General features: G+C 36.7%; 1 long non-coding RNA gene across 1 annotated transcript; it reads right to left on the reverse strand.

The window, feature by feature from the left end:
* Nucleotides 1–22,719: 22,719 nt before the first annotated feature.
* On the reverse strand, nt 22,720–48,161 carry LOC141514422 (uncharacterized). Its single transcript, XR_012476029.1, has 4 exons — nt 48,060–48,161; nt 40,857–41,003; nt 38,231–38,347; nt 22,720–26,509 (listed from the first exon to the last, which is right to left on the reverse strand). It is a non-coding gene; the product is annotated as an uncharacterized LOC141514422 (long non-coding RNA).
* Between the last annotated feature and the right edge of the window lie 23,928 nt (nt 48,162–72,089).

Consider the following 72,089-nt stretch of genomic DNA (forward strand, 5'->3'; position numbering starts at 1 on the left):
AAGATTCGGTTGGAGCTAACTACTACTGTGTGTGTGAAGTACTGAGCCAAGGGCATGGGATATAAGTAAAATAATGGGGATAGACCCTATTTTCTGATAGCTCACAATCGAATTGAAGGTCAGGCTAAGGAATCTGAAAATAATCCTCTTAGGCCAGGTTAGGAAACTTTTTTTCCTATCAATTCATCAACTTAAAATTTAGCCTACAATATTTGGTTAAACATTTAATTCAACCCCCCAAAGCTCCTAGATTTATTGAATTTTGAGTCATGACTACAGTTTTCTTGGCAGTGCCAGACCAAATGATTTACCAGGTGTTATATCCCTGCCTTTGCTGTAGGCAAAGTTTTTGTCTGACAAATCTGGTCAGACTCATCTAAGAGGTAGATTAGTTATGTGAAACTGCTCACAGGGCTCCGTGGGTAGTGGTGTGGTAAAGTAGTAGGGACATTGACTGAGAAGTTAGAGGGCCTGGGTTCAAATCTATGTTGGTGCTTATGACTAATGAGACTTTGAGTCACTTAAATTTTTCCTCAGTTTCTCTGTAAAATAAGGAGAATGGACTAAATGGCATCTGAAGACCCTGCCAGTTCTAGAACTGTGATTTTAAATCTTGAAGACTGTATTGGTAGCCCTTCCCCAAGAAGCTGTTTGAGGCTGTTAAATTCCATCTGCTAGAATTTCACTTAGCTAATTAGACAGTCAACACTTATTTCTTAAGTTCTTAATCTTTTTTTTTTTTTAGAATTTTATTTAAGGGGCAATGGAGTTAAGTGACTTGCCCAAGGTCACACAGGCATCTGAGACTGGATTTGAACTCAGGTCCTCCTGAGTCTAGGACTGGTGCTCTATCCATTGCACCACCTAGCTGCCCCAAGTTCTTAATCTCACATTTTAATGGGAGAGAGAGAATATGAAAAAATGAATATATTTGAATATATTGTTGTTTATCTTTCATTTCAAAGAAGACCAGTGACAAGTTGTATCTTGACTTTCGTGGGAAATGAATTGAAGTGAGGCATAGTTGCACAGAAAAAAGCTTATTTAACCCAGTCATTGAATTCAACAAGCATTTATTAAATGTCTAAAACATAACAAGTTCCTGACACTAGTATATTAACTTCAGGGTAGGATAGCTAAATGGTGCAGTGAATAGAGCACTGGCTTTGGTGTCAGAAGGATAGGAGTTTGAATCCAACCTCAGACATTTGCCACTTACTAGCAGTGTGACCTTGGGCAAGTCACTTAACCCTCATTGTCTTGCATCCAGGGCCATCTCCAGTCATCCTGATTCACTGGGCCCAGGTGATTCTGGAGGAGAAATTGAGGTTGGTGACTTAGCACAGCACCCCCTCACTCAAATCCAATTCATGCGCTTGTCATGACATCACCACCCTGACATCATTTAGGCTAACTGCCTCTGGTGGTAGATGAGGACAGACTTTCAGTTCTTTCATCGTGAAACCAGTGCTCCATTTCTTTACTCTGTAAAGTTTAATCCCTCTAGAATGTCATCTGTTGACTATGCTTATGGCAACCCCTGGGAAGTTGAACTGATTTACTTATTTCTAGCACCTATTCTTTTGAGAAAAAGGGTATTTTTCTGTTGCCAAATGTGACCATTTAGAGTTGATCTTGGACTGAGTTAAAGTGGTGTGCCTTCTCTGTCAGGTACAGTATTGATTAGGAATGAATGAAATTGGGAAAATAAAACAAGAGACTAATTGGGGGAAGGTGAATTTTCTCAAAGAAGACTTTAATCATAAGAATCCTAGGTCCTGCCAGTAAGTAATTATCGTTCTACAAAATAAAGATCCGTTTGAGGGCAAAATTTGTGGATTTTTAGATAGCTTCAATATGTTTCGGACCTTTTGTGAGTTCAGTCATAAAGTCAGGGAGCACATGCAATGTGTCTTCTTGAAAAACTAGAAAACATCAATAAAGGCAAAAAGTAAAGATGATAAATACATAGAAGAAAGGGATCTCCCCTTTCCCAAATGAAAGACCTGACATTTGTCCTATCTTAAAGGCTCAGCATGCATTTGGCCTTGATATGATAAACTTCTACTCAAAACCCTTCCTCATGTTTGGTTTCCTCTTTCATTGACTTTCTTGGTCCATGGACATTATCAGACAGAGAGAAGGGAGTCAAGATTGAGTGCTTTCTACTCTCTCCTCAATCATTGGACTGCCCTTTCCAGAGGCAGCTCAGGAACATGTCCAGAAAACATACCCATATCCAAATTCTGCAAGATTCCTAGGGACTCAAGAGTTTGCTCATTAATAAAATAGAAACACTCCATATGCTAATAATGGTCATTGTTTAACACTTCATCTTTCTTGATATATGATATATTTGTGTTTATTTGTACTATTTTTTAATACATCCACAATCATTGCCCCGTGACACTTTTTGAATGGTTTATTATTTAACTCGTTTTGTGTTTATATATGTATATATATATGTATGTATGTATATATATATGTATATATATATATATGTATATATATATATATATATATATATAATTCCTGTTTTCCAACTAAATCATGAATTTGTAAATAACAAACACAAAGTCTTACTCCCTCTGTATTCTCCAGAGTACCTAGCACAGGACTGGGTATACTGTAGGTGTTTAGTAATGGAGGTATGGAACTAGAAGAACACAGTTGAGGTCATATCAGGAATAAGCTGAATTAGCTCTACTGAGCCTAGGTTGGGGAATAGGAAATATAAAAGCTAGGTTTCAATTTTGTTCAGCATTGGTTTACGATTGTTAAATTGGTTCACCTTTAATGAGATTTGTACTCCAGTATATTGGAGAGTATTGGAATAAATGATCAAATAAAGTCTAGGTTACTATTTTCAGTCACTTGCCTATAGTGGTCTGGGTTTTCTTTTTGTTTTTCTCAGAGCCGTCTCTATAGGGAAAGAATATATGTGTGAGAGCCTATACATACATACATATATATATATATATATATATATATATATATATATATACATATATATATATGTATATACATATATTTCTATGTCTAACATTTGCAGACTTGGAAACAAATATGTTTTCTTAGGCTCTATAACATAATAAAAATCCTATTAATCTATATAGGCAAGGAATGAGGTGGGGTGGGAGGGGCAATGTGAGATTGTAGAAAGATACTGGACCTAAAGATCGATGGAAATGACAAAACATGGATTCTCTGGTCCAGAGATTTTCGACTGTCTTTAAACAAATCCCTTTAATCTCTGTTCTCAATTGCCTCCTCTGTAATTGAAGGTATTAGCCTGGATGGTTTTTAGGGTCCTTTTCCAGTTCTCATCATATATTGGCATCCATACAAGTACTAATTATGATCTATCTGGACACACTTTATTTAACTGACCAGTACCATAGATGTGAGTGAGTTAGGGTACTCTCATACCATGGTGATGAAGAGTATCAGTCAGGGAAAGTTCTATCAATAAATGATGGGAGACTTAGGGGAGAGGGGGGAGAGAAACAAGGCAAGTGAGATAAGCTATTGAAAGGATAGATTCAAATTCAAGATAGCACCGAAATGGTGGGCTGGTTGATTATTCATGATCTTAGCTTACATAGGTAGTTGCATCCCCAGGCTAAAAAGCTGCTACTTAATCTATCATTCTCTGACTGCACATCTCATTTCTCTCTGTTTGCTCTTGGTGGAGGGGGCCAAACCTGGGGTTTCTTTTGCAGGTGCTCTCCTTTTTAAGTCTGAAGCCCTGGGGAGGGCTGACCTTTAATGCCACAGTGCAAACAGTGAATGGGATTCCGGGCTCCCATACAGAAAACTGTTTCAAAGTATCGCTAGTGTAGTGCTGTTACAAATGTGGATTAAAATGAATTTTCTACCACTCAAATGTTCAGTAATTCCCCGTTCTTAACTAAAAATACTTTTTCACCTATTCCTTCATCTGGTTTCAAGACTTTTTACACTTTGGCTCCACTTTTCCCTACCATCTTGGACTCTGCCCTAGAGATAAACTAGACTAGTATTTGTTCCCAAAACAGCCTAGATTCTTCTGCCTCTGAAACTTTTCTTATTTTACTACCAATGATCAGATTACCTTCCCCCTTCCATGTCCCCCTCCTCTCCCACCTGTTGAAATCCTACACATCCTTAGTCCAGCTCAAATGGTTTATCTTTCATTAGAATTTTACTGATTCCTCCTCTCACCACTGGTTAAAAATTATCTTTGACTCTAATAAATTATCTTAGCACCTTCAATAAAGGGACATTTAATGACTTGCTATATGCTAGACATTTATTATAATTGATGAAGATACAAAGACAAGGTAAAAACAGGTCCAGTCATACAAAATAGATACAAGATAACTTTGGAAAAGAAGGCATGAGAAGCATCACCCTCATTTGCCAGTTTATGCCTAAGGCAGAGAGAGAGAGAGAGAGAGAGAGAGAGAGAGAGAGAGAGAGACAGAGAGACAGAGAGACAGAGAGAGACAGAGCCAGAGATAGTGTCAGAAACAGGACACAGAGAAAGAGGGACTGAGTGACAGAGAGAGAAACTGAGACTGAAACAGAAAAGAGACAAAGGGACAGAGGCAAAAGAGAGAGTGAGAGAAACAAAGAGAGACAGAGACAAGGGACAAAGAAATAGAGACAGGCAGAGAGTGAGACAGAGGAGGTAAAGTGGAGAGAATAGAAGTTGAAAGAGAGAAAGGAGGAAAAGGGAACAAGAGAGGAAGGGATGAGAAGAGGAAGGAGTAAGGGGAAAAAGAGAGGGAGAAGCATTTCTGTAAAACTCATCATGTCTACCAACTAACAACATCAAAGCCTTTACTTCCCACTGACAGTATATCTGGTCTTATTATAATAATTCCTGACATATACTCCAAATCACCATCACCACTGAACCCTTTCTACAAAGCTAAGTGGCTCAGTGGATAACTACTAGCCTGGATTCAGGAAGACCTGAATCCATATTCAGTCTCAGACATATTCTGGTCATGTAACCCAGAGTAAATCTCTTTAAATTTGTGTTTGCCCAAGTTTTCCAAATTGTAAACTGAGGGCAATAGCAGTAGTTCCCTTAAAGGGCTATTGTTAAGATTAAATGCCATATGTATAAAAGCACTTAGTGTCTGGCATATAAATCTTCTCTTTCTTTACCCTTTCTTGAAAGAAGGAAAAACAGTTAAATAAAACCTAATGAGACAGACTCTATCTGACAACCATCTCTATATTACTTTTTACCATGACTCTACTTTTCTGTGCCCCCCCCATCCCCTCTGTTGAATTAAAATATGATTGTTTCCCTGTCTCCCACTATCAACTGTGGTCTTTCTCAGCTGATACACAAAGAGTCAGGTGTGCCTGCCCCAATTTCATAAATTATCAGTTTACTCTCCACTGTACTTTTTAGGTTGTTCCTCTACCACCATCTCTCAGTAACCTCTCAATCTATAAAAATTCTGGTAGCTGTTTGTCTTCAGACCTCCAGGACACTGGAGACGTTCTTTCCTCAGAGTTCAGTGCCTGGATAACAGTCTTTTTCTCTTCACCAACTGTTACATTCATAGTAAGGAACCTCCAAATACATATTGTTACTCCTTCAAATATCCTAATTTCCTATAAGTTACATCTCTATTCTGCCTGAACTACCGAACAGCAATAGTCATATTCTTGATCTTGTTTTTATCTGAAAATGGTCTACCTTCACATTTATGAAATCTGATATTCTTTCATCTAAATTCTGCCTCACCCTCTTTTTACAACCCCAAGCATGATTTTCATTTTAATTATGATATCTAATCCTTGAACTCTTAGTTTTTTCAAATGTACTGACTCTATTCTCTTCCCTTCCTCATTTTGAGCTCTTGGTGAACAAGTTCAATTCTATATTGTTCTCTTCTCTTGAATTTCTTGCCCCCTTATCTATTGAAATTCTTGCCCTGTCAAACCTCAGCAATGGATTACTCCCACAACTTGATGTCTCCACTGTTACTCATGGTCTGCTAAGTGAGTCTGTAGAAAAATCATGAAATCAGTATTCATATACTATTATTTCAATTGATCTCTCATTGCAGCAAATATTTACAACTCATTTTAAGCCCTCTATAATTGACACTACCCCATTCACAATAGCAGTTTTTCAAACTTTTTCTTTCTTTTTTGACTCTTGGAGATATTTTTTATTTCAGCAGCATTTTTTATTTCTTACAGTTGAATCTTTTCAAGGTTTTGTTTATGCTTTTATAGAATGATCCACAGATATTTTGCAATTTTTGCAATTTATAAAATAAATATTTTGTTTTCCAATTATATACAATAGCAGTCTACCTATCATTTTGTAATGTTTTGAATTTTACATTTACCCCACCCTCCCTTCCCTCCCCCCTCCTCCCACTGAAGGCAATCTGATAATCTTTACATTGTTTCCATGCTATAGATTGATAAAAATTGAATGTATTGAGAGAAAAATCATATTCTTGAAGGAAAATAAATATTAGAGATGGTAAAATTATATAGTACATAAGACAACTTTTTTAAAAAAATGAAGGTAATAATCTTTGATCTTTGTTTAAACTCCACAATTCTTTTTTTTGGATTCAGATGGTATTCTCCATCACAGATACCCTAAAATTGTCCCAGATTATTGCACTGATGAAATGACTAAGTCCATTAAGGTTGATTATCACTACCATATTGCTGTTAGGGTGCACAATGTTCTTCTGGTTCTGCTCATCTAGCTCAGCATCAGTACATGCAAGTCTTTCCAGGCTTCTCTGAAATTCCATCCCTCCTGGTTTCTAATAGAATAATAGCATCCCATAAAGCACATATACCACAATTTGTTCAGGGATTCCCCAATTGATGGACATTCACTTGATTTCCAATTTTTTGCCACCACAAACAGAAGTGCTATGAATATTTATGTACAAGTGATATTTTTATGCTTTTTCATGATCTCTTCACAGTATAGACCCAGTTGAGGTTCTGAGGGATCAAAGGGGATGCAGATTTTTAGTGCCCTTTGGGCGTAAATCCAAATTACTCTCCAGAAATGTTGGATCAGTTCACAGCTCAACCAACAATGGTATTAGTGTCCCAGATTTCCCACATCCCTTCCAACATTGATCATTGACTTTTCTGGTCATATTGGCCAATCTAAGAGGTATCAGGTGATATCTCAGAGATACTTTCATTTGCATTTCTCTAATCAGTAATGATTTAGAGCAATTTTTCATATGATTATGGATAGCTTTGATTTCCACATCTGTAAATTGTTTTTGCATAACCTTTGACCATTTGTCAATTGGGGAATGGCTTGTTTTTTTTTCTAAATTTGACTCAGTTCTCTCTATATAGTTTATAAATGAGTCCTTTGTCAGAAATATTAGTTGTAGTTTTTTCCCCAATTTACTACACTTCTTTTGATCTTGGTTAAAGTGGTTTTGTTTGTGCTAAAACTTTTTAATTTCATATAATTAAAATTATCTAGTTTGTTTTTAATGATGGTGTCTATTTCTTCCTTGGTCACAAACTGCTTCTCTTTCCATAGATCTGACATTTAAACTATTCCTTGATCTCCTAGTTTGCTTATAATATAGTCTTTTTTGTCTAAATTCTGTACCCATTTTGATCTTATCTTGGTGTGAGATGTTGGTCTAATTGAAGTTTTTGCCATACTAACTTCTAATTTAAACAACAGGTTGGTTTTTTGTTTGTTTGTTTTTTTTTTTTTATCAAAAAGAGAGTTGTTATCCCAGAAGCTGGACTCTTTGAGTTTATCAAACAGCAGATTACAATAATCCTTTCTTGCTGTCTCTATTGCACTGAGTCTATTCCACTGATCCACTACTCTATTTCTTAGCCAGTACCAGACAGTTTTGATGATTGAAACTCTATTTGTTAGCCAGTACCAGACAGTTTTGATGACTGAAACTTTATAATATAATTTTAGATCTGGTAAGGCTAAGACACCTTCTTTTGCACTTTTTTTTGTTTTTGTTTTTTTGCAAGGCAATGGGGTTAAGTGATTTGCCCAAGGTCATACAGTTAGGTAGTTATTAAGTGTCTGAGATCATATTTGAACTCAGGTACTCCTGACTCCAGGACTGGCACCACAGCTGCCTTGTGCACTTTTGTCCATTTAATCCCAGGATATTCTTGACTTTTTGTTTCTCCATATGAATTTATTTACAATGTTTTCTAGCTCATTTAAGTAATTTTTGGGAAGTTTATTAGTAAGGCACTAAATAAGTAGTTTAATTTAGGTAGAATCGACATTTTTATTATATCAGTTCAGCCTATCCATGAGCACCTGGTATTTGCCAAGTTATTTAAATCTGATTTTATTTGTATGAAAAGTGTTTTATAGTTGCTTTCATAGAGTTTCTGAGTCTTCCATGGTAGATAGACTGCCAAGTATTTTATATTGTCTAAAGTTATTTTGAATAGGATTTCTCTTTCTAGCTCTTGCTGCTGTATCTTGCTAAAAATATATAGAAATTCTCAGGAATTATGTGGGTCTATTTTATATCCTGCCACTTTTCTAGTTGCTTATTGTTTCTAGTTTTTTAGATGATCTTTTTAGGATTCTCTAGGGATACATCATGTCATCTGTAAAAAGTGAGAGTTTTGTTTCTTCCTTCCTAATTCTAATTCATTCAATTTCTTTTTCTTCTCTTATTGCTGAAGCTAACATTTCTAATACATTATTGAATAGTAGTGGTGATAACAGGCATCCTTTGATTTTGTAGCTTATCCCCATTGCATAAAATGCTTGTTGATGGTTTCAGATAGATACTGCTTATCATTCTAAAGAACAATCCATTTATTCCAATGCTCTCTGGTGTCTTTAGTAGGAATGGGTGCTGTATTTTGTTAAAGGCTTTTTCAGCATCTATTGATATAATCATATGATTTCTGTGAGGTTTGTTATTTTGATATAGTCAATTATACTAACAATTTTCCTAATATTGAACAAACCCTGCTGGGTCATAGTGTATTATCTTAGTGATAACTTGGTGTAATCACTTTGCTAAGATTTTATTTTAGATTTTTGCATCCATATTTATTAGGGAAATTGGTCTATAGATTTTTTTTCTGTTTTGATTCTTCCTGGTTTAGCTATCAACACCATATAGGTGTCATAGAAGGAGTTAGGTAGTTGCCATCTTCACTTATTTTCCCAAAGAGTTTATACAGAATTGGAAGCAATTGTTCCTTAAATGTTTTATAGAATTCATTTGTGAATCCATTTGGCCCTGGAGATTTTTTCTTAAGGAGTTCAATGATGGCTTGTTTAATTTTGAGATAGGGTTATTAAGGTATTTAATTTCCTCTGCATTTAACATGGGCAACTTATATTTTTATAAATATTCATCCATTTCACTTAGATTATCAAATTTATTACTCTGATTTATTCCTCATTGTTGGTGAGTTCACCTTTTTCATTTATGATACTAGCAATTTGGTTTCTTTCTTTAATCAAATTAATTAAAGGTTTATCAATTTTATTGATTTTTTCATAAAACCAACTCGGTTTTATTTATTGGTTCAATAGTTTTCTTGCTTTTGATTTTATTAATTTCAACTTTAATTTTCACAATTTCTAATTTGGTATTGAATTAGGGATTTATAATTTGTTCTTTAACTTTTTTAGTGGCATATTCAGTTCATTGATCACTTCTTTCTATATTTTATTCTTGTAAGCATTTATAGATATAACGTATCCCCTAATAACTGCTTTGGTTGTATCCCCTAAGTTTTGGTATATTGTCTCATTTTGTCATTATCTAGGATGAAATCATTAATTCTTTCTACAATTTTTTGTTTGATCCACTCATTCTTTTTTATATTTTTTGGTTTATTCATTTTATATTATTATAATAATTTTGTTATAAGAGTAAACATACCCCCCCCTAGAAGATGAGAACCCTCAAGAATAGTGGGAGAGAGAAAAAGAAATGTACTGTGGAGTAAGTTGCCTTCTTTATCATAAGTCCACCAGAGAAGTTGCTACAATATTTTACCAATAGTTGTTATTAATAGCTGTATTTCCCTCCACTCTATTCCTCCCCACTCTCATTTGTTCTATTCTCTCTCTCTCCTTTTCATCCTATCCCTGTCTAAAACTCTCCCTATCTTCTCTCTCTTTTATCACCTATCCTCCCCTTCCCTCTCCCCATTCCCCCTTATCCCATCCCTTTCTTCTCATTTTTCTCTAGGGTAAGATAGATTTCTATACACTATTAAGTATGTATGGTATTTCCTCTCTGAGCCATTTCTGATGAGAATGAAGGCTCACTCATTCCCCTTGCCTTTCCCCATTCCACTCCATTGAAAAAGATTTTTCTTGACTCTTATGTGAAATATCTTAGCCCCTTCTTCCTTTTCTTTCTCTTCCTCCTGATACTTCCCTTTATCACCCATTGATTCCATCTTTTTACTATATTGTACCATTATATTCTGCTCCTTCCTGTGCCCTGTCTATGTATACTCCTTCTAACAACTCTTATAAATGAGAAAGTTCATATGAGTTATCAATATCTTCTTCCCATGCAGGAATACAAACAGTTCAATATCATTAAGTTCCTCATGGTTAGGGAACCATGTCCCCCCCCCCCCCCCCCCGCCCCCGCCATGATTCACCAGAGTCCTGTACTTGAAGAACAAACTTTCCATTCAGCTCTAGTTGTTTCAAGAGAAAAGTTTGAAAGTCCCCTGTTTCATTGAAAGTCCATCTTTTCCACTGAAAGAGGATGTTCAGTTTTGCTGGGTAGTTAATTCTCAGTTGTGGACCAAGATATTTTGCCTTCCAGAATATCATATTCCATTCCCTATGAGCCCTTAATGTAGATGCTGTTAGACCACATTTACTTATTCCATAAAAAATCAAACTGGGAGGGGAAGAACCTCAGTGCTTCTCAATGATTAAGGAAGGTAAGAAAGGAATGAAGAAAAGATTAACCTCTTTTGCATAGTCAAAAAAATCAATCTGGGAGGAAAAGATTCTCAGGTTCAAAACAGAGACAACTACTATTTCTGTTCATGCTGAGTTCATCAGGGTCCATACAATGACCAAGTGGGTATTGGTCTTCTGGTCAATCAATGAGAACCAGAGTGATCTGAGGGTCTGTAAATCCCAATACATCTTAGCAGCATTGGAGTCCCAGGTGAGAGTTGGATGAAAGGTGAATAAAAATGGTGGATGAGCAGCTGTGAAAAATTCATCCTCCATAGCACATTTACTGCTACTTTACTATTTATAAAGCATTAAAAGCACATTTACCAAACATTTACTATTTATAAAACACCAAAACAGTGTTTAGCACATAGTAGGCTTTGAATAAATTCTTTTATCTTCCATTTTGCCTAACTCCCTACTCTCATAGTCCTGATATTGGTTCTTTTCATCTTTTCTTATCTTTACCACTTTGACAGAGAAGAGATGAAGTTTACATTGTTTCAATTTGCATTTCTATTATATTAGTGCTTTTGAACAGTGATTATTTTTTGTTTGTTTTTTTCATATGGTTACTGTTGATAATTTACAAGTCTTTTCACACAGTCACTTCTAATCCTTGGTCTTAAAGTAAATACCATACAGGAATCTTGAATCTTGACAATTCACAATTGAACTAGTTCAAGGTTTTAGTTTATATCTGAGCAGGAGGTTAATGTAGAAGAAATAGGAAATGTAGATGCATAAAACTGTGTGCCATTCTGTACTGTTTTTTTCTCAAAAATACATAGAGACTGATGGAGAGCAGTTTAAACTTTTGATTTCTTAAGCTGTGGCCAGTACTTATTTTCATTTTCATTCTAATTCAATGTGTTGGAGACTAGAGTATATAGGATCTACTGCTAAGCATTGTACATTTTACTATATGCCTGTGAGAGTGGTGGCATCAGGATATCAGAATTGAAATTGGGGCAGGACAAGTGGAACTATGCCCCAGAGATAACAAATTTGAACACATATACTACTTCAGTCTAGATGTCACTAAAATATCTAAATCTTTGTTCTATTCTACCTAATTTATCTTAATCAATTTTTGTGAAATTTTCACATTATAAATTTCTAAGTTTTTTTAAAATTTAAGTCAATGGGGTTAAGTGACTTGCCTAAGGTCATACAACTAGCTAATAATTAAGTGTTGGATTTGAAGTCAGGTCCTCTTGATTCCAGGGCTGGTGCTCTATCCACCATGTCACCTAACTGCCCCCTCTAAGTTGTTTTGAATGAGCATTCCATGTTTCTAGGGGGAAAAGGAATAAAGAAAGGAGAAAAAAAGGAAGATAGGAAGGAAAAAAAGGAAAGAAAATGCTAGTTATAACTTTGTAAATTATCCCTATATTTTATTTCCTAAAGATTTCCTCCTCTCCACTCCTAAACCTAATGCCATCTTTTCATTTCCCAATGGAAAGAAATATGACCCTTTTAGGCATGTCATGCAGAGAGGGGAGGATTTTATCCCAACTCAAAACTATAGCAATCTAAGGCAGTAATTTCTTTTACTTGAACTGCTAAGTTTGCATAGAAAAAAAAATGAAACATCATCCCACAAATGGGGAGAAAAAAATGTAGAAGAGAATAAATGCAGACTATAACAAAAATATCAAACAGCAATATTTGAATATTAGTGTTCTGTTTTCAAAGTGTTTTCTATACATTACATCAACCTCATAATAACTCAATGAAGTAGATAGCATAATTATTATTATCCTCATTTATGGTTTAGGAAACTTGGGTAACAAATAATAAACATTATCAGTTTATTTTGATTTGGTTCTAGTCCCTGTGCTTCTTCAATTAATGATGGGGATATAAAAATAAATTATCTATCCACACATGTAAGTGTGTATTATTAATACACATATGTGTGTATTATCAGGAATTGTTTGGAAATTGACACAGGATACAACAGACTATATTGTATATTGCATCAACATGTATTGTATATACATTCTATACTTGTATAAATGTATATAAAGTATATATATAATATTTAGGCATATACATATAGAATATGTTATATATACAGAAATAGTACACATATGTATGTGTTTATATTCTGGTTTCAAGGAGTTTACATTGTAAGACAATCTCATATTGGCCTATAAATTCATATTTTTAGATGGCCTCCTAAGGCTCTCCTCTTTTTTATTACTTTAATATTTCAAAATATCTATGATTTTTATTATGTGTATTCCTTTCATATTCAAAAATTTCATGAATTGCTCTGGCCAAAATTTTTATCACTTAAGGGTCACTTTTATGGTAACTTGTCTCTTTGATCCTTGGAAGATGGACATGATCCTTCACCAAGCCTATATTAAAAGGCATAAGCTTATTCTCAATTAGAACAGCATTTGAGAACCCTGCATCCTTTCAATCCAGAATGAGGCAGCAAGGAAACCTATAGTTGAGGTTTGGAAGGTAGGCTCTCCCTACCTATAGAGAAGTGAAGGACCAGTATGAGAAGCAAAGTGAAAGGAATATACTAAAAGTCAGATTAACCACCAAAGTAGCTCTTCCACTAAGCCAAAGAGACTGTCAATACTTCAGAGAGCTAGAAGGTTGAAAAAGAAGTCCACATGTCATGTTTTCTTGGAAATCTTCAATTCAACACAGGCCATTGGTTGGAAACATTTGGAGACAAATGGAAAACATTTGGATCATGAATATGGTTGAAAAGAAATGAAGTCAAATCAGGAATTGTAACTAAGAATTCCTCATTTGACTTCATTTCTTTCCTTGGGTATGAATGAAAGAACTTTGCTTGTTTGTCTCCCAGAAGAGACTGATCAGCTCTGAAATCTTAAGGTCTAGACTTCAATGCTGAGGAGATGTTGCATCCAGAGACAAATTCGATGGGCAAGGAAATGTGCAATGTGAGTGATTCTTCAGCAGGCTGCTCTAATAGAACTGAGGGTTATTAATAGGTGTGATGACCTTTGTTGAGTACCACAAATGGTATTATCAAACACAGCTTAGAAACTGCCACAGTAAACAATTTCCATTAATGGGCATGCACATGTATAAGGTTCATATAAAACTAAGTTGCATGTTATGTTTTCCTGTTTCATTTCTATATCTTTCTGTCTCTCTGTCTCCATTCCTCTCTGACCCTGTCTTTATCTCTCTCTGTCTCTTAAAACATTGTTGTTGATACTGTATACAATGTTCTCTTGGTTCTGCTCATTTTGCTCTTCATTATATGATACCTGATATATCAGTATCTGATATCAGTTTCACAGAATGTAAAACTTGGAAGGAATTTTCAGTGAATATTTAGATTTGTTTTCCCTAACAACCTCTTAGTTAAGTGACTTGAAACACTCACTGTGAACAAGTTCCTCCTGGGCACCCTCCATTTCTAAAAGTCTATGACTATATGATGGAAAATCACCAGCTAGGAGAACAATTCTTAGAGCCTCTCAGAATCAGAGCTAGAGCTTGGGTCTGCCAGCCTCTTCAGTCTCACTTGTTCTACTTATGTGTATCTCACACACAGTTGTTCCACTTTAAGCAAAGAAAAAAAAGGGTGGGGGGAGGCATGGTCAATACATAAAATTATGCCAGCAAAAAAGAGACAGAAAGCTAAATAAGTATATTCCCCTAAAATTATTTGCTCCCTCTATTCCTGCTCTGACTCTGCTCTTGCCTTTTTTTCCCCTTAATATTATCCTTTGGAACCATTGAAATCTCTCTTGCTTCTCCCTAGTTATAATACCTACTTGATCCTTTCCTACCACCGCAGCTTTCAAATCTGGTATTTCTACTTTCTGATAAAAGATAAATTTCAAATCTGGCTAAATACTCTCCCTTGTACTACCTTCACATGGCCTTGCTTGTACTTTTGTCCAAGAGAAAACTCTGAATTTTCAGTCAGAAGACCTGAGTTCAAATTTCAATTATTCTACAACCTTCCTAAGCTTCAGTTTTCTCCAGTATTGGACTAGATGACCTCACAAGTAACTTCCAGTTTTAAACATGTGATCCTTTGACTAGAGATCTGCCTTTCTCTGATCCAGTTTCAACTGCCTCATTTTCAGAGCAAAAAACCAAGTCTCCATGAGCAGGTAGTTTAATTTGGCCCTGCTTCACTTAAGCCATTAACCTGCAGTAACGATCCAGGGGGGTCCAAGTTATAACAAGGATATTAAAATTACGAGTAAGATTCACCACTGACTTCATGGCCTCTAATGGTGTGGTTCCCTCCACTAACAGATGGGAAGAAAGGCTGAGCCTGGGCAAAGAAAGCGTCTGGATATTCTGCCACCCCAGAGACCGCTGTCCCAGCCGAAAACAGGCAAACGCTCTGATAAAAAACCCTGGCAAAATGAAACATTAAAACACCCCATAAAACCTAAGTGCTTCATCACCATCACTAATGAAAATATATGATTGCCTAATAAAATACTCTACACAGGCACGGGAAGCAGGTGGAGGGGCCTCACTTTATGAACACCTGTTAGGTGGCACGCATTGGTTACAGCATTCTTTCCTGAAAGATAGTCTCAAAGCACCAGTCAGAGGACTGGGTCACAGAGACGGGGGCAGGGTAGGGACCCGTGTGTGTGTGTGGGGGGGGGGGGTTAGATACAGGGCAATCAAACTCCAGATCTCAGTGAGTTTAGGAGAGGAGGGGCATCCAGGAGGGCATGGGTGATGCCCAGAAGCCAAGCAGACAGATTCATCTGCAAGCCTTCACCTCCTGCCATGTTCCAGCAATAAAGACAAGGGCAGGAGCTGCCGAGAAAGACTGGGTGATAAAACTGCCGCTGCTACCTCCACTGCCTCTGCAGTCTGACTCTATCGTGCTGGCTCTCCTGGGATCTGGGACGCCTGGCTGGGTTAGAAAACCTAGGAACAAAAACCTTAGAAATTTCATGGCACTTCAGGAAGGGAGACAGGTTTCTTATTGGGCATAAAAGAAATAATTGAATTTGCCTCCCTCCTCCCCCTACATTTCCTTTTATTTGATTTTCATTCACTGTTAACAAAGGAGTAAATCCACAATGTGAACACTTTTAATGAAGGAAGTGGATTTAGCCTTGTGATGAAAGTTGGACATGTTCTATTGTTCACTCACAATATCGCCTTTCACTCTGACCTTATTGCCTTGTTATTACTCTAGTCCCTTCCTTCCCTCCCTCTTTCTCCTTTCTTTCCTTCCCTCACTCCCTCCCTCCTTCCTTCCTTCCTTCCTTCCTTCCTTCCTTCCTTCCTTCCTTCCTTCCTTCCTTCTTTCCTTCCTCCTTTTCCATTCATTTGATAGACAAGCAGTCAAGACCCCAAAAAGACAAGTGACTTCTTCTGATAAAACTGTATCTGCCACATGTAGTGATTTGTGATGGGCAACAGAGATACAGAACCATGCTAGTAGTCAGCTTCAAACTAACACAGGATTCAAATCTAGAGCCTCTCTGACTTCAAATCTATTGTTTCTCCTCTTATACCAAGTGAAATGACTCATTCATGGTGATAGTCATCACATTAGCAAGTTTCATATGTGATCAGTGCTCATTGCACTGAGTAAGCATGTTGGAATGATGACATGACTTGTATATTATGTTTATTATAGTGAGGGGGGTTGTTGGGCAAAGATAACCTTACTTCCTTTGCCAGAACCCTTTCATGGCTTGATCTGATCATAGGAAAGAGGACTTCTGGTGAACTCTGGATCCTGTAGGAGTCTTTATAGATGTGGTTTCCCTCCCAAATCACTGTGGCACCACATTGCTCCAGCAACATCAGGCATAACACCAGTATGATGGTTTTTTCTGTGACACCTTTGTGATATCACAGTATAACTAACCTGTTTCTTGATGATCTAATCATCAATCAAGTGTTTGAATTGTTCCCCTCAGCTCTACAACTATACTCCCCTTATAACTTAAAAGACTTTGGTTTTTCAGAAGCTGCCTGATGAGTCATGGGAATAATTCACATCACTATTCAGCATCATTTATGGTCAGAATTATGAAGGCATCTGCTTGACTTCAAAACTCCAGCTTTCATTTTTGATTAATGAAAACATTCTTGGCAAATGCTTTTGCTCTGGTCCATCTTGCTTTGTCTCTTTGATCCTTGGAAGATGGACATGATCCTTCACCAAGGCAATATTAAAAGGTATAGCTTATTATCAATTGGCATAGCATTTGAGAACCCTGCATCCTTTCAGTCCAGAATGAGGCAGCAAGGAAACCTATAGCTGAGGTTGGGAAGGTAGGCTCTACCTACCTATAGATAAGTGAAGGAACAGTATGAGAAGCAAAGTGAAAGGAATATACTAAAAGTCTGATTAACCACTAAAGTAGCCCCTGCACTAAGCCAAAGAAACTGTCAATACTGCAGAGAGCTGGAAGGGTGGCAGAGAAGTCCACAGTCCAAAAATTTCACCACTAATGGGACAATATGAATTCCTGTAGTCATTCTCTTAATCATAGTCCCAGTTCTAAAACCCCCAAAATAGATTCTATTCACCAGAGATACAAAGCAAGGGTTAGTGTCACCCAAGTGCATAAAACTGAGCTTGTTCCAATCCTCATATGGGAATCTACTTTTATTCTTTTCTCTGTCAGATAGAAATAAAAACAAACACCTAACCATTTGTATATTCATACTCTGATGAGGAAGGAATGTATGTATAATTTTACACATTGGCATATATTTGGACATATATATATATATATATATATATGCACACATATATTTTATAGTTATATGCACTGTACAAGCATATATATAACATTAATATATTTAATTTTTATTATATGTGTATATGTATTATATCTATCTATCTATCTATCTATCTATCTATCTATCTATCTATCTATCTATCTATCTTTTCCTCCCTCATGATACCATTTTATTCTTTGCTATAAGGAATTCCAACATACCTGGAGAGTAGGGAGATTCACAAATATAGCTGATTGCAAGTTTAGTATAATTTTATGGGATGCTAATTTTTTGTGACATATGCTTCAGGAACCATTTCCCTAAAGAACATTGGGTAGGATCTTCCTTACTGATCCCTGATCCCTGATAAGTTCCTGCCTAGAACCATCATTTTGAGTCATTCATGATTATGCCTCAATTCCACTCCTCTTTCTCTCTCTGGACTTTTCTATCTTCCCTTCTTTTTAGTTCCATTCTATGAGTTGTATTCTCCTTTGAGAATGTAATCCCTTTAAGGATAGGGAACAAATTTTTTGCTTGAATTTGAATACCCAGTGCTTATCACAGTGTTTGGAACATTCATTCTCTCTCTCTCTCTCTCTCTCTCTCTCTCTCCATCTTTCTGACTGTCTATTATTAACAATTTATTCTTTGGAGTATTTTGGAAACTGGAGAGGATTCTAAGATTTTTAGCTCATTTTACACTTGAGAAAATTAAGAGCCATGACTATTATCTTGTCAAAGGTCAAATGATTTGACTAATGGAGGTAATCAGGTGGTATAGTGGATAGAGGATTCAGCTTAAGAGTCAGAAAAACCTGGTTTCCAATCCAGTCTCAGACACTTAACAACTATGTGATCTTACCTATATGTAATCCTAAGTCATTAACCACTGTCTGACTTAGTTTCCTCAATTATAAAAATGAGAATATTAAAAATACCTATTTCTCATGGTTCTTTTGATAATGAAATGAGATATTTGTATAGTTCTCAGCATAGTACCTGTACTTTGTACATAGTAGGTACACAATAAATGCTAATTTCCTTCTCTCTAATAAACTATACTAATCTATGGTAAATGTTAATGGTTCATTAACATGTTCATATATTTCTTCTACTAGGGATATTTGTATTTTAATTTGGGACTACTGGAGGAATGATACTTAAATTGAAATAATAGATCTCAGGTTTCAGCAGGCTTATCCAGGATACATTTGAGTCTTTCAGCAGGATGCCTCGGATAACATGCATAAAATCTACCAATTGACATTAAATAAAAATGTGTTGGAATAAGAGAATGAATTTGTATGTTCCCAGTTTGAAAAATAGGCCTCTTGGAAGTTATCTTCCCAAGTATGCCTTGGGCTGTCCTTCTTTGATCATTCTAGAAACACATTGAGGATTCCCCAATTGGAAATCCAAAATCCAATATAACTGACACACATATATCATTTTATATACATGCTCTTGTTTACCCTCACATCAACTCTGAAAGGGAGGCATCACAGGTATCGTTGTCCCTCATTTTACGAAAAAAAAAAGAATTATTGCTCTGAGAGATGAAAGGGATTTTCACTTCACTTTTACTAGGTCACATACCTAATAAATGTCAGAGGTAGGATTCAAATCTAAATATTTCTCAACTCCAATGCCAGACTGAATATCTGTAGGAAGAAATATATCATGGGACTATGACAACAGGAATATTTGGAGTGAGTAACAAAGGGAAAGGGCATGGTGTCAGTGTCATAGAGTCAAGAAACATGAAACCCAGTTAGGAGAAATGAGGCTGACAACTCTTTTCTGTTTGTGAAATGGACAGTGTCCAGAAGGTAAAAATCAATGGTTTTACTGAGCATATATTCAATAATAAAGTGCCTTCACCAAGAACTATGTTATGAGAAAAGAGACATTATAAGATAGATAATAGAATAAGGTATCCAACAGAGACCAGGAAATTCAAGATAGGAGGATGATGCCTAAGTGTATATGGGAGGAAGGGGAGAGTAACAATAATTCATTGGAGTTAACTGGACTTAATCCAGGGTCAAATTTTACCTCTTCATCTCAAGATATAGCAGTGACTCCCTCCCAGTAGAATTGGTAAATAGGCAAATTTTGCCTTAATAATGCTGTTCCACCTCCCCTCTACCCTTCCAGTCACCTCTCATTGTCAGGAAAAAGGTTTTAGGTTGATCCTTTTCAAAGATATTTGTATTATAATACAAGATTCTTGAAGACATTAAAATATGAATTCTGACTCCAAAGGAAATATGTGGGTTAAGAGGAGGAGCCATGAGATTGTCAGAAAATTGGGGAGAAAGGCATTGGAGTAGGACGAAAAGAAAAGAGATGGTCTAGGAATGATAGAATGTAAAATTCAAGAATACAATATTTGGTAGAAAGTATTGTTTAGCTAGGTGGAGAGCAGGAGGGAAGACATATGGAAATCCAGAATTGTCTGGCCTGGGGCAGAACTGAAATGATGGACTGCTGAACTCCTAGCTTTTAGAGATGTAATCAGTTATCACATAGTATAGAGACAAGAACACCAGGGTGAGAAATGTGAGATTATGAGTCAGATCCTCACCTGGAGCATTTTCTTTTCTTAAGAATTGAACAGAGGATTAGAAGTGATCAAAAGAACTGTGAGCCTTATGCAGGAGGTAGGATGGTAGAGTGAAAAGTGAACTGGAGTCAGCATATCTGGGCTCAGATCCCAGCTTTTCTATTTACTATCTGTGTCCTTGGGCAAATTACCTCAGCCTTCTAGGCCTCATTTACTGCATCTTCCCTGTTTCAATGTATGATACTGTGACGTATAAAACTGAGCATCCCCCTTCTCAATTCTATGACCATTAAATAACAAAATTTGTTTGTGAGTCATTTTTCAGTTACATCTGATTCTTCATGACCCGATTTGGGATTTTCTTGATAGAGATAATGGTGTGGTTTGCCATTTCCTTCTCTAATACATTTTATAGATAAGGAAACTGAGGCAAACAGGGTTAAGGATTAAACTCAGGATCATACAGCTAATAAGTGTCTGAGGCCAGATTATACCTCATCTAGATGAGTCTTCCTGTCTTCAGGTCCAGTACTCTATTCACTATACCACCTAGTTTCCCTAATAACAAAAATACCTTATATAGTGGTTTTTAAAGTTTTAAAAGCATTTCATATATATTATCTTATTTGAAATTCAGAATAATCAGAGGAGGTGTTATTATTACAAAAATTTTACAGTTGGGAAACTGAGGCACAGGGTGGGAAGACTTTAAGGAACTTGCCCAGGCTTACACTGCTAGTAAGGTAGAATTTGAAATCAGACCTTTCTGAATCCAAGTACCCAATGCTCTGTATGACAGATCAGAAGGAATCCTAGAGACTAATCCGAATATCTTATTTATCAAACAAGGTAACTGAGGTCCAAGGAAGGGAAGCAATTTGGACAGTTAGGGAGGGAGCCAGAACTAGAACCCAGATCTTCCAACTCCTAAGCCCATTGTTCTTAAAGTTACTCCTTTAATGACTCTCTTACCTCTTTCTAAGTCACCTTTCACTTCTCTGTAAAGAGATGAAAATTAAAGCACTTAAGATGTGGGAGCCCCTCTTTGAAGTCATTAATTATATACTCAGATGCTGCCCACCACTCCCCCCCTCCCCCCCCCCCCCCCCCCCCCCCCCCCGCCAACCCCACTCTGGTCATGGCCATTTCTATGGAACTTGTTCACTTTATTTTTCCAAGCTGGACTTTCTGTGGCTAAGTTGACAAAGAACTAAAAGAAAACGAGAATGATTTCAGAGATCATTCAATCTATCTTATTCTTATAGGGTGAGAAAATGAGGCCCAGAGAAATGAAGCATTATGCCCTAGTCATACAGTTAGTTGGAGTTGAAAATGTTATTCGAACCCTAAATTCCAGGGCCACATTCTTTCCACTCCATTGTGCTGCCTCCTGATGGTGAAAAACAGCTCACAGAGTCAAAATATTATGGACTTGTAAACTCACTGGGCAGGAGCTTTGCTTGTTTCTGTGCTGTGTATAGCATCACATGGCCTGTTTTGTGCTTAATAAATGTTTATTATTATTATTGTTAATAATAGCAACACTATAAAATCCCAGTACAATGGAAGCAGCTGTGCCGCAGGGTTTGTTCTCACACCTGCTTGAATGGCAATCCATTCTACAGCCATCCCCCAGGAACACTGAAATTTCTGAGCCTTGGAAAGAGCCTAGGTAAAATCTCTGGAAAGAAAAGTGTGGGGCCAATCATTCAGATAGTTAGGGAATGGTATAAGGGATATAGCCCAACTTTCTTCAAAGAAATTTTAAAATAGGGGATGAAATTATTTGGGCTCCTCAAAATTGTAGGGTTTTTTTCCCCCTCTGGAATCTGTGATTTGTTTTGGCTGGAGAGGTCTATAGTGCAACATATAATCATTCTTTCTTGAGTAGAAGAAGCAGACTCAAGTCCCAGGCAGCCTGCAAGGGGTCAGCTAGGTGCACCAAATAAAGGTTTCAGTCAGATGCCCCTTTCAGCAAAAACAAACTATATTTGGGCTATACCACTATATTTGGACTATATTTGCAATGAGAATTTTGGAAAACTGTAGCATTCTCTGCCCACTCTCACGTACAAATATGTATGCCCATACATACATATATACAGACAAATATCTGTCAAATTGCCCAAGTTATATATCCTCACTTTTGGGGTTGATTTCACAAAGCATCAGAGATTTTGTCATTTGCATTTGGTCCAGGAAAGGTAGAAAAAGTAGTTGTAAGATGAGTAAATTGATTTTTTTTAAAATTACCTCGAGAAGGCAGGAGCTATATATGATATTCCCCTATTACCCTACAGTGTGTGCATACATTAAAGAATGAATGAACAAATGAGTGAATGAAAAACAATTTCTACTAGATTATGGTCTATGTTTTAGGATTAAAAATCCCAACCTAAGACAGTGTGTGCCCTTGCGAAGCTTATATTATAAAAAGGGATGATTATATAGAGGACCAGGGAAGACCCAGATACTGTTTCCTGATTCCCTTTTCTTTCATTCCTTCCTTATGATCTAGGACCCTTAAAACCTATCCAAGTCAATGGGAAGCAGAAAGACATCACCATCAGTAGTGTAATCTTCTTTTTCCTCCTGGCCCCATTTTCCAAACTTGTCACCCAGAACCCATTTGGGCATCTTGAAGGCTTGTATGGTTTACTAGAGGTGAGAGAACAGCAATTCTATTCTATTATTTCCAATTAGATGGAATTACCATTTGTCTTGCTTCTAATACCTTCCAGTTCTTTGCCATTGTTATGCATTCCAATGACCTCTAGAATGTGCTCCCATTCCAGTGCCATAACATTATGACTTCTTGACTTTTCCATTCACATAGAAGGCAAACATTCTTTATGTGTTGTCTCTTCTAATTAGATTATGAACCCCTTGAAAAGAGAAACTCTTTTCCTTTTTCTGTTTGTATACCTATCTTTTAGTACAGTGTTAAGCCCATAATCAGCACAGAATATTTGTCTTTCTATTCACTCATTCATTTCTTCATTTGGGAAAGAGAGTCAGGTCTAGAGAATTACAGGAACGATGAGTTAATATATAGACACATTATTGGCATGTCCTTTCCAGAAGCAATGGTACCATTGGTTAGATTACTTTGCTCAAAGCAAAGATGGGTAGGGGATTGTCACCCATGTATTGGCAGATCCATGGTCTGGAATGAGTTAGATATAATGTTGTTCAGGTGTTTCAGTCATGTCAACCCTTTGTGACCTCATTTGGAATTTTTTTGGGAAAAATACAGGAGTGGATTGCCATTTCCTTCTTCAGCTCATTTTACTGATGAGGAATTGAGGCTAACAGGATTAAGTGACTTGCTCAGGGTCACATAACTAATAAGTATGAGGTTGAATTTGAACTCAGCAAAATGAGTCTTCCTGATTCCAGTCCTGGTACTCTTCTCTATACCAATACCACTTGGTCCTTCTGTGAAATGAGCTGGAGAAGTAAATGGCAAAACACTCTAGGATCTTTGTCAAGAAAACCCCAAATGGGGTCATAAAGAAGTGACTGAACCACAAGTATCTTTTTATAGCAATGGGATTGAGGTTTTATCTTTGCTCAGATCCTGGCTGGTGAAATAACTTTGGGCATGAGCAGAGAGGAACATATCTATGTATGCATACATGTGTATTATATATGAATGCACATTCCTATGTATACACATATGTAATCAAGACAGTGGGGAATGTATGGTTATTAATTTATATACACACACAAGCATATACACAAAATATGCATGTATACACTCTTTCTAGGGTAATATAAGCCTTAAATTGGGCATAAGCTGAGATCTAGAGTATTTTTTCTCCTTTTCTTAAAAAGAAAATTCTAGATATGGCTTGAGAGTAGGGGTAGGGAAAATATGCTTTTGACTGGCACAGAGGGAGATAAATCCAATAACCTATTTTGCCTTTTAGCTATGAAAAAGCTTGAATTAAAGTGATTGAACACCACACAGTAAATATAAATATAAAAGGTCTATGGAAATGTGAGAAAACCATCCCAGAGCCTCCATAAAAATGGGGCATTCAGAGGCAGATTGGTGTATGTTTTAAACAGGTCAGGCAGGTGACTTTAGAAGCAAAGGTGGTCTTTGGTCACTTCCTGTTCCTGTGACAACCCATAGCAACCTATTTGTTTTGACTGAATGGTTTAATGAAATGAAGTGGGGTTGGGGAGGAGGCAGTACAGTGATTCCTTCAGACTTATACTTGTGTGCATGAGTGTGTTCCATAATCCCAGAAGCTTTGTTCTTTGCTTCGACCAAGTTTATGTTTCACCTACAGCCTTCCTGACCTCTTTCTGGTTATAATCAACACCTACATCTCCATAGTGTAGACAGACTAACACAGATCAGATAGGTAATAGTCCATAAGGTTCAGAAATCACTAAACCTATCACTTAAAACCTTTTTCCTGCATCACTGGCTTCACTGATGCTAGTGCTTCTCTGTACCTATAAGATTTACTCACTCTTCTCTGTCTTAAGAGGCATCTTGATATTTTTGCAGTATAGTACAATGGAAAGAATCCTAACTCTAGAATTCCCAAAATGATCACTCATTTCATTTATGTCTGACTATAAATGAGCCCATTTGGTGTTTTTTTTTGGCAAAGATACTGGAATGATTTGTCATTTCTTCTCCAGTTCATTTGACAGATGAAAAAACGGAGGCAAACAGGGTTGAATGAGTTGTCCAGGGTTACACAGCCAGTAAGTGTGTGGTGTCTGTTTTAAACTTTAGGGAACCTACATTGCTAGTTATATGACTTTATCTAAGTCTCTTATTTTAAGATAGGAACAGGATCCCAAGCATGGGAACACATCCCAAATCCACTCACTGATCATTTTGGCTGAACTGGGCTGAGTCCTCACGTCATCATCCTAAGATGCAACTGTTGGAGAAAATGTCAAGCATCTCCACCAACTGCCAATAAAATACCACCTTTGTACCACCTCCAACCTAGATGAAGTTTGGAATTATATCACTCTTTATCCCTGTTTCTACAAGTTCCTTAAAAATAAGGACTCTTTTTTTCTTTCTTTGAACCCCCATTGCTTAGTACATAGTTGATGCTTAATAATTGCTTGTTGATTTGACTTTTTTTCTGTTCTGATCCACATTGAACACATTTTGTCTCCCAGTCACCATCTCCAAGTTGATTTATTTAAAATCATAGTACATGGGTCCAAGTGTTGCCTTTTAAGGGATGATAGGGAACAGGGGGAAAAATAAACACTTGGATGGCTTCTTCCATGTGTTACATACTGAGCTAAGCACCTTACAAATCTCATTTAGTCCTCAGAATAATCCTCAGAGGTAGACACTATTGTCCCCTTTTTATAATTGAGGAAATTGAGGAAAACAGGTTAAGAATCTGAAGCCAGATTTGTGATATTAGATAATATGATTAAGATCTGGAAAAGAATCTAAAGGCTCTCTAAACTAACCTACCTCATTTTACAAATGATGAAACTGAGGTCTAGAGAGGTTCAGGGATATAATCTTATAGATTTATGCTTAAGGTCACAAAGGTAATGATAGAAGAGGGGTAGGAAACCAGATTCCTTTAATTCCAATTACAGTACTTTTCATACAATTCAGTGTACCTTACTTTGAAAGTGTAAGCCTGAAGAAATAATTTACCCTGAGACTCAATAACCTCATCTCTAAAATGGAGATTTTGCACTCTCTGTCTCACAAGATTGTTGTGAGGAAAGGACATTGTGAATCTTAAGGTGCTATGTAGACATGAATGATTATTGTTAGCACATTATTATTAATAGCATTAATAACTCAAATTATTAATGATGTAATTAACCTCACCAGACTTTACATCCATTCATCACTAGAGTATTCAGTCTGTGCATGTTAATTCACACCTGCCAATATATTTCCCTGTGAAATTTCATTCATTACTCGTTTTCACATGTGTTCTATCTCCCTGGCTGAATTGCAACTGTAAGTTTCTTGAAGGGATGAGACATACTTTCTAATTCCCATCCCTTCACAGTACTATGGTAAGATATGTGATGCCCTATTCAGCAATTTTCAGTGGTTTGCCATATTCTACCAAATACAATCCAAATTCCTTACTCTGCATTTTGCAGGTCTTACCTTATTTGTCCTCGACCTTCCCCTCCTATTGTCTGCTGTTTCATTAATTGAAAATGCTTTGCAGCTTGTTCCTTAGTACTTTTGTTCCTGGAAGCTAGGTGACCCAATAAATGGAATGCAGGACCTGGAGACAAAAAGACTCAATTTTTTGAGTTAAAATCTAACATATGATTCTTACTGTGTCAACCTGGGCAAAAACTGAACTTCTATTTACCTCAATTTCCTATTCTGTAAAATGGGATAATCATAACATCTACCTCACAAGACTAGGTTATTGTGAGAATCATGAGAAAAGATTTGTAAAAGTGCTAAGTTAGTTCCTGGTACTTAGTAAAGGCTATATAACTAGGAGTAGCTGGCAAGGTGTTTGTAGCTGAATTTGAACTCAGGTCTTACTGACACCAGATCTAGTCCTCTAGCTAGCTAGCCTGTGGGAACATAATAAATGTTCATTAAATTTAATTAAATTACTCAAACAATTCCATTGAGTGATTAAATCATAAAGTGGTTCATAGGGAGGAGACTAAGGAGGAGATAGTGAAATTTTGTAAAAAGACAAACTCATGATATGGTATTTGGTGACTGAAACACTGCTGGAATTGATGTCAATGTTAAGGTTGACTAGGTGAAAGATACTTCTTTCTAAAATGTCTTAAAGTTTCATTCAGTAATTTAGAACATTCACATATTAACAAATTGACAGCAACCTGTTTTATGACCATGTTTAGAGCAAAGAAGACGGGGAAAAAAAAAAGAAAGAATAAGGTTGGTTTTTTTTGGACTCATTTTCTACATTGCTGCTAATTCCATTAATTATGTTGTGATGCAATTAGGCATTTCATTTCAAAGCTATTAAAGCTTAAATTATTTATTAATAATTGCAGATCATTACTTGACAGCATGTACTGTGCAGAAGAAGAGATGAATAATTGAATAGCTTTTGACACAGTTCTCTCCCCTTACCCTTGCCCTGCCCCCCATCAGATTTTGTCTCTTTCTGGAAGTATTTTTGCTGGTATGTGAACCTCTACCTATACAATCAGCTTACTCATATAGGGGTTTCATTCAATTTAATTTTAAAAAAGATGATTTTGAGCCTCTGTTATGTGAAAGGCCTCATGCTACAGACTGCAGGTGATACATAGGTGAACAAGATTCAGCCTTACCTCCCACAGAGTTTGCAAACAGGAACATAATAAATAAATGTTTTAAGTACAACACAAATTGGGAAAGATAACTACTGTCTAGACAAGGGTTTGGGGCTGGAGAACAAAATCATTGTGAATTTTTTTCCTGTTTTATAGTTTACTTTTTTCCACAGTTATAAAAACTATTTTAACATTCATTTTTAAAACTTTGAAATCTAAATTTTCTCCCTCCTTACTTCTCTCACTGAGAAAGCAATCAATTTGAAGAGGGATCCATGTGTAGTCATGTAAAATATTTCTGTAATAGTCATGTTGTGAAAGAAGACAGACAAAAATACAAGAAAAATAAAGTAAAAACTTCAATCTGTATTCTGACGCCATCCATTATTTCTCTGGAGTTGGATAGAATTTTTCATCTTGAGTCCTTCAGGGTACTCCTGGATCATTGTATTGCTGAAAATTGCTGACATTCACAGCTAATCATCTTAGAATATTGCTGTTACTTTGTACACAGCACATTTCATTTTGCATCAACTCATATAAGTTTTTCCAGGTTTTTCTGAGAATATCTTGCTCCCATAAGTAGAAAAAATAATTCATCAAATCCCATACCACAATTTGTTTAGTCATTTTCCAATTGATGGATATACCTTTGATTTATAATTTTTTGCTCCCAGAAAAGAGCTGCTATAAATATTTTTGTACATATTGGTCCTTTTTTTTTTATCATTTTAGGGACACAAACCTAGCAGTGTTATTGCTAGGGCAAAGAGTATTACACATAGTTTTATAGCCCTTTGAGCATAGTTTCAAAATTGTTGTATAGAATGGTTGAAGAAGCTCACAACTCCACCAACACTGCATTAATGTTTTATTTTTTCCATATCCTCTCCAAGGATTTGTCATTTTCCTTTTATGTCTCATTAACCAATTTAATAGAGACAGTACCTAAGAATTGTTTAAATTTGCAATTCCTCAATTAATAGTGAGTTAAAACATTTTTAAAAATATGACTATCAATAATTTTAATTACTTCATCTGAAATTTGTCCATATTTTTGGATCATTTATTGGGGAATGGCTCTTATTTTTTATAAATTTGACTCAGTTCTCAGTGTTTAAAAAATAAGATCTTATTCAGAGAAATTTCCTTTAAAGTTTTTCATATTTATTATTGCTAACTATATTTCTGTCTATCCTATTTCCCCTTCCCTGACTGTTCATTCTATTCTTTCTCTCTCCTTTCATGGGTTCCTCCTCAAGAGTGGTTTGCTTCTGACTACCTTTTCCTCAGTATGCCCTCCCTTCTATCAACTTCCCCTACTTCTCTTATCCCCTCTCCCTTCTACTTTCCTATTTGGTAAGATAGATTTCTATATCTATAATTTCTATATTTTGAGTATGTATGTTATTACCTCTTTGAACCAATTCCAATGAGAGTAAGGTTCACTCATTCTCCATTACTTCCTTCCTTTTCCTCTACAGTAAAAGCTTTATTTTTATGTGAGATAACTTACCCCATTCTATCTCTCCTTTTTCTTTTCTTTCAGTACATTCCTGTCTCAGGTCTTAATTTTATTTTTGTGTTATCTTTCATTTATATTCAACCCACACCTGCGCTCTCTATCTATATTACTTTTAACTGCCTTAATAATAATAATATTCTTTTGAGTTATCATCTTCCTATGTAGGAATATAAGCAGTTAAACCTTATTAAGTCTTTTTTTTGTTTATCTTTTTATGCTTTTCTTGAGTCTTGAAAGTAAATTTTGAAAGTCAGATTTTCTATTCAGCTCTGTTCTTTTCATCAAGAATACTTGGGGGATAGCTAGGTGATGCTGGGTATACCAGCCATGGAATCAGGAGGACCTGAGTTCAAATATGGCCTCAGACACAAGGTCACCTGTGTGACCTTGGGAAAGTCACTTAACCCCACTACCTTAAATAAAAAAATTAAATTAAAAGAAAAGAATGCTTAGAAGTTCTCTATTTCATTGAATGTTTATTTTCTCCCCTGAAGGATTACATTCAGTTTTGTTTGATAAATTATTCTTAGCTATAATCCTAGCTCCTTTGCTCTCCAGAATATCATATTCTAAGTCCTCTGATCTCTCTATGTAGAAGCTACTAAATCTTGTGTTATCCTGACTGTGACTCCACAATATTTTAATTGTTCCATTCCAGCTACTTACAATATTTTCCTCCTTAACCTGGAACTGGAATTTGGCTTCCTGGAAATTTTTATTTTGGATCTCTTTCAATCAATGATTGGTGGGTTCTTTCAGTTTTGATTTTATCTTCTGGTTCTAGAATATCAAGTAAGTTTTCCTTGATAGTTTCCCGAATGATGTCCAAGCTTTTTTTTATTTCATCGTGGCTTTCAGGTGATCCAGAATATTTTAAAATTATCTCTGTAGATCTATTTTCCAGGTCAGTTGTTTTTCAAGTGAGATATTTCACATTGTCTTCTATTTTTTCATTCATTTGGTTTTCTTTTATTGTTTCTTGATTTATCATTAAATCATTAGTTTCCATCTGCCCAATTATAATTTTTAAGGAATTATTTTCTTCAGTGAATTGTTATACCTCTTTTCCCCCATGTGGTCAATTCTACTTTTTAAGGAGTTTTTGTGCATCTTTTACCCTTTGGTCTAGTCTGTTTTTAAGGTGTTATTTTTTCTTCAGTTTTTTTTTGTATATCCTTTATCAGGCTATTGACATTGTTTTTGTAGTTAATTTCTTCCATTTTCATTTTTTCTTACCAATTTTTCTTCTATCTCTCTTACTTGATTTCAAAAATTAATGTTTAACTCACTCATGGCCTGAGACTACTTCATATTTTTCTGGAGGCTTTGATGTAGGGGCTTTCACTTTGTTATCTTCTGAGTTTGTGTTTTGATTGTCCTTGCCACCATGGTAACTTTCTATGATCAGATTTTTTTTTTCTATTGTTTGCTCATTTTCCTAATCTATTACTTGACTTTTAACTCTTTAATAAAGTAGGACTCTGCTTCCAGGGTAGAATGCACACTGTTCTAAACTTCAGGGGCTTCATGCATTGGTTTTCAGAGATACTTCAGGGACCTCTAAGTTTTCAGCTTTTGTAAGATGATATTATCCTAAGCAGAGTTGCTTACTACTCTCCTGACCTGTGTTCTGATCTGTGAGTGACCATAAGCATTCTTTTCTTTCCTGGAACTCTGAGGAGAGTTCCTGCTCCACTGTGATCAAAAGCTCTGTTGTACTAGTATTTTTCCTGGCCCTTTCCAAGTCCACTTAGGACTATGACCCAGATCTGAGTTTGACCAAAGCATAGAGTTCTGCCTCAGTGTTAGCCAAGAAAACCTTACAATCTCTTTCTGACCAGTTGTTTGACTCCCTCAGTGCATCTGTAGACTGAGAACCTGGGAAACAGCTGCTACCTTTGCTGATTCAAATCACCCCAAAGTAAAACCTAATTTGAACTGCTGTTCTCTCACCCTGGTGCAACAAACTATTTCTTTTTTTAAATTTTATTTAAGGCATTGGGGTTAAGTGACTTGCCCAAGATCATACAACTAGGCAATTTTTTTTTAAGTGTATGAGGCTGGATTTGGACCCAGGTCCTCCTGACTCCAAGGCCCAAGCTCTATTCACTGTGCCACCTAGCTGCCCCCAGAAAACCATTTCTGTTGAAATTGTCTTGAGCTGGAAAATTTCTGTGGGTTCTATCAACCTAGAATTTGTTTAGAAAAATTATCAAAAGGGATTTGCAGGGGATATGGGGAGAACTCAGTCCCTGTTTTTACTATGCCATCCTGGCTCCACTTCCTGGTACAGTTTTTAATCTTTGGATTTCTAAACTATGATAATTTTGGTTATAGAAACATACCAGCAGTAAGACAGAAACAAAATGGGGAATTTTTTTGGAGAAGCTGATAAGGACTTCAGATCTTCTAGCCTGAGGGCCAAGTGTAATTTCTCATCTACCTGTGCTAGTTTGTGTTTGTCACAGGAATGAAAATACAAATATTCTTGGTATAAATATGTAATATAGTTGTCATATGGTATGGTTCTCTGAGAGAGAGGGAAAGGGGGAACACTGGGGAAAACAACTGCAAAAAAGCAAAGCAAAGCAAAAAACATAATTTTTTAAAAAAACTCTTAATATTTTAAAAGTTAATGCAGATTTCCAGGTTGCCCAAACTGGTTGCCTTGCCATGGATTTGATCTCCTCATCATCAAGACCTTATTCAAATTGGAATGTCAAGACTCTTAGGGTCCTAGAGGGATGACCTTTATTAGCCAGTTGAAACTGTTCTCAACTTATTCAGAAATGACTCCATATTTAATCATCAAATCATTTATCAGTGAAGAATTGTCAGAAATTGTGAAACTTCCAAGTACTGGCAAGAAAATTCAGGAATTTCTTTAAGTTGAACAGACCTTGAAGATACAGCGTGGAGAAAAGTTTCCCTGTTTAAAGTTATGCTGTTATCTGGTAGTGAAAACCTGGCACCAGTGAAATATCCAAATCTTTACAATCCTCAAGGGCACCTAAATGTAAAGTCAACCATACCTTTGAAGTCAACTGAGGAATCATTAGAAAACATTGCAATTTCAGAGGTAGAGGAAGCAGTTTTCAGGCCTCCAATAATAAGACCATGTTTCAAGAAGATAAAGAAACATTGTAACAAGTCTTTGCTACAATTGAGGAAGATTTTGTCCAAGGGGCTTCATGATCAAAAAGTCCGGCAATTGAGACACAAACAAATGTGTTCTTGAAATGGCAGTGCAAAGAGGTCATGAAAATGCTTTGCAATAGGAAGTTACAAAAAAAAGTTAATGCATTTGTTTAGTGTGCTAGATATGAGATCAGGAAGTTCTGGCTTTGAAACTGGTTTTTGAAATTTATTAGCAATGAGACCATGACAAAGTTACATATCTTCTTTGAGCCTCAGTTTCTCTAGCTGTACAATGGGAACAAAATACACAACAATATTTCACAGGGTTGTTGTGAGTAAAAATGAGATAATTTATGAAAACATTCTTTAAATCTCAATGCCTATAAACATGTTAATTTTGTGCAATAATGACTAAAATTTTTTCTATTAGTTATTGATCCAAGTTATTAAAGATTAAAAATGAATAAGGACCTTGTGAAGATCCTATATGACTTTCACCTTCCCTCAGAGATAGATCATTGAGGGGGAACTCACCATATAGAGAGAAGCATGGATTCTCTTTAGTCCATAGCTCCTTCTGTACTCATTGACTTTTGGGAGAAGGCCTGCTGCCATCAGAGAAGCTGTCACTGAGCAGACAGATGGAAGAATGCTGCTTGGCAAATATATTGGCGGGGACCACTCCCTGCTCTCCAGGATGAGTGGGAGGGAGAGAACTAGTAAAGCAGGGGTTGTAAAGCACAGATTGCACCTGAGGCATAGATAATCAGGTGCCAGGGAGTTGAAGATGAGATGGGATGCAGATATGAGTGAAAATGGTAAAACAAGAAAGGTAATATTGGTGAGATGATTGGTGAAATATTTTCCATCTTTCCAGGAGTGCAGCCTTAGAGTTTTCTAACCCTGGAGCAGGGATTTGTTTCATGTTTGACAGGCAAATTCATTCCCTTCCTTTCACTCTAGTCTAAGTGTTTAATAAGTACTCAGGTAAATATTATAAAGATGTGGAGGAAAGAAATTATCTAGCCAATGAGCTCAAGGTAAATTTGAGGAAGGAGGGGTATAGATGGAAGAGATTGTTTTTATCCTTTCTCTGATGCCACTGAAAGTAGTCAGCTTTTGAAATATTTATTTCCTGTACTCCTTACATTCATTTATTTGCTCTTTAAACTGTTATTAAAGACACTAGATGGCCATCTACCATAATTCTCTTTTTTTCTATGAATGAATGATGAGATATTGAAAGAGAAGAAACCTCAACACAATGAGATTTTTGATTATTTTCCCCTATCATTCTCTAGGAGAAGGTTAAAGAGAATAAGTTAAAAATAAATTTACAAGCAATCTATTAAAGTCTATCAATAACTAAACTTGTATCTTTTTAAATGTTCTATAAGAAAAATAGAAGAGGTCCAAATACCCACTTTGTGTGCTTCTTTCCTTATGGAATTTTTGGTTCCACTTGTCATTGTTACTCTCTCAGGCAGGATAAGGAAGTGGAATGTTCATGTATTTACATTAATTATTTATGCATATGTATAAGTATACATATATTATCTATATGTATATACATTTATATTCATATGTATATTTTCATGCTTTGTTGTGGAAAGCAGACTGAATCCAGTGTAAAAGTAAGAAATATTCATTCCTGTGAGCTCTTTCATGTGAACCTCTGGATGCTCAGCACACATCTTTTACTTCGGGTTTCTTTGCACATGTAAAATATATTTTTCAATATTTTCATGGCTTTATGATATCTTAGAAGTGAGCATTGCCTTCAATGGTCCAGCACTCAGGCCATTTACTATTTTCCATTCTCTTTAAATTCTGTCTGTATCCTCCCATAGATCCCCTCCTCAAGCTGCACTAGCAGTCAAAAGATCTGATTCTAGATCTTGCAACATTATGTGACCATCAGTGGCTACTCAGTCTGTCTTCCTTTTTATCCCACATACTCTTGTTAGCTGATTGACCTACTTCATTTTCCTATCATATGTATCATGAATTTTAGAAAAATTCTTGAACACAAACTACAGAATTGAAAAAAGACATTAAAAACTTGGTTAATCTGTCCCATCTTTGGATAAGAATTCTCTCTATATCACAGAGAAAAATGGGTCATTCTGCCTTTGCTTATCTTGTGCTCCCAATAAATGAGGAGCTAGTGAATGTTCTCCAATATAACACATCATACCTTTGAAGCAGGGATTGTTAACAATCCTTTCCTTACATGATGACTAGATCTGTGTCTCTGTAACATCTCTGTGGGATCCCTAGTTTTGACTTTTAAATCCAACGAGAGCAAATCTGAGCCAGCTTCCATATGATAGGCATTTAAATACTTGAATTTAGTTATAATGTCCATCCAGGTCTTCTATTTTCTTGTCTGTTCATCCTATGTTGAATTTTATTCAGCACAAACTTGTGAACTTTCATCAACTTGATTACCCTTCTCTAGACACACTCTAGCTTTATCAGCATCCTTCCTAAAATGTGGTGCTTAAATACACACACACACACACACACACACACACACACACACACACACACACGTATAATTGCTATTTTACATACATGCCTTCTCAGTGAATGGGGAGGGGGTGAAAGTGAAGGAGAGAATTTGGAACTCATATTTTAAAAGAAAGGAACACTAAAATAAATAATTGCAATTAATTTTTCAATGCAGTTCTTTGAATTTATTGTAATCGTCCACATCCTGATGCTTACTACTTATATGTCCTAAGGTAAATCATTTAACTTTTCTGGGCTTCAATGTCCTCATTTGTAAAATGAAAGAATTGAACTAAATGGCCTCTGAAGTCCCTTCCAGCTCAGAATCTAAGATAGTCTATGTTCATGTCAGGGTAATATAGAACCAAGTCCATCCAATCTTGGAATTTAAAGCAAAGCAAGAGTCAAGTCCTCAAATATGTACAATGCAAAACATAATAGGATAAGTGCCTTATGAACAAGTCAAATGAACAGTTATGAGAGTTGGGGTGTGGGGGTAGGATAGTAATAATTCCTACCTAGGGAAATCATAAAGATATTGTTTTGGCTTTCTTTTGACTTTGTAAATTTGACAATTTACACTCACTCAGCATCTCTACATTGCCTTCTGGATCACCCCAAATTTTACTTCTCTGGAGATTGTGGTGTTATGTGATTTTCAATTTTATAGCATTTCCAAAAGACTATCAGTGCTCAAAAAATATCTCTCTATAAGAGAACTGAGATCACAGAGTCCTAAATACAATCTAATATACTCTTCTTTGGCTTCCGGGATTGTGCTCATTAACTATACCTTCTGTCCAAGGTATATAGATGTAGCCCATTTCAATGGGCAATCTATCCAATTTCAGATTAAAGTCTAGACAATAGGCATTCTTCTAATTGGGTTTTTTTTACCCTATATGGATGATTAGGTCAAGCCATTTTGAGCAGTAATGGATTTCATTAAAGATGGTCTAGTATTCTAAGGTCTGATGCCATCAGCCCAGAGTAATACAATATCATGTGTATCTAGATGACTTCATCATTTACAGAGATTTACAGAGATTCCTCTCCTATTATGGACTCTGGTGCTAGAAAATTTTTATGACATTGACAAATGGTCCTTCACAACCTGACTCTTCCCCCACCCTTCCTTTCCAGTCTTATTAAACCTTATTCTCCTCTACATACTCTGTGATCCACTGACAAAGGCCTTCTAGCTGTTCCTTGAATAAGACATGCCCCCTCCAAACTCCAAGTGATTTTAATCATCTATTCCTCGTGCTTGAAATGCTCTTCTTTCTATTTCCCCCTCTTGGTCTCCCTAGCTTCCTTCAAGACTCAATTAAATCTAATATTCTACAAGAAACTTTGCTTGATTTCTCTTAATGTTAGTGCCTTCCCTGTATTGAATATTTCCAATTTATCCTATATATTTGTCCAAAGTTGTTTACATGTGATCTCCTCCATAAAAAGAAGAGACTAGAAGTCAAAAGACATCCTTTCTTTGTCAAGGCATAGCAGAATCACTGACATATAATATGTGCTTAATAAATCTGATTAACAGGCAAATACTTCCAGAGAGAAGAAATATACTTTATATCTATATATCTATATATATCTATATATATATATATATATTATTTGATATTGATAAAAAGAGAATTATGGATAAAGTTTTCTTTTGTTGAATCTTTCAAGGAATTAAATCCTTAAGGAGATTTATAAGTAAGGAACTCATGATAATGTCATCCATAGTTGGGATGTTTCTGTGACATATGTTCTGAACATGTCTGATGCACATGCAACCTACGTACACATGACTAGCTATTATTTCAGAGTGCTATTTGATGTGGGCAATAAGCTGAATTGAAATGTTTTGGTAGTTTTTAACTGAAATGGTGAATTACATCATAAGGTTCCACTTCTGCACAAGGTTGTCTCACACCATCCCATTACCATTATGTGAATTGTCTCTTCCTCTGGATAAGCCACTCCACTGATTCCTTTCAACTGAAATCAAGCAAAAACTAGCCAGAATGCTGATTTTCATCTCACTTCTAGATCTGATTACACCCACACATAACCCCCTCCCAACAAATACATGTATAGACACACATAGTTACATACACCCTGTGGACAGTAATCCCCTATATTAGCTGGAGTGTGCATGTTGGCAATATAGAAATACATCTTGTTCATTATGGGTTCTTTTACTCTACCCCAGGTGAGGAGATAAAAAAAAAGATGTATCTTCCAGGCTATTGTGACTATTTCCTGAACTTCATCAGACTCAGACCTTTCACCTAGCACATCAGCAAAGGCTACACTCACACTGTGATTCTGTCTTCTAGTACATTACAAAGACCCATGGAGGGTTAGAGGCTCATTCTCACCTGAAAGACAGTATATGACAGAAGTGCCATGGGGCTCCAGGAAATCCTGGCAATCTGACTCTCCAGAGAGGCTTTGTCATTGAAGTGGCCATCACCCCAGGATTTTTCATCAAGATCTAGACTTACTTTAGTGGTAGTACCCAGCAGCTTGGGAAGCCAGGAAGGCATAAAAGAAAGACTGTTTATAACTCTACAGTTAGAAATGGTTAGATGCTGAAATGTACTGAAAGGATGGGAGTCAAGACCTGATGAGGATATTAAATTCCTTTCATTGGTGACTCTCAATCAAATAAATATCTATTGTATTCTTTTATAAAAATTATTAATTCATTAATTAATTTTTCTAATACATGCAAAGATAGTATTCAAGCAATCATTTTTTGTAAGGTTTTTGAGTTTTGTATTCTGATGTGACTGTTCACTGTGTGGAGTAGAAAGAAGGTTTTTCTCCTGGCTTCCTTCAAGACAGTTCAAATTCAGGGATAGCAAGGTGATTTAGTGCATGGCTCATTGGCCCTGGAGTCAGGAAGACCTGAGTTCAAATATGACTTCATACATATAATACTTACTAGTGTATGACCTTGGGCAAGTCACTTAATTCCAATGCCTCACAAAAACAACAACCAAAAAAGACAGCTCAAATTCTACCATCTTCAACAGTCTTTTACTGGTTCTCTTCTGGCATCTTCCACCCCTCTCCCCATACTTTTCTTCTTACTAGAATGTGAGCCCTTTGAGGGTAGGGACTCAGTCCTTCCTGCTTTCTATATTCTAGTGTTTATTTATCAGTGTCTGGCAAACATAGTGAATGTACATCTAATGGGTGAGGTGAGACAAGACTTGTGAATAGATAGCTAACAACATGTCAGCTCATTTTTCCTCTTCCCTCAGACTTCATATTGTACTTGATTTTTAAATTCTTTAATATTCCTTTTTTGTAATATTGTACATTGTAGCCATCTCTCCTCTTATCTTAGTTAATAGACAAAAAAATCAGAAAATATCTATTAAGTTCATAGTGTTAGTTACTGTAATAAAACCTGAGGGATACAAAGAGTTGGGGGGTTCTTTTGGTTTGTTTTTAAATGGTGTCTGCTTTTAAGTAGATACATACTAATGACAATAAATTTCTAGGCATTTACCAGATTGATGTGAGTATAATTCCCCTTCCAGCTGTGCTTCTGACTTCTCAGGCTTCAGCATCACTCTCAACAGCAATCTCATTCTGGAACCTACCTTAACTCTGGGGTCACTTCACCCTGGAAGATAGAATACTTTGGTGATTTTCTACCTCCATCTCAGGCAGGCACTCATCCCAGCCAGCCTTCATTCTCCTGGCAATACTTTTACTTTCTGAACTTCAACATCAACATCTGTCCCATAGTTAACATCCTATATAGCTCTTTTTTCCTATCACAGTCAAATCCTTAACAACAGTAGTCTATGTAATTCATACTTCCAATTCCTCAAGTCCCCCAATTTCTCAGCCTCTTATAAATCTGACTTCTAATGATATTCTTTAGCTGAAACTGCTCTTCCTAAGGTTTCCTATTCTCTTTATTCATTTTTATATGATTTCTCTGAAAATATTGACACTGTGATGATCAAGTATGATATACTGTAGCCCTTCCCAGCAATATAGTGATCAAAGACAACCCTAAAAGATTTGTGATGGAAAATACCATCCACATCCAGAGAAAGAACATGCAGTCCAACTGCAAATCAAAGTATACTATTTTTCACTTTTTTTTTCTTATGGCTTTCCTTTTCGTTCTGATTCGTCTTTCACAACTTGACTAATATGGAAATATATTTGATGGGATTGTGCATGTATAACCTATATCAGATCCTAAATGGTGAACATCACTGAAATGACTAAACAAAAATAAAAACAAGGGGAAAAAGTCTTGAATAAATTACCAGAAAGCATTATTGAGTGAGGACAGGTTGAGTAGAATGGCACAGACATGAAAATTTGAGTTCTAGGTTTGGAGTCAGGAAGACTTTGATTTAAATCCTCTGATATTATGTACTTATGTAATTATAATCAAATAAACTAATCTCTAATCTTAGTTTCCTTAATAGAGATAATAATTGTGAGTATCAAACGAGATCATGTATATAAAGACCTTTCAAGTGCCATGTAGATATGGATAGAACGTTGGATTTGGAGACAAGAAGAACTGAATTCAAATATGAATACAAGCATTAATTGATATTTGACCCTTGATAAGTAACTTTACCACTCTTCCTCAGTTCCCTTTTCTGTAAAATGATAATAATAATATTTGTAAAATGATTTATAAACTATTTTTTTAGTTTTTTGCAAGGCAAATGGGGTTAAGTGGCTTGGCCAAGGTCACACAGATAGATAATTATTAAGTGTCTGAGGCCGGATTTGAACTCATGTACTCCTGACTCCAGGACCAGTGCTCTATTCACTGTGCCACCTAACTGCCCCATTAAACTTTCATGTGATGTATATTTTATTTATGCTTTTGTCTCTCTTTATACCTCCCTCTCTCCTTCCCTCCTCCTCTCCCTTTTTCTTTCCCTTTCTCCATCTCTCTCTCTCTGTCTCTGCCTGTCTCTCTCTGTCTCTGCCTGTCTCTCTCTGTCTCTCACCTCTCTGTCTCTCACCTCTCTCTGTCTTTCTCTGTCTCTCTGTTTCTGTCCTTATGTCTCTGTCTCTGTCTCTCTATCTCCCCCCCCCCCCCCGGTCTGGAGAGGTAAGAATCATAAAACTGAAGCCCAGAGACTATCTAGTTCAAACCCTCCACCCCCCACACCCATTATAAGAAAGGTGAGAGCCAGAGATATTAAGTATCACACCCTAGGTTATATAGGTGGAAGGGAAATGGCAGAAAGAAGATATAGTCTAGGTTAATGGGAATAACAACAACAACAAAATGTGCTACAAATTAGAGGAGACTTTTGAAGGATCAAATCCAACTCACCCTGCTACAACTGTCCTGCCAAGTGCCCTCCGGTAGGTTCTCGTTCCCTTGCAAGGTACCCGGGATGGCTCTCATCCTTAGTATTTCATTTGCATTTGGCTGTCTTTCAGCAGCTTCCTTCCACTGCTCCTAGTTGGCCCTCTAAGGTCCAGCAAGTAAATCAATTACATGACAGCCCTTACTATACCTGAAGACATCTTAACTATCAGTCCTGCCTTTTTCCCCTTTCAATCCAGAGTTGTCCCTTCTCCAGGCTAAATATCCATAATATCTTTACCAAACATTCAGTTAAAATGCTCATCTTTCTCACTTATTATGTGAACTTGGACTGGTCATGTGGCTCCTTTGCATCCTAGTCCTACTGGGCAGATGAAGTAAAAAGCATTATAATGTGCCTAGCCATCTAAGTTATTTCCCTATCTCATGAAAAGAATTCCTTGTGTTCTGAAGAAGGAAAAAAGAAAAAATCTCTCAAGGTCTTTTAGCTCCCAAGTGTATGATTCCATAGAGGACAGTTTTGAGTTCCATGAGCTCATAGAAGGGAAAAATCTGTTGTCCCCTAAATTTGAAGTTTCAAAAGTATTCAATAAGCATCAACTATATATGAAACACTGTAGCAAGAGAGATACAAATCTTACCTAAAACACTTCCTACTCTTGGGGCTTAGAATCTAGTAAATGAATGGACCATGAATTTTCAGTTGTATTTCTTGGTGACCCCATTTGGCAGAGATCCTGGAGTGGTTTGTCATTTCCTTCTCCAGCTCATTTTACAGAAGAGGAAACTGAGACAAAAGGGTTAAGTGACTTACTCAGGGTCACACAATTAGAAGGTGTCTTGAGGACAGACTTGAAACTCAGGCAGATGAATCTTCATGATTCCAGGCCAGCTATTCTTAACACTTGCAGGCTACCTGCCTTGCAAGCCTTTGTTAATTAAGCATCTACTGTTTGGGAGGCTGTGGAAAGATAAAGATAAAAATGAGAAGGAGCAAGGAGATTATAGTCTTTCAAACACATTCCTTGGTCCTTTACATGATATAAGTATTCTATTGGCTATCATGACTATACCTAGTATAGGACAGAATATAGTAATTGTTGCTTTTATGGAGATTTGGGAGATGTTTCAGTCTTATTAGGGGCTTAGTGGTTCTTTAGTGAGGTAGAGAATGGGGAAGGGGAAGTGTCTCAGACTGTTGACAATAAAAAGCAAGTAAGGCTTATATATTTATGATCAACCCTTAGGCTATCCCTATGTCACATCTGAGCTTAGTGTCTGACATAATAAGTCCTTAACAAATGTTTATGGATTGATTGAAGTAATAACATTTCCTCTAGGAAGAGGAGATAGATGTGATGTGCCATAGCATAAGAGCTGTTAGGTGGCACTAAATAGTTCATTGCCCTTGGAGTCAGGATTGGAGTTCAAATTCAGCCTCAGACACTTGTCCCTTACAAGTTGTGTGACTTTGCACAAGTCACTTAACTCAACTTGCTTTCAGAAGATTCTGGAGGAGAAAGTGAAGCTGGTAAACATAGCACAGCACTCCCTCACTCAAATCCAATCCACATGCTTGTCACAGCATCACATTCCCTGATGTCAAGGACAAACATCATGCCATAGCATATGCTATCAGATTCAACTGGTGAGGCAGAGCTTAGATTGGTTTTCATTGTTAGCCTTTCCCCCTACTCAATTTTCTTTTTTTTTTTTAGCTAAGTGAGATCAATTTATTCTTAGGATAAGCCTCAGGGTAGACCTTAGAACACTAAGGAAAACCCTGATGGCTGGTCATACTCATTTTATCATTTTTGTCCTACATTTTGTCCTGGAGAGACTTGTCCTTATCAATGATACCCATCTCAGAATGTGAACCTCCAGTAAATGGAAAGAATGTTGATCTCAGTCATTCTTTAGGTACAGTGGCCTATATAACTCGATATTTTATAAAATTGCTTCTTGCTGCTTATGTTGATGGTAATGATAATAAAATGGTTAAGAGACTTTAGCCAGCCTAGAAAAGAAAGATATTTGCAAATTTAACGCTGCACCCTCCTATCTTTTTCTCTCCCAACTGTAAAAAGATTCTGACCTAGGCCAGGTGACCTGATTCACCCCTGGTAATGACTGCACATGTCCCGGCCTCACTCCCCAGCAGTACTGTCACTCAGCCTGGGAATCGGCATGCTCCATTAGCTAATGAGGATGCAAAGGGGGAGATAAACACCCGTTAGTTATGTCACCCACAAAGCAGCAAACTTTCCCAGGGGAAGGCCAGGACCCTTACTGACTGTGGGGCAGGCAGGGAAGCTGGTTGTAAGACAGAGGGAAGGAAAAAGGCAGGCACAGGGAAAGCCAAGATAAAAGCCCTAATGCCTAGGTAAACAGCCTGGCCTCCTCAGAGAAGATCCCATAAAGCCATGCCTTTGTAACTCAGCAAACAGAATTTGATGCTGTTTGAATTTGCAAGCTAATGATAAGAAATAATTGCTAAATAGCTCAATAACTGACAGGAAATTACCCTTGTTTCTCCATAACAATGCGGCAAGACGATTCAATTAGGGCTACTGTAGATAAAAAAAAAATGTTTTGTTTACACGATTCATTTCCAAAATGACAACAGACAGGCAAGATGCGTAGGCTGGCAGACAGGGCAGTGGGGCAGAGATGGGTTTGTTGTCCTAGGTGTTGCAGTTATCTGTTGAAGTAAGAGGGAGAAGTAGAACAGAAGCTCATCCAATGAGGGGGAGGGGGGATGGTTTCCTCCCAACCATGGGATCTGGACAAGAACTCAGGGGTCAGCCTTGGGCAGCATCCCTGACCAGAATGAAGAGGGTCACTTGATGAAATTAGGTGGCAGGTCCACTGCAGAACACTAGAGGGCAATAATATCCACTTCCCTGACCCAGCTGGATCCCTTCAAATGGTCTGCCCAGGCGTTCAGTAAGCAGCCTTTGACTTTTATTGCTGCAACACAGTTGGTAATTCCACAGTGTGGTTGTTTTCTGGTTATGTTCATGGGAACTTACTGAAGACCTTCAACTGAATAGAGGATTGGGTCAGCAAACACCCATTTCACTTCTGTTTTATTCCCATTTAAATAGGACAGGTAACAATTGGGGATATATATACATATATATATATATATATATATATATATATATATATATATATATACACACACATATATATATATGCCACATGTTATAATACTATTCTCTCCACTTCAGTCTAAATCCTCCTCCTTTCTCTACCTCCAAACTCAGATATCTCTTGGTATTTAGTAGGTCAAGGTCAACTGAGTTTGGAGTTGGCTCTTGGGAAATTATGAAATATGATAATTTGACCCAGTTTTCCATCCTATTTCCCTCCTTCTTTCCCTTGCTTTTTCCTTTCTTCTCTCTCTCTCTTTCTCTCTCTCTCTCTCTCTCTCTCTCTCTCTCTTCTTTCTTTTTCTTTCTCCTTTGTGGACATCAATATTAAATATTTACAAATTTTGCTTTCATATTATTTTAATTCCTATTCCCCCCCCCATTCTATTCAGTCATTTCTTGAAACATCGAATGAAAGAGGGAAAGCAGTTTTTCAAAAGTCTTCAAACCAACTGAATCTGACAGCATATGGGGAATTCCTTACACACAGTCCCCCCACCTTTCCAATGAAGGAAGGGAAGTACATTTTCACATCTCTTCTATGGAGTTAAAGCTTGATCATTATCAGAAACCCAGTTGCTGGAATCGACCCTCTAGGTCTTTTCCTATGTCCCTTTTGAAACAGGAAGTAGATAAAAATAAGTATCCTTCTTCCCTAGAATGTTTATATTTAAAAGGGAAACCAAAATCCTTTAAAGGAATATATCTCTAATGGTGGTACTTCAGATGATGAAAGAACATTTTTGTTTTGAAGACAAGGGGTCTGACTTCCCTCCGCTATACTATATAGGTGGACATTTACCAATCTACTTAACTGATTAGGCTAAAGGCTACCTGAATAGGTAACCTGGATCTTCTGGATGAACAATATTCTTTAGACCTAGGAAATACTGGATAAAATGAAGCCCGAGTTCACATCTAATCGTGGATGATTTCCAGATTAAATCAAAGCAACAAAGTCCTGTTAGGCTGTTTTTTAATACCTGTGGGATTTTGACTGTTAATTAAGTTTCACCCTCTATTCTGTAGATGAACCTCAGTTTTTTCACTGGGAAAATGAGAAGATTGAAGTAGATGAAACCAAAGTCCACTTCTAGCTCTAAATTCTATGGTTTTATGACCCATATAGTCCAAACAGCAGAAAAATAGTCTTTACTCTGGAAATCACTGGAATGTGGGTGACACAAAGGGTCAGAGAAAATGGCACTTAAGAAAGATCAATGAATAATATTGTGTCTGTATTTACTCTCCTTTAATATCATCAGATTCTCTCAGATCCAAGGCAGGATTTTTTCCTTTATAAATATCCCAGTCAGTCTAGCAGGGACCACCTTGAAGCATTCCATACTTGCAGAAGCAAATCGGCAAGGCAATTTATTGTTTCTTACTATGTGAGTTTTTAGAGCAGAAAGTTAAACTTTTTATCTGCACATTCACATTCGAGTGAGATTCAATCAATTTTTGTCTCCCTCTTCTTTCCTCACAACACCTCCCACCCTACCCCACATACCAAAGAGGCAAAAGCTCAGGGAGACAAGACCCTGTTTCTCCTGCCTTAGAACCCAATTACAGTTGGCTGTTGCAAAATTAACGTTCACAGCCATGAAATTATGCTATAGACGCTTTATAGAAATCACTCAATCAAACAGAGTGAAACCTTTTTTATATGGTAATCATTTCCCACCATCAAATTTCATAGGAAAGAACAGTTTGATTGAACCACCTAGTTAAACTGTGTATGAAATTAGTCATTCTCATCATAAACAGTGTTCTGCAGCTTTCCCAGACAAAAGATAACAGGAGTGAGGTAGTCATTGGTTAGGAAGCAATGGCCCCGAATTCCACCTGGATCACATTCCTATTCATTTTGTCACAGAATTACAAATTCTAAAGTTGTCTATCCCATTATTTGGAAATTTGGGTCCTATTTTTCATTTGTTTTGTTTTTTCTTCTTTCCTTTTTTTGATTCCTCCCCCCCATCAAGACATATGGTATGGGGGGAATAACAAAGGATGGAGGATAAAACAGACCTGGATTCTCAACTCAATTTGCGCTGCTGACTTCAGTGTCTTCATCTGTAAGATCAAGGGGGATTTAACTAAATCCAAGGTCCCTTCTTACATATAAAATAGCAAAAAACAAAAGCATTCTATGATTCTATGTTTTCTCTACTATCTGAGACAATCAGTGACATTTGAATGTTGAACTGGAATCAGAACTAATTCCTGCCACAGGAAGGGACATAAGAATAAGTATTTATTGAGCATCTATTATATATATCAGGATGTGGGATAGTGTGGTGAGACTCGACTTCTAATCTATAACTTCATTAACAGATCAGGTCCCAGAGTTGGCTGTTTCTCCTCATTAGGGTTCTAGGGTACTCTTGCATAGCAATAGGATTCTTCTATTGCTGTTGTACCAAACTCTTGTTCTGGAGTATTTTAATCCATTTTTGATTATCAGTGAATTAGTCTCCAATATCATTTAGCCTTTTCAAATCTCCTTACTATTTCTGATAGCCAGTTAACATCAATGAGCTTTAACAAAGGTACATAATGTAACAAGAGCCAAAATACAAACATCTCTAAAACTGGAGCTGTCCATTTCATTCCACATGCTCCTCTGTTCTTGAAGAGGAGAGATTCATATTTAAAGCACTGATAACAAGCATACCCATCATTTCTTGATGCCAACTTAAATATGGAGAAGACAAGGTGTTTCAACTGCCAGATTGATCCATTACTGAGTTAACTCAAGCAGGATGCTACTTAGGATTGACTCCTTCCTGAGCTTTTCAATGAATTCTTTCCTGCCTTTTTTGACATCTTCAAGTTCCAACTTGGTCTATTTTATCTCTGAGCAGGAAAAAGGAAACACATTAAGGACAGAAGACAGCATCACCACTGGTTCAAGGACAAACACTAACTTAGGTAGAAATGATCTAAGTGTCTTTAGAAGCATCAAGACTTATAGCAGTTCTTGCCTCCTTGATTTATACCAGGAGAGAGAGAGAGAGAGAGAGAGAGAGAGAGAGAGAGAGAGAGAGACAGAGACAGAGACAGAGACAGAGACAGAGAGACAGACAGAGAAAGAGACAGAAACAGAGATAGACAGACAGACAGAAACAGACACCCAGGCACATATAGACAGATGGACAGAAGAGACACAGGACTCCTACATTTGAGGCTTTTCTATTCATTCTCAGTCCTAGTTTAGAAACCAATTAAAATCTTTTCTTCAATACTCAGTAAGAGGATAAAAAACAGTTATAGCATAATACCCAGATACTTTGAATCAAGGATAAGACTTTTCCATTGCATGTCATGCTCTTCAGAAGCAAGCTCTCAAAAATTCCCACATGAATTGGAAACATGAAGAGAACTTCTTTATACAAGAAATGGACCTTCCCATTATCGCAGCCATCAATAGTCCACTCTTACTTAGTTGTACCAGGTTCTGAGTATATAAAAATGCAGGAAATAAAGGAAGATGAAAAGATGAAGAGAAAATCCAGAAGCTCAACTTATTTAACAAGAAAGCCTGAAGTAACAAAATATTAGAATGGCTATGACTGGAATGAGAGAAAGAAAAGGGTCTTGAGGAAGATAATGAAGATGGTTAAAATATATGAGTATTTAGTGTGTGGAAGGAAAAGACATCTTAGATATTTATGCTGGGGATTCAAATCCTACTTCTGCATCACATTAACTGTGTTATGATGGAAAAATCTTTTGCTTCTCTGAATTTCCATTTCTTTATGTGAGAAATGGGGATAATGGCTACAATATCTACCTTATAATGTTATTGTGAGGATCAAATTATATATTTAAAGAACTATTTAAATTTCACTGATGATGGTGGTGGTGGTGATGATGATGATGATGAGGATGAGGATGATGATGAGGATGATGATGGCAATAGTGGTGGGCGATGGAGATGATGATGATGCATATAACTGAATTTCAGGACCACTCTTCTGGACGACTATTGGTACTAAGCATGTGGAAAGTTTTTCTGGGAAAGCAGAAGTAAATCCAGTCTTGAGAAACTGAGACATTATGGAAGTATGAAAACAACAACAACAACAACAGGAAGTCTTGTTGCCATCTAACTGTTTGAATAAGGACAAATCACTCTATATATATTCCATTTTGTTTATCTATAAAATGCATATAATGACAATTCTGCATTGTCACTTCCATGTATGATGTGTTAAGCGATAAAAAGGATGCAAAAACATCTTGAGAGGCAGAAAATTTTATACAAAGCCAAAGAGTTATGAATAGCCTTGAAAAGAAGATGGGAAGGGGGACAGCTGGGTGACACAGTGTATAGAGTAGTGACCCTGGAGTCAGGAGGACCTGAGTTCAAATTCATCCTCAGATGGATACTTGATACTTATTAGCTGTGTGACCTTGGGAAAGTCACTTAAACCCATTATTCCACAAAAATAAGAAGACAAAAATAAATAAATAAAGGAGCCAAGGGAAATTGAGGAAAGAGTAAACATTGTAAGGTACAGTCTACTATAGTCCTCTATACATCTCTATGTATAGGAAATTCTGTGGGATCTCTAACTCAAAGGCAATTAAGAGGTTAATGAGTTCAATCTTCTTATTTTACAAATGAGGAATCTGAGACAGAGTGACTGGTCACAAATCACATAGGGAGCAAGGAGCATAGCTGAGAATTTAATTCAAGAATTCTGATTCATAGACTATAGCCTTCTTGAGGGAAGAGAATGTATCTTATCAAAATTTGTGTTTATGTTAACACAATGTTTTTGTTCAAATTGAAAAGAATGTTCTACCCAAGGTCTTCCTCAGCTTCTACAATATCACTATGGTCTGTCAATTACCTTGGAGTTACCTTGAAACTTTAGAGGAAGGAGGAATCCCACGTGGACTGCCACATGGTCTTACTTTGTTGCTCTTGGTATCATTGTCTTATGTCCTTTGGAACCTCTTAATCTAAAAAGCAAAAATATTCTGTTAGGGACTCCTTCCCACTCTTCAGAAAAGAAATATTAGAACTGGAAATGCTAGGACTCATTCTGTATGGATAGGGATGAGGGGTGGGGGTGGCATAAAGCAGTCATTATAGGGGAAGGGTAAAACTGAGTCTCAGATATTCTGGTCTTCAAAGACCAGTGGAAGGAGGAAAGGAATCGGTAATGGTCCCTCGAAGAAAGCAATTTTGGATCTGGTACATCCAATAGCTCCACACTTTTCCTAATTAATGTGTGATATTCCTGGGATGTAACCACCTTCTTCCCAGGAACAGGTCACTGAGGTAGCTGAAAATAAAAACTGCAGTTTTTCACTCAAGCACATATGTTTGCTTTTTATTCTCTAATGTTACACACAAAGGAACATTTTACCAGTCCTTCCCACTGCTAGTGCATTCTCTAAGAGATTATTATCCATTTACACTTTATTGATCTTGTATGTCCATTTCTTTATGTGTAATCTCCTCCATTAGTGTATGAGTCCCTTGTAAGTAGAAATTGTGCTGTTGTTCCCCCCCCCTTGTTTGTAGCACAATGCTCAGCAATGTATACAGCAAATGCTCAATAAATGTTCATTGGCTGATTGACTTACCTATTTGCTACTTAGGGAAGCTGACTGAGTTAGATATAGAATGCAAACTTTGAGTTATGAGAATCTCCAGAAAAGAGAAGGGTATATGTGTTAGGTAGTGAATAAAGTGTATTCTGCTTTAGGTGAGAATTCTGGGCTTCATAATCACCATGATTTATTTTTTTTGTTGTTTCATTTGATTTATTTTGTTTTGCCTGTCAGGCAACATTTGGAGTATAATGTTTAGTTCTGTGGATTGTGGTTTGGGAAGGACACTGACAGCCTGGAGCTAGATGGTATAATAGATATATAGGTATGATAGAACATCATCCTTGGAGTCAGGAGAGCCTGAGTTCAAATATGACTTCAGAAAATTACTAGCTATGTGACTTCAGGCAAGTCACTTTACCCTGATTGCCTTATATTTAGAGTCCTCTTTAGTGATTGTGAATTAACTCCCTGATGCCATGGCCTTCTTTAATCATGAAGGATGAAGGGGAGGGGGGGGACAGAGACAGGGAAGGGGAGAAGAAGAGGAACTAACAGAAGGAAGGGAAAGGGAAAAGGGAAAAAAGGGAAAGGGGAAAGAAAGGGGGATGGATATAGGAGGGCAAACACACTGAAGGGGTGATATTCAGAAACAAAATGCTGGAGAATACATATAAAGGGGGAAAAGGGGGGAAAATACAAACAGAGGGAATATAGCATGGAGGTCAATAAAGAATTAGTAATTATAACTTTGAATGTAAATGGGATGAACTCTCCTTTAAAACATAAGTGAATAGCAGAGTAGATTTAAAACCAGAATCTTATAATATGCTGCTTACCAGAAACTCACTCTCACTTGAAGTAAAGAGATACAAATAGAGTAAAGGTAAAAGGTTGGAGCAAAATGTATTTTGGTTCAACTGAAGAGAAAAAAGCAGGGGTAGCAATATATATATATATATATATATATATATATATATATATATATATATATATATATATGTACACCCAATGGGATACATTCAGATTCTTAGAAGAGAAGCTGAAAGAACTACAGGAAGACATAGACAGCAAAACGCTACTAGTGGAAGAACTCAACCTCCTGCTCTCAGATCTAGATAAGTCAAATCATAAAATAAAGAGGAAAGAAGTTAAGGAGGTAAATAGATTGTTGGAAAAAGTAGATATGATAGACTTATGGAGGAAATTGAATGGGGATAGAAAGGAACATACATTTTTCGCTGCAGTATATGGCACTTATACAAAAATTGACCATGTACTAGAGCATAAAAACCTAATGATCAACTGCAGAAAGGCAGAATAGTAAATACATCTTTCTCAGATCACAATGCAATAAAAATCATATGAAATAATGGGCCAAAGAGATATAGACCCAGAACTAATTGGAAACTGAATAATACTCATTTTAATGAATGAATGAATGGATCAAACAACAAATTACAGAAAGAATTATTTTATCCTAGATAATGACAAGAATGAAACAACATACCAAGAGCTATGTGATTCACCCAAAGCGTCTGTCAGGGGATATATTACATTTTTAAATGCTTACATGAATAAATTAAAGAAAGAGGAAATCAATAACCTAAATAAGAAACTAAAAAAATTAGAGAAAGAACAAATTAAAAATCCCCAATTAGATAACAAATTAGAAATTCTAAAAAATTAAAGGAGAAATTAATAAAATTGAAAGCAAAAAAACTATTGAATTAATAAATAAAACCAAGAGTTGGTTTTATGAAAAAAACAATAAAATTGATAAACCTCTGGCCAATCTGATTAAAAAAAAGAAAGAAGAAAACCAAATGACTAGTATCATAAATAAAAAAAGATGAATTGACCACCAATGAGGAGGAAATTAAAGTAATAATTCGGGATTATTTTGCCCAACTCTATGGCTGATAAATTTGACAATCTAAGTGAAATGGATGAATATTTACAAAAATATAAGTTGCCCAAGTTAAATGAAGAGGAGATTAAATACCTAAACAACCCTATCTCAGAAAAAGAAATCCAACAAGCCATCATATAAATCCCTATGAAAAAATCTCCAGGGCCTGATAGATTCACAAGTGAATACTACCAAACATTTAAGGAACAATTAGTTCCAATTATATATAAAGTCTTTGGAAAAATAGGTGAAGATAGAACTCTGACTAATTCTTTCTATGACACCATTATAGTGCTGATACCTAAACCAGGAAGAGTTAAAAGAGAGAAAGAAAACTATAAACCTATCTCCCTGATGAATATAGATAGATGCAAAAATCTTAAATAAAATCTTATCAAAATGATTACAACAAATTATCACTAGGACAATACATTTTGACCAAGAGGATTCATCCCAGGAATATAGGGTTGGTTCAATATTAGGGAAAACTGTTAGTATAATTAATTATATCAACAACAAACCTATCAGAAATTTTATGATAATATCAATAGATGCTGAAAAAGCTTTTGACTAAAGACAACATCCATTCCTACTAAAAACACTAGAGAATATAGGAATAAATGGACTGTTTGGTAGAATAATAAGTATCTATATGAAACCATCAACAAGTATTATATTCAACGGGGAAAAGCTATAGGCATTCCCAAGAAGATCAGGGGTGAAACAAGGATGCCCATTATCACCACTACTATTTAAATGTATTATAAATGTTAGCTTCAGCTATTAGAGAAGAAAAAGTAATTAAAGGAATTAGAATTGGGAAAGAAGAGACAAAACTCTCACTCTTTGCAGATGACATAATGGTATACCTAGAGAATCCCAAGAAATCAACCAAAAAACTACTGGAAACAATCAGCAATTTTAGCAAAGTTGGAGGTTATAAAAATAAACCCTCATAAATCCTGATCTTTACTATACATGTCCAGCAAGATACAGCAGGAAGAGCTAGAAAGAGAAATCCCATTCAAAGTAACCTCAGACAATATAAAATACCTGGAAGTCTATTTCCCAAGACAGACTCAGACACTTTTTGAAAAAAATTACAAAACACTTCTCACAAAAATTAAATCAGATTTAAAAAACTGGGCAAATATCAACTGCTCATGGATAGGTAGAGCTAACATAATAAAAATGACAATTCTACCAAAACTAAACTACCTTTTTAGTGCCCTACCAATCAAAATTCCCAAAAATTACTTTAATGAGTTAGAAAAAATTGTAAGTAAATTCATATGGAGAAATAAAAAAGTCAAGAATTCCCAGGAATTTAATGAAAAAAAGTACAAAAGAAAGGGGCTTAGCCATACCTGATCTAAAATTATAGTATAAAGTATCAGTCATCAAAACTATTTGGTATTGGCTAAGAAATAGAGTGGTGGACCAGTGGAATAGACTAGGTGTAAAACCAGGAAACGATTATAGTAATCTGCTATTTGATAAACAAGTTCAGCTATTGTGATAAAAAATGTTCTCTTTGATAAAAACTGCTGGGAAATATGGAAGTTAGTATGAAAGAAACTTAGATTAGACCAACACCTCACACCCTATACCAAGATAAGGTCCAAATTGATACAGGATTTAGACATAAAAAAACAATACTATGAGCAAATTGGAAGATCAAGGAGTAGTTTACCTGTCAGATCTATGGAAAGAGAAGCAGTTTATGACTAAGGAAGAAATGGAGAACATCATGAAAAACAAACTAGATGATTCTGATTATATTAAATTAAAAAGCAAAAGAAATGTAGTAAACTGAGGAACAATCTTTACAACTAATATTTCTGACAAAGGACTTATTTGTAAAATATACAGAGAACTGCGTCAAATTTTATTTTAGGTTTTTGAAAAGCAAAGGAGGCTAAAGTAATTTGCCCAAGGCCACACAGCTAGGTAATTATTAAGTGTCTGAGGCTGGATTTGAACTTAAGTACTCCTGACTCCAGGGCTGGTGCTCTATACACTGTGTCACCTAGCTGCCCCACTGAGTCAGATTTAAAAAAAACATTCCCCAATTGACAAATGGTCAAAGCATATGCAAAGTCAATTTACAGATGAAGAGATCAAAGTAATCCATAGTCATATGAAAATTTCTCTAAATCATTACTTATTAGAGAAATGCAAATTAAAACTTCTCTGAGGTACCACCTCACATCTCTCAGACTGGCCAATACAACCAGAAAGGATTACAGTCATTGTTGGAAGGGTTGTGGAAAATCTGGAAAATTATTACATTGTTGGTGGAGTTGTGAACTCACCCAACCTTTCTGGAGAGAAATTTTTAGCTATACTATAAGGGCAACAAAAATGAGCATACCCTTTGATCCAGCAATACCACTACTGGGTCTATACCCTGAAGAGATGATGAAAAAGGGTAAAAACATCATTAGTACAAAAATATTCATAGCAGCCCTGTTTGTGGTGGCAAAGAATTGGAAATCAAGTAAATGTCCTTTAATTGGTGAATGGCTTCGCAAACTGTGGTATATGTATGTCATGGTACACTATTGTTCTATTAGAAACCAGGATGGATGGGAATTCAGAGAAGCCTGGAGGGATGTGCATGAACTGATGCTGAATGAGATGAGCAGAACCAGAAAAACACTGTACCCTAACAGCAACATGGGGGTGATGATTAACATTGATGGACTTGCTTATTCCATCAATGCAATAATCAGGGACAATTTGGGGTCTGTCTGCAATGGAGAATACCATTTGTATCCAGAGAAAAAGCTGTGGAGTTTCAACAAAGACCAAAGACTATTAACTTTAATTTAGAAAAAAATACCTGATATCTTATTGTCTGATTTTGCTATCTCTTATAACTTTACATTTCTTCCTTAAGGATTTCTCTCTCATCACATTCAATTTGGATCAATGTATGCCATGGAAATATTGTAAAGACTGGCAAATTCCCTTCCTTTGGGGGTGGGGGGGAGTAAGATTAGGGGAAAATTGTAAAACTGAAAACAAATAAAATCTTTTAAAAATGAATGAAGGATGAAACAATAACAATAAAGAGTACATCCAGAAAAAAGCAGGCAAAATTGCAAAAATGACATATAAGGAATAGTTGAATTGAAGCTGTTTAGAATACAGATAAGACGACCACAGTGGGGGTATGAAAGGTAGCTTCATGATGAGCTAGCTTTGAAGGATTGGTACGGGGAAGAGGAAGAAAAGGTGTTTTGCTTAGATCTAAAGTATAGTAAGAGTAGTGGGTAAAATTTGCAGAGTCAGATTTTGGCTTGATTGAAATCAAGTTACTCACAATTGATTGTGTTGAGAAAGGAAGGAATTTCTCATTGAAAGTCATCTAGCATGGTGGAGCCAAGATGTTGGTGTGAAGGCAGCATTTCCTTGGAACTCCCTTCCCCCAAACTCCAAAAAACAAATAAATGATGACTATAGTAAAAATTTAGAGGCACAGAACCCACAAAAAGACTGAGTGATGCATTTTCTCAGTCCAAGATAACTTAGAAGTTACATGGGAAAGGTGTGTTTCACCAGGACTGGGTTGGAAAAAAATCTGTGGCCTCATCACAGCACAGCACAGCCCAGTCCAGCCCAGCCCAGCCCAGCCCAGAGATCATGGACAACAGCTTGAAAGGGCAGAGAGAGAACTCTGCTATGCCAGAATGAATGTGGAATGAGGATCACCTGCCACAGAATCTGCAGGGATAATCTGAAGTTTGGGCTTCCATACTAAGATAGCAGGATCCTCCTTACAGCTCCAGGACAGAGGGAAGTACAGGGTCCATCTACATATCAAAGCACAGGCAAGAGAGCCTAAAATCTTGGAGGAATAATGGTCCCAGTGGGGTGTACGCCACCCCCAAAAAAAACCCAAAGCCTGGAAGTGCTGTAAATTAGTCTTGGGCTGAAGAAATGAGTAAACAACAGAAAAAGAAGAATCTGACCATAGAGAATTACTTTGTCCCATGAAAGATCAAATCACATACTCAGATGACAACAGAATCAAAGCGTCCATATCCAAAACCTCCAAGAGAAATAGAAAATGGTCTCAGACTATGGATGAATTCAAACAAGACTTTGAAAAGAAATTAAGGGAGATGGAGGAAAAATTGGTAGGAGAACGGAGAGCAATGCAGAAAAATCACGAAAAACCAAATCAACAGTTTGGTGAAAGATATACAAAACAATACTGAAGAAAATATGTTAAAAACCAGTTTAGGGGGCAGCTAGGTGGCGCAGTGGATAAAGCACTGGCCCTGGAGTCAGGAGTACCTAGGTTCAAATCCGGTCTCAGACACTTAATAATTAGCTAGCTGTGTGGCCTTGGGCAAGCCACTTAACCCCATTTGCCTTGCAAAAAAACCTAAAAAAAACCCCAGTTTAGGCCTAATGGAAAAAGCAAAACAAAAGGAAATGAGAAGAATGCCTTAAAAAGCAGGATTGGCCAGCTGGAAAAGGAGATTAAAAAGCTCTCTGAAGAAAATAGCTCCTTCAATTGCAGAATGGAACTAAAGGAAGCTGATGACTTTGCAAGAAATCAGGAAGAAATAAAACTCTTCCCAAAAAAGCCTAAAATTAGAAGAAAATGTGAAATAATCTCATTTAAAAAAACAACGGACCATGAAAACAGATCCAGAGGAAATAATTTAAAAATTATTGGGCTATCTGAAAGCCATGATCAGTAGAAGAGCATAGACTTCATTTTTCAAGAAATAATACAGCAAAATTTCCTTGAGATCCTAGAAATAGAGGGTAAAATAGAAATTGAGAGAATTCACTAGTCACCTACTGAAAGAGATCCCAAAAGAAAAACTTCCAGGAACATTATAGCCAAACTCCAGAACTCCCAAGTCAAAGATAAAATACTAAAAGCTACCAGAAACAAGCAATTCTATACTGTGGCTTCTTAGTCAGGATTACACAGGATCTAGCAGAATCTACATTAAGGGCTTGTGGGGATTGGAATATGATATTCTGGAAGGCAAAAGATCTTGTTTTACAACTGAGAATCAACTACCCAGAAAAACTGAACATCCTCTTTCAGGGGAAAAGATGGACTTTCAATGAAACAGGGGACTTTCAAACTTTCTTACTGAAACAACCAGAGTTGAACAGAAAGTTTGATCTCTAAGTATAGGACTCTCGTGAACCATAGAAGGGGTGGATGAGGACTAACTATGAGGAACGTAATGGTACTGAACTGTATTCCTGCATGGAAAGAAGATATCAATAACTCATATGAACTTTCTCATTTATAAGAGCTGTTAGAAGGAGCATATATAGACAGAACATAGGAAGGATCAGAATATAATGGCCTAATATTGTAAAAAGATGGAATCAATGGGTCATAAAGGAAAGTACTTGGAGGAAGGGAAAGGAGATGAAGAAGAAGCTAAGAAATTTCATGTAAGAGTCAAGAAAAAGTATTTTCAATGGAGTGGCAGGCAAGGGGGAATGAGTGAGCCTTCATTCTTATCAGAAATGGCTCAGAGAGGAAATAACATGCACACTTAATAGGGTGAGGAAATCTATCTTACCTTCAAGAAAAATAAGAAGAAAGGGACAGGATAAGGGAGAATGGGGGTAGGGAAGGGAGGAATAGATGATAGATATTCAACACACTTTTGTCCAGGGCCAGGATGAAAGGAGAGAGAGAGATTAGAATATTAGAATAAATGAGAGTTGGGAGAAATAAAGTGGAAGTACAGCTAGTAATAGCAACTGCAGGAAACAATATTGAAGCAACTTCTCTGGTAGACTTATGATAACAAAAGCAACTCACCCCCAGAGACAGAGCCATTGAAATCTGAACACACACTGAAGCACTTTTTTTTTCTTTCTCTCAGGAAAAATAAAGTCTTCTCTCAAAGATCAAATGACTACTTTTCATTCCTATGCAGATGTTTGTCAAGTTACTAATGACCATTACCATCAATACTTTAAGGATTCCAGGAAAACTTTCCTTCTTCACTTCAGGCAGGAATATCTTTGCCATTGTACCTAAAATTTCATTCTTTAAGCTAGAAATTCTAGGTTAAAATTTCTTCTAAGAAGGTGAGTGCTTGAAGCTATACCTGTTTATTATCATCCTCAGGTCTAATGACAAATGAGCATCAGTTCCACTGTAAAAACCTTATGAAGTCAAAGCTTGATCAAGCAACTTTAGTTGTCTGGAAGCAAGAGTGGACAGTTCAAACTGTGGTATACTGACCAAGAGGGCAGTTGTAAGTGGGGTGTTATGTAAGGGGATACTACATTCCCAAGATATAGCATGATTGCCTGGAGAAAGTTCTGTACATGATAAAGTGGGGTCCAGGAAGGCAGATGAAACAATGCAAAGGATAATCCTCACTTTTGTCAGTTTTTCCTAGAGATAGTCCTTTCTGTCATGATTTGGAAGATGGATTAGCAGGACCTGGATTCTTCAATGATGCTAAATGGTAAGAATGATAGCATCTCCAGGGCATTAGACTCTAGAGCTATGATGCATTGTTCAATTTAACTTGCATACATGCCAATACAATAATGGCAGATAAGTGAACCCAGCTGAGGCAATGGGAACTTTGAATATGCATATGTGTACACACACCAATGTATTATATATATACATATATATGTATATTATATATGTGTTTATATCTCTGTATATGTACAGGTATATACATATGTGTCTATATTGTTTCCTACTGTTCTTGCATATACATAGGTAAGAACAGTCAGTAGGAAATTATATATATAATATACATATAAAATCATGATGTGGTAAGATTATACCAATGTTATAGTTATTTATAATTATATTAATATTATATTTGTAAATACATCCATGCATCCAAACATACATACATTCAAACATATATAATATAGTAGGAAATGCTTTCAACTGGGGTTGGAAGAGTTAATTTAAAAGGAAGAGTTAAGACATTTCTGAGAGTACACAACAGGTTAGCTCCTAGGTCCCTTTGGACTGTGAAATGCTATAAATTTAACTGGACTGTAGCCATACACCACCCTGATGGAGTGATAAAAATCCAAGGGGAAAGAGAATTAAGTTTAGTACAGTATAGGTCTTTCTTGTGAGTGCTGTATATGAATGAGCATGTCCCAGAAATGATGGATATTTAGGAAAGATCGCATCTGCTCAGCTAGACCAGCTGTTTTCTCCATACATCTCTTTGGAACCTATTTCTAAGATTGAGGTGGATGGTGAGGATGGGGGAGAGGCAAGCAGGATGAATTAGCAGACTAAGAAAACAAGTCTGAGTAGACATCAAGGGCTCTGCTGCAGCTCCAGATGCCTCAGGCCAGAATGAAGTATCACTGAATCAGCCTCTAACTCACTCCAAGGAGCTGGGAGTCTAGGTCATCCACTGTAGTGTTCACTGAAGCATGCAGTTTCTGTTTGGGGTTGGTGGGGGAAGGAGAGAGGAAACCCTGACAGTGTGGATTTAAGAGGAGAGCCAAGAAATTCAAACTCTTTTATATAGATGTAAATATCAAAACTGGCAAACCGTGTATTGGAGCTGAGATCAATGTGCAGAATCAATAACCCTAGCAGGAATCTCTGTTGTTTCATTGTTATTTCCTTAGTAAGTCTCTTCTTAGAGTCCACTTTGAGGCGTCACATCTTAGGAAGGAGTACAAAGAATAAGAAATTCACAGAGTGAGTTAGAAAATAAAACCTTTAGAAAAAGATTAGAAGAACTAGAATTATCCTAGAAAAAAGTCTTACTTATTAATTTGCTGTGTAACCTTGGGCGATTTTGGATTTCAGTTGCCACATCTGGAAAAGAGAAGAGGGTATCCATTTGGTGATACCAAGAATCTCTTTCAATTCTAATATGCATAGTTGTAATTGGGAAAGGGTGGGTGATTTTTTTTATATTGCAAAAGTTATGCCTAAATTCTACTTGATTAGCCATCCACTTTATGTTTCAGGTTTGCCCTGACTAAGAAGTCAAGATAGAATGAAAAAGAAGTAAAGAATGGAGGAGTCAGGAAGTGAAATAAGAGGTGGGCATGGGAGGAGCAGAGGGGCAAGGTCAAGGAGGAGGAATGATGGCTGGAGGAGTTTCTGTCTGTGCTTGCCCTGCCCTTGAATCCATTCTGTTGTTCTACTACTAATTAATAGGCAGTAAGGATCAGAGTGCCATAAGGTCCAGCCAATAAGCCAGCCATGCCAAGAAGCAGTTGGAGGCCAGGATCATAGGGTTGGCAAATGCAATGGAACATTGAGTGCAAAAGCAGGGACTGCAGGAGCCAACTCTGCTTCCTGAGCTCCCAAGCAAGGAGCTTTTGACCCTTCTGGAATCTGGGAATGGAAAAGCAGATGGAGGATGTTTTGGACTTAGTGGAAAGGAGATGAAGGAAACATTCAATTGATGGTGGGAGCAACTGAATCTAAGTACCTATAGTTTGTGTGTGTGTGTGTGTGTGTGTGTGTGTGTGTGTGTGTGTGTGTGTGTGAGAGAGAGAGAGAGAGAGAGAGAGTGTGTGCATGTGTGTGTGGGTTCCTAAATCTTAGATAAAACCATCATGTAGCCTGTCCAATAGTTGCTTTAATACATTTTAACTTTGTATTCCTTCTTGATTCTATAATGATGAGCAAATCAACCTATGCTTGATTGGTGGACTCAAATATGTCTTGCTCCTATGGTTGGTACCCACTGAAATTCAACACAACAGGAAGAAGGCAGAGTTTTGCCTATGAGGGAGAGGGGGATATTAATTACAAGAATGGTTAGAAAAATTCGTGAGGTCCACACTACCTGAATTAATGATACAAGCACTGTCACCCACAACATGAATGGTACTAAGGAACAGAGATCACCATATTTTTGAGAACCATAGGAAGAATGACACTTTCTCCATGTGTTGGGTGAAGCATATAATTGCCAAGATGCAAATATGACGAACCAAATACTTACTGGACCGCATCAAATTATGGCTGGCAATATATTCTCTGGTGGGTTAAAGATGCGATTATAGGTTTTAGAATTGGAAGGCATTTTAAAGATTATCTGATACAATCCCTCTCATTTTATAGATGAGGAAATTGAGGCCAATAATATGTTATACCTAGCAAGTAGCAGAATTTATATTTGAACATGTGTCCTCTATTTTCAAATTCACTGATTGCTCCACTTGACTTAACTAATTTAAAAGCCAAAATGGGAGGAGGTTAGGGAAGATGAGGCTGGATTTGGATGCGGCAAAATGTGGTATTTGCATAAACTAGGAAATCAAACAGGGGCTTTCTTGCCTCATAGGTAAAAATCCTATCACTAAGTCACCCACAGAGGCTACAGCTAAGGATGAAATAAGAATCAATTAGAGGAAACTGTTGCTTCATATAGTAGGATTTTTTAAAAGAAAATATTTCCTTGGAATAAAAAATGAATATAAAATGATTATTTCTGAGAGAGATTGGAACTTCTCTTTTGTTTTATCAAGATCTTCTAAGTTAGGAAATAGCCCTATTCCTCTGGAAAAGTTTAGGTGAGAGAAGAATAAACTAAATGACTTCTTAAGGATATTTCCCATTTGAGTTATCCATTGCATCCTGGGCCATCACCAGTTGTCTCCTTGTTTATCCTACCACTAGACTTTGATGATGCTTAAAGAGTGAGCCTGACAAATTTGTGCAATTCTGCTTCACTTAAATCCAATTCATAGGCAAGTTGAGACATCACTAAGTGATGTCATTGCTCCTCTTCAAAAATGAAGAAAGAATAACCCAATCCATTTTAATATCTCTATTACATTTAAAAAAGATCTTAATATTAAGAAAGTCTATTCTGACTCTATACTTCTCCATTTTGCTGCCTGCTTCTCCCTTTACCCTGTCTGAAACCCACAGTTAGAAGAAGGAAACATATGGTTTCTATTAGTGACAGTTTAAGCTGGTGTTTTGGGAAAAGAACAAATGTTTTACTACTTTTTTCTCTTCCTACAAGTAGCATAGACCTTCTTTCCCTTGAGATTTCTGCAGATCCCAGAGGTAAGTGACATTTGCAAGATTTTTTTTTCATGATTTGGCAATAAAACAGCTGTGGTATGGAATGGGAGAAATGGAGCCCATATTTAAAATCCATCAACATGTTTGAGAACCAAGAGATTAAGAAACAGCCTAGAATAACAGACTGACAGATCTGAGATCAGCAAGATCTTGGTTCAAATCTTGCCCCTGACATAATCTTTGTAACTTAACCTCTCAGTTTATTAATTATTAAAATGAGGGTAACAATGACCACATAGTAATAGCTATCTCATGAAATCTTCACAGGATTCAAAGATGATAATTATTCACTGTGTCAAATAACTAGTTTTTTAACCTTCTCCTATTTCAGACTGAGATGGAGGTTTTGAAAGTCCTCATTCAGTCATACCTGCCTGGCTCCCAAATATGTCTTGAATTCATCTATTTCTTGAGTCATGCATTTGAGTAAGTAAACCATGAAGCCCTAACCAGGCTGTTGACCAACTGTGTGGAGCATATCCATCTCACCCACATGGTACATTCAAATCTCTACACTTTAACATTTGTACATCCCTTACAAGGAAGGCAAACATCTACTTGTTAATTTAATTTATTTATAAACACAACCTGCCAACTTTTTTGAGATGATGGATGATTTAGGGTGTTCGTAAATCCAGTATTGAATGAACCCAAGAAATTGTCTGGTGTCAGCTTTTCACTAAAAGCAATTAGTCATGTGGAACTATTACAGATATAAAAAATAATCATGGGTTGAATTTCCAACTCTGGGCGCAAAAGAGAAAATTGCACCTGCCCTCAAGATTACACCGAAGCTCTTGTTCCTTTTAAAACTGAGTATAAACAGCATTAGTCTCTCTGTATTCCCTGTCTAGCATATATCTGGGGTTACGAGTAAGCTATTTACATCAAATCACTTTGGTGACTGCTCTGCCTCTCACTTGCTGGTATATGGGAAGGGTAGGATAACCTCTACAAAGCAGGCAGGGCAAATTCCCATGAATTTAGAGCTGATGCTCCTTTTCAGCATCCTCCCAGAATAAAAATAAGCAAATGGCAGCCACTCTCCACAGGCCATGGAAAAACCATCCATTGTTCTCCACAACTCCCTCTCTGCCTGCTTTCAGGGCTTTGATATAAGCATCTCAATAAGAATCATCTCTTGGAACTTAACTATAGGCATGATAAAAGGCTACCTTCTGTTACCTCTTGCTTCCACTTTCTGGGCCATTTTCTTCCTTTCTAGATCTTACTTGCCTTCTATAACCAGCCTTGCCCCACTGGGTTCACTGTACTTCTGTTTTCTTGGGACAGAGATCTGATAAACTAATTCACACTAGGGAAGAGATGATGGGAAGAAAATGCTTAACTTAGAAGGGACACTTAAATATAGACATTTTTAATGTGGGGTTGGTAAATATGAATGTGAAAAATAATGACATCTTCATTCTTCACTAACTTCTAAATAAATTTTATTCATTTTGAATTGAAAAAAATATTCTGAGAAGGGTCCTATAGGCTTTACCTGGAGCTCATCACATAGACATACACAGAGACACACACACATACACACAAACACACACACAAACACATGCTTTATTTACTTGAATGGTTCAAATTCAGGTTCTGCAGCATCTGGGAAAGCAATACAACCAGGAAGATGCAGGGATTTTTCTGCTGTCCCCGGGTCACACCATGGGGGTATCTGTCTATGTGTACATATGTGAAGACTGTTTCTTCCAAAAGGATCTAATATTCTGAGAGGCTATACTTTGTTCTCCCTAGTTTCACTGGTCGACCTTGTGATGGGTGATTTACCTGTTCTGTGACTTGATTTATCAGGCTGTAAAACAAGTCTTTTTGCCACTCATGGGAGGTTTCATGCTTTCTGATAAAAAAAAAAGTATTACCTAGAGAAGATGCTGTTTTCATTGCAGGCCTGGCAGTGGTGTGCTGTCAGGATTTTTTTGTTTTGTTTTGTCTCAATCCGACTCTAGAAATAAGTATAATGAGAACTCTCCCCATGGAGTCTCAAGATCAGGGAAAAAAGACAGCCATCAAGACAGCAGCGGAGGGATGCCTTATAAAGTTCCCACGATGCTGATTCAGTGAGTGTGGGATGGAAATCCTGGTAGCAATAAACAGAATTTGTTGCATAAACCATGATTTGAGGAGCAGGTCCTGCAGTGGAGTTGAGGTTGGCTTTTAAACTTAATTATGCACATGTTTCTCCGGCAGAGTTTATTGAATCATATGGTGTAAACCATAAACAAACACTAAAAACCTGGCTGACTTGACGGCTACAAGCAACAAAATGATCTTTAAAGATCAAATATTTATTCCAAAATCCCAGGAGCCAACCTCTCTGCATAAAAGTCAAAAGCAAGTGATCCATTTCTCCTCCACAGTAGCTTATGAATCTACTCCCTGATTAGAATGTGCATAAACAAATTACCAACCCCCTGAGCTGCCCAGATCCTGGAAGCCTATTTGGAAGCTGCACCAAATGCACAATCTAAGGATTAGTAGGTTGCCTTGGCAGTGAATTATTTATGTATAGTTTGACATAAATCAGTCTGATGATTCACTGTTGGGAGACCACAAGTGTCTAGGCTCCCCAGTAATTTTCTCTTTTTTTCCCCTTTGGTAGATTCTTCTTAGACCTTGAAAGGTAGAGATTTCTCTGCAGAAGTTTTGAGATAGGGTAATAGGAAAAGAAAGGTTAATTTTCTAGCCTCTGTTTCCTACAATTCATGAAAAGAACTAGGTGACTTCTGAGGGCCTTCTTAATATGTGATCCCGTGATTAGCTGTGGACTAGGACCTTATCAACTAAATGTAGCATGGGCTTTGTTTTCAATTTTTATTTCAATTGTAACTTGAAATAAATATCAGAATTGCAGAGTTCCTGAGCTGCTGTCACTGCTGCCAGGGCTTCTGCTGCCATGGTTGAAGCCTATCTGATCTTTGGATATTAACCTTATGATATTTGCAGAGATTGCTTCAAAGGTTTCTATTCCAGACTTGAGAAAGAGAAAGGACATTACTTTCTGCTTTGCCTCTCTGTTTTTAAAGTATGTTTATATGTTACAAATATACACATTGGTTTGCGTGTATAAATTTATGAATGTTATGGCCCATGTGCAGGAGGTTATGTTTTTAGGGAGATGAAGTGATCTATAAAGGGCCATGTGTTCCCTAACCAAATGCAGAGAAACATATTGGGCTATTCATATCAACCCAAAGTGGACTGGTAGGCACATGGAAGGGCAATCTGATGAAATGGAAAGATGCCAAACTTTGGACTGAATGACCTAAGTTCTAATGCCAATGGGGCCATTTATTAACTATGGGAGCTTAGATAAACTTCTCAACTCACTGGGCTTCAGTTTCCTCATTTGCGAAGTGAGGGATTTTATCTAAATGATTTCTAAGTTTTCTTCCATGATCCTATAGTAAAAATTATCTTTATCTAAAGTAAAATAGAATCAACAAAACTATGAACCCTCAGAAAGTAATAATAAGATAAAGAGACTTTGAGGATTGTTCTCTGATACTTACAAAGAGGCTGCTCTCTAAATAATTTTTACCTAGACTTAATCACTGAATGGGTATTGCCTCAGTCAAACTGAGTCCTGTTAAATACCTTAAAACTGGCAAGGTTTCCCACTGTATCCAGAGCCATCTCCAGTTGTACTACTCTTTTTCTTGCCAGTGGACCCAGATGGCTCCAGAGGAGAAAATGAGTTGGTGACTTTGCACAGCCCTCCCTCACTTAAATCTAATTCATTTGTATGTCATGGTATCACCTATCTGATGTCATAGTCCTCTTTGAGAAGGAAGGACAAGCAATATTCTGTGAATAGTGGTAGGAGCAATCCCATTGAAGAACCAACTGGAATCACTAGTTGGATAACAAAGCTCCTTCCTCCCTCCTCCCTCCCTCCCTCCTCCCTCCTTCCCTCCCTCCCTCCCTTCCTTCTTCCCTCCCTCCCTTCCTTCCTTCCTTCCTCCCTCCCTCCCTCCTGTCCTTCTTTTGTCCCTCCTTCCCTCCCTCCCTCCCTCCCTCCTTCCCTCCTTCCCTCCTTCCCTCCTTCCTTCCTTCCTTCCTTCCTTCCTTCCTTCCTTCCTTCCTTCCTTTTTTCCTTTACCATTTTGACTGTCATTGATCAGCCAGAAATAGGTCCCAGGCCAAGTCCCACTTCATTGTTTGGGTCCTGATTAGCTCAGAGTGAATATAAAAAGGAATTGCTTTTGTATTGAACAGAAATCTACAAACAAAGACAGGAGTATTTGCTTTTTCATATTCCTTTTTTCTTAGTTCAGATCAGGGCCAATGGTTCTAATTGCTCTGAAGAACTCACATATCTCTTCAAATTTGGGCAAATCCATTTATATAAGTGATGCAGTAGATAGAGTCCTGAGCCTGAAATCAGAAAGACCTGAATTCAAATCCAGATTCAGATCCTTACTGACTGTATATCCCTGGGCAAATCACTTAACCTCTGCCTCTGTTTCTTCATCTGTAAAATATTGATAATAATTGCACCTACCTCCCAGGGTTGTAGTGAAATCCAGATAAGATGGTGATTGTAATGTACTAAGCATCAGGACAGGCACTTAGTAAGAGTTAATTAGATTATTATTATTATTATTATTATTATTATTATCATCATCATCATCTTCATTATCATTATTATTACAGTATTATTATGGGTCATACATGCCAATCCTCATACTTATTTCATTGAAAACTCTTCATGAAAGATATGAAAGTCTAAGACTAAAAGGCTATGATGAACTCAGTTCCTCCCAACAGTACAATGAACAAAGACAGTTCTAAAAGACTTATGGTGAAAAATGTCATCCACAAACAGAAAAAAAAAATATGGAGTCTGAATGCAGGGCAAAGTATATACTATGTTCATCTTTTAAAATGTTTTATGTTTTTCTTTTTCTCATAGTTTTTCCCCTTTAGCTCTGATTCTTCTTTCACAATTTGACTAATATAGAAATATGTTAAACATGATTATAAAGGTATAACCTATTTCAGATTACTTGTCATAGGGAGGGAGGAGCAGGGGAAGTTGGTAAAATAATATGTATCTCAAAAGTTTACAAAAAGATGAGTATTGAAAACTTTCTTTGAATGTGATTGAAAAAATAAGATAAAATAACATTTAAAAAAGACTAAAAGGGGGGCGGCTAGGTGGCACAGTGGATAAAGCACTGGCCCTGGAGTCAGGAGTCCCTGGGTTCAAATCTGGTCTCAGACACTTAATAATTACCTAGCTGTGTGGCCTTGGGCAAGCCACTTAACCCCATTGCCTTGCAAAAAAAAAGACTAAAAGACTTTCTAAGAAGGGTGATTATAAAAAATATTTTACAGACAGTTCTCAATTTACTGTAGTAATCAGATCAAGGGATATATTGACAGATCATAAAAGTGTCAGAAATGTAATAGATTGTAGAAGCTGTCTCATTCTATTCACACCTGAATGAGAATCCTTTCTACAGCACACAGGACAAATCATCCCCTACATTTTGAAAATTTCTTGGCAAAGGGAATCCATTACTCCCAAAGTAGTTGTCCATAACCCTTTCCTTAGTGAGTTCAAGGAAAACTAGTACTTCTGGTGTGAGGGCTGCCAAGCCCTTTTCAGGGCTGCTTTCCACCTTTGATGTTCACCTGAGCCATCAAACTCTGACCTGTGGTTCCAAGAAACATGCACAAGGGCCACAACTTGTTAAACCAGGTTGAGGGTAACCAAGGGAGTCTCAAACTCCTTGACGAGTTGGGGGGAGGAGGTGTCTATCCCAAGCATGTGAAGTCTTTCACTGGTGGAATGGGCAGATGAGAACACTTCATTCCAATGGCCCTAAAGGCAGCTGAAGCAGGTGCTGTAGAGTACTTAAAGATATGATATTGAAGATGCCAAGATCACCCACTGCATCTAAAGCCATCACCAGTTGTCTCAACTCTGTCTTGCCACTGGACCATGACGACTTTGGAAGAGAAAGTGAGGTGGATGACTTCGTGCAACTCTACCTCACTTAAATCCAATTTTATGCATGCATCAAATCAAATTTATGCATCGCCTGTACTTTACCTATTGGGAAACCCTGAGAAACTCTTAAGAATTTTAGAATTGTTGGTATAGTATGGGAAATATAGGCACAGGACCACAAAAGCATAGTGTGCTCTCATCAGAGAGTGTGCTGTACTCTAGGTTGTAGGCAGAATTTAAGCAGCTCAAAGGAATGTGACATAATGCAAGTTTAGAGTACCCACCGCAGGAGCTCACATGGACTTTTTGTGCCCCACCTGTGGTAGAGCATTCCGATCTCTTATTGCTCTGATCAGCCACAGCTGGACACACTGTAATTTGTCTTAAACCTAGTAATATCATTTTGGTTTTCTTCAATAAAAAAGGACAAGAATCAACCAGATCTAACTTTAGGAAGTGCCCTCCACCCCTCCACTACCCCTTATATCAATACTAATATGCCTCTTTTCAACTCCTAACTATTGTACTCAGATCAATCTTCTAGAGGCCAGAAGAAAAAGTCTACTTTCTCCTCTATATGATGGCCCTCCAAATAACCAACAAAGGCTACCAAATCCCCACTGAGTATTTTCAAGAGGGATCTAGGAGTTCAGTAGGTAGAGCCTGGTTCTGGAGACAGTAAGAACTGAACTCAGATCTGATACTAGCTATATTGATCCCAACCAAATCATCTAACCTCTATTTGCCTTACTTTCCTCACTTTTAAAATAGAAATAATAAGAGCATCCACCTTCCAGGGTTGTGGTAAGGATCGAATGAGATATTTGTAACATTTTTAGTTTAATGTCTGGCAAATAGTGGATACTTAATAGATGCTTGGTTCCTTCCTTTTCTTTTCTAAGCTAAACCAGTCATCATGTGGGATGATCCTGACTTTTCAGTATTGTGATGACTCCCTGATTCCCATTTTCTGGATTCCTTCCAACTTCCTTAAATGTGGCACCAAGAATGACATTCAATATTCAAATATGATCTGATTAGGGCAAAATTTATCAATACTATTATATTCTAGTCCTAGGTCCCATGCCTCTTCTGTTGCTACTTAGAATTGCATTAGATTTTTTTTTACTTCCAGATCCAACAGCTGACATACCGAGCTTGGTGTCTTCTAAAACCCTTAAATATTTTTCAGATGGTTGTTTAGCTAAGCCTTCACCATCTTGTATTTGTGAAGGTGATTTTTAAAACCTATGTAAAATGCAGCATATATCTCACTAGGTGTCATGTTTTTAGTTTTTTTTGAGAAATTAACAAATAAAAATAAACGTTTTAATGTACAAAAAACATGAGAGAATTTCCTAAAAAACTGAATGTTATACTATTTTCTATTTTACATAACTATATGCATATATATATATAAAATATGTGACATATATTATATATATTTACTATATTAGGGTATATACACAAAGAATAAGAAATTTAACAAGGTAGTAAGAAAATCATTCCACTGTTGTCTCCAGCTGAGATCTTTCTGAGCTTCACTATCATTCAATATGCTAGCTATACAAACTAGTTCTGTGTCATTGAGGTATTTGATAAACATGCCATGAATTCCTTGAATCTGATCCTTGAAAAAATAACATTAGGCAAAGCACAGATCCTTGGAGTTTGTTAGAATTTTCTCTGCTATCCATTCCATTATCCCTCCCCCTCAAGCAACATGTTGATTCTTTTTCTTTTGTCCAAGTTGCTTTTTGATCCTTTACTTTTTTCAAAATTTGACAAATTATCCCTTTTTTGATGTCCTTAGATTTCCTTGACAGCCTTAGTTCATTCTGATTTATCCTGGCAGCATTAACGACCAAGCCATGCTTTTGCTGTCATCTTCTGTTACCAGTTTTTGCTTTGAACTGTTGTAATATCTTTTAAACATCTACGTTGGTTGCTGCATTCCTGGAGCATATACAATGGTTTTTAAAAGATACAATACCCACTTTTTCTCCACAAATTTGTTTCTAATTCTGTCTTTGGAATTTTACTGTTTAAGCTTCCTTAACTTTCTGGACTAACTCTCCATTCCTTAACCTAGTTTGCCTCAGTTTCATCATCTGTAAAATAAACTGGAGAAGGAAATGGCAAAACCACTCTAGTATCTTTGCTAAGAAAACTCTAAATGGGGTCACAAAGAGTCAGACACATCTGAACAAGACTTTTTAAAAAACTATAAACTATGAGCAGAGAATCTCTTTGAACAGTGCTCATTGTTTTTTATACCTAGGTTATTTCCTAGGACTGGTCAAGAAGCCTTCCTGACTTGCCAACTGTCAGAACTTTGATAAAAAGTTTTCTGACTGAGAAAATGAATTTCTCTAAGACCTCAAGTAATATTTTGAAATTTTCTTTTGTAGGTTAGATTGTTGACTTAAACACCAACTCCTTATAGCTGAGGCAAAGAATTGTGATTAAAATATTCAAATTCTTTCTGGATCCCAAGCCCACTTTTGGTACATCATAAGAGGAAAGATGGTATTGTCAACAAAGCACAGGATTTTGACTTAGAAATCCAGGATTTGTATCCTGGTTCTGCTACTAATTACTCATGACTTTGACAAGTAATTTCCCCTATTTATATCTATCACCTCTTCTGTGGTAAAGGGGCTGGATTAGATGATAATAGGGTCTTTAAATGTTTGGTTTAAAGCATTAAATCTATGGCTATCCTCCATTGTGAGTTGTAAAATGAAGTAGTCCCTTCCTTCCAGGTTTCCATCATTGCAATCCCATTAACCATTTCATATTTGTTGATGAAGATCAAGTCCAGAATAAAAAAAAACCCTCCATTGTTTCCTTCACGTGAACACCAGATGTGAAGTTATTAAGAAAAGTCAAGAAATTGTTACATCTTCTCATTTTGGCAGAGAGACTTCTGTATAGAGGAAAGAGGATTTAGAGTTGAAGTTTAAAAAGAAAAAATAATATCTACCCAGATTCAAATCCCAGCTTTGTGGTTTACTAGCTATATGACCTTAGATTAATCTTTCTATGAAATCTATGATCTCCTTCTGCTTCATTGGTAGTAAGCTTCCATATCAGCATCACTTTGTCCTCCACATCATCTCATTCCTGGATTTCCTTATGTTATATCTTCTTAATATATGTTCATTCCTCCTTCCCAGGTCCAGAGTCTACTTTACTTCTATTGTTCATTTTGAATAAGGTGTTTCATTTTCAGAGTCATAATATAATACTAGCTAGCATTTAAATAGCAATTTAAGAGTTTTCAAAGTTCAGGAGATATGTTATCTTATTTGATCCTCAGCAGAACCTTACCAGAGAGGTGTTATTCTTATCTCCCTTTTACAGATGAAGAAATTGAAGCAGATAAAGGTGAAGGGACTTGCCTAGGGTCACAAATTTAGTATGTGTCTAAAGTTAGATTTGAACTCAAACCATCCCAAATCCTAGACTTTCATTTACCATGAGTCTATATGATGCAATGAAAAGATGGCTTGGTCTGGAGTCAGAAAAACCTGAATTCAAATTTAATCTCAGATATTTACTATATGTATGACTCTGAACAGGTCACTTAATCTCTTTTAGCCTCAGTTTCCTTATCTGAAAATGGAGAAAACAATAACATCACACTTTGATAAGGTTCTTCCAAGAACCTTAGTATGTTGCTTAGTACCATTAGAGCTTAATCTATAATTATTTCCTTCCCATTCCTTTCCACTACCACTCCTTTAACTCATGAATCTCATTCTACCAAAAATTAGTGAAACTAGGCAAAATTTTTCCCTTTTTATGAGGATTTCAGTTTGTTGTTGATATTTTATAATAAGTAAAAATAGCTAACATTAATACAGTGCTTAAAATGTGCATTACCAATATTATCTCATTTATCTTTGTATAAATATATGAGGTCATAAGGTTTTATTTGGAGGTTCTTTCTTTTAATTTTATCTGCTCCAAATTCCTCGCATTTCTACTACTATCCTTCTTCCTATCATACAACTCTGTTAGGTATCTAGATTTATAAGCATTTTTGCCCTCTCCCTCTTTAGGAGTCTTTTGATTAGATTTTCAAGGCTCTAGGCAAATACTTTCTTTCCATCCATACCTATGTGCTTTCCATTCCTGACAACAAACTCATCATTCCTCTATGTTAAGCTATGATTAAGAAATCCATATTCCATTCTCAGACACTATAAGCTTTACTCCTGATGTCCATTTCCTAAACTTGTCTTTCTTTTTTAAAGTTCTTAACTTCATTCAGCATCAGTGATGAAAATATTACCTATGTTTAATTTCTCAACAGTCCTCATCATTTTGATATTCTCACTCCATTTTAGACAAAAATTTCAACTGTTTTATATTAAAAAAATCACAGTTCCTAATAGACTGATTTTGAGCTTTGTTTCCTCTCCTTGACCACTGTCTAGCAGAGGTGCTAAAGGAATAATGAAATGCCCCATAGGTGGGCCACAGTCGGAAGAAAGAGTTGAATTGAAGGGGGGCAGATGATATACAAATTGGATAGTCTGCCCGAAATAAACACAAATTGATCGAATTCATTTAACTACTAGTATAACTGCCTATGGAGAGGGTGGCCTAGTTGAAAAAAAATTGATGAGCTGGTTAATGTGGTCTTATTGGCTAGACAGTTTTAATGTTATGTGGCTTTAGGGGTCCTGTTTAAAAAAATAATGTGGAGATTGCATTATAATAGGTCTGGGTCCAGCTGCTGAGATGTATCTCTGGGGGCCTTTCTTGCATTAGTCTTTCTTCTCTGTGCTCCTTTGGGGTGGAAGAGGGTAACATATCATATCGAACGTTGTTAAGTGCTAACAATGCGGTGAGATCTGTCCGGCACAAATAACGTTGGGTAGGGACTTAAGCCTGAAAAAAAATAATCTTTCCTTGTCCTGAACTGAAAATAAGAAAAATAAGAATGGGATATCCTGAGTTTGGGGGTTAGGAATTTGGATGCAGGACTAGAAAGGGTTGAAGTGGTTTCTGAATAGTTAAGGTAATAAAAGAAGACTACAAAATATGCATATATGCATATAATATATACAAATAAACATATATATATATGTTTATTACACTTTACATATACATTATATGTATACATACACATAGATGTAGATAGAAAGATAGATGATAGATAAGTTCTAGGAGTTTAAAAATGCACTAGAATTTTGGAACACACACATAGAAACACTAGATTGTGACATGATTCTGGGTAAATCTGTTTTTCTCAGTTTTCTTGACTGTAAAATGGATATTGAGTTGTTGGTGAAGATCAAATGAGTAAACACAAAACATTTTGCAAACTTAAGTTTTATATAAATGCTAGCAATGATAAT

Source organism: Macrotis lagotis, chromosome 1, assembly GCF_037893015.1.
Source record: "Macrotis lagotis isolate mMagLag1 chromosome 1, bilby.v1.9.chrom.fasta, whole genome shotgun sequence".
NCBI classification, from domain to species: Eukaryota; Metazoa; Chordata; class Mammalia; order Peramelemorphia; family Peramelidae; genus Macrotis; species Macrotis lagotis.